Source organism: Dipodomys merriami, unplaced genomic scaffold (assembly GCF_024711535.1).
Source record: "Dipodomys merriami isolate MVZ:Mamm:240054 unplaced genomic scaffold, mDipMer1.0.p SCAF_39, whole genome shotgun sequence".
NCBI lineage: Eukaryota > Metazoa > Chordata > Mammalia > Rodentia > Heteromyidae > Dipodomys > Dipodomys merriami.
In genome coordinates this window covers 6,145,134-6,217,222 of record NW_027205492.1, presented here as the reverse complement: position 1 = coordinate 6,217,222, position 72,089 = coordinate 6,145,134, and positions in this window count along the sequence as shown.

Genomic DNA, 72,089 nt, shown 5'->3' with positions numbered 1-72,089 from the left:
ATACATACACCTGAAACTCAGTTCAAACTCTATAACATAATGTGGAAGAAGGCCATACTACTACCATGGCTGTGCTCCATGTGCCACGTGGGTACAGGTGAGAGGACACACAGTACCACCGTTGTGCACAGACAGAAGGAAGTAAAGAGAGGCAGGCTGGAATGCTGCTGGGTCCTGAGAAGGAAGGCCATGGTGCTGCTCAGACCCTGGGACCTGAGCCAGACTCTTGATCTGGGGATTGAGATACTGCAGGTGGATGGACCACAGGCCCACAGACCTAAGCTGGCACCTGTGCTGGGGAGGCTGAGAGCAGAGACAGGAGGCCATCTGTGGGGATCAGAGGCAGAGAGGGAGGGAGGAGCTTTGCTGAAAATAAGAGTCAGATTCAGTGACCCAGTGACACCTGGGCAGCCCATGTGCAGAATTAAATCAGCTTGACAGCACATATTTATGTGCTCAGTCCCTTAGGAGATATGTGAGTTGGAGTTCACCATATGTGGAGACTATACAGGTACGAGACAAGGACACTGAGACTGGGAAATATGTGAGCACACAAGGTTGGGCTCTGATGAGATGCTGCTTCTGCTCACAACCTCTCAATGCATTGTTCAGCCTGAATGCCTTAGAATGACTCATCTTTTCAACCCCTATTCTATGGCAGAAGACAGTCTCACACTGGTGAATTTCACCTATAATCCAAAAATAACTATTCTGGGGTAAGAAAGTCTGTGAGACTGTGATTTCCAATTAGCCACCAAAGGCCAGATTAGCTGTAACTCCCATTGTAAAGTGCTAGCTTCTGGCAGTTACAGGCCTGCTATGTCCCTCTTCCTGTGTGGTGGCCCTCAAGGGCAGGGCACAGGGGACTGTGGGCCTGGTTTGGTCTTCTAGCAATCTGGCTAAAGAGATGGCTGTAGGCCTGGTTCAGACATGTGGCTGCTCTTGGCAATGTATACAATTGTGAAGCCCTCTTGTCTAAAATTGGATAAAAGACAGAGTCAGGCCATTGTAGGTCCGGGTGCCCGGAACCCAGCCTTCCTCCAACTGAAGGTATATAAAATTCTGTGCAGTTGTTAAACATTGTAGATAATTTGCAGTTAGGATTAACACATTGTTTATTTAATGACATCTAATCTAGACAACCACTTGGTAAAACAGGCGAAGGTTATAGGTTCCTGGCTAAGAAGGGTTAGTGTCCACTGAGTCAGCTTGCAGAAGTTACAGAAGATCATAATGTTCACCTATCAATCCCTTTTCAGATCAAGGGACCAGAGTCATTATTTTTTGGAAAAAGAGGCAGGATAAAATTAAAGGAAGTGGCATGGAAACCTATGGTAACAAGTGTGCATGTGTGGACACTGTACTTATAAAAATCAGGTTACAGGCTGAAGTCTTCTTTGTCTGTCTATACCAGGTAATTTGTCACATTGGTATATTGTCCCTGGGCCTCTGTCTAATACTGTGTTGAAAACCACTGTGGCCTCGGCCTAATAAGATGATCTTTAGCCAGTCTATGTCCAACTTTGCAGCAAATGCAGAAGGAGGTGTTATAATCAATTGAAGCTCCAAGGAGACAGTAATTCAGTCCAGACCAGATCCATCCCATCTCTTCCACTCTGGAGATTCCATTTGGAAAATGTTCAAGGACAGCATTTTATTATCTACTAGACCTACACCTCCCCAAGGGGGAGTTTAGGATTTGGACTTAAAAGTCAATGATTTGAGTAGACATAAAAACCAGTGGGGAATGTGAGGACCTGAGCATCAGGAAGTCCTGTCACACACTAATGTCACCACCAATCAATCCAGGCCAATGAGGGATGGGCATGAAAGGGCATTGTGGGGGGGAGATCCAGTGAATATGGAGAAGAAGAGTTTCAGGAAGGAGATAGGCAAGGGGAGACATTAAGAGACACATGGCAAGAGAAATACTTCACAGAGTGAAGAAATGCCCAGGTTCCTGTCAAGCCTGAGGAGAACCTGGAAAGGCTTGAGGAGTCAGCTGGGCTGATAGAGAGGCTGAGAGGGCCTGGCCTGCTTGAGGGGAGTCCAGGCTGGAAGAGATATCCATGGAAGTCCAGTAGGTGGAGAGGCCTGGGTATAGCTGAGAACCTGTGTATGGCTGAGAGGTTTACAAAGAATTGGAGAGGCCTGTAGAGAGTCAGAGAGGCCTGCAGAGGGTTGGAGAGGCCTGTGGAGAGGTAAAGAGGCCCCTGGAGAGGTAGAAAGTCCAGTAGAGAGTCAGAGAGGTCCGCAGAGAGTTGGAGAGGCCCACCTAGATTTGAAAGGCCCACAGAGATAGAGGAGCCTACAGGCAGCAGAGAGGACTGTGGAGAGTTGGAGGGGTGAGGCCTGGAAAGTTCTGGGTAGAGGAAGGAAAGCATTGGAATACATGGCAAGGTGCCAGGTGACTGAGCACGTACAACATTGCTTCAGGGTTCCTTCATTCCACAGGTATGTATGGACTGTGCACATTGCAGCAAGATAGACCTGAGAGAGACACAACAGCTTATCACCTTTACGGTCAAAAGGATTGTAGTAAGACAAAGCTACTGGACAAGCTGTTGGGCACAGGCATGGAGTAGAAGGAACTATAGGAAGTACAAATAAAAAGAAAAAAAGATTTGCCCCTTTGGAGGTTGCAACTTCCCCTAGTACTAAAGTGTTACCTAGAACAAGGGAAGAGACCCAGTGGTAAACATCATTTTTCAACTGCAACCATGTCTCTGCGATTTTCTCATTTGAAGGGTACTATAGAGGGAAAGGTGTGCAGTGCTGTCTTTAGGGCTTATGTCTTTCAATGTCTCTACTCAGAAGGTTGAGATCTGGAGAAATGAAGTTCACAAGTCACCTAATGCGGAAATGTACAAGGGACTCCTCTTATTCACTGCCAAAAGACTGTCCTGAAAGGGAGACTTAGTGTTAGCGCACCTGTCTAGCAAGTGTGAGGCCCTGGGTTCAAACTCCAGTTCCACAAAAAGGAACCAAAGCAAGGGTCACTGATTTGCATTAGCACCCTAGGAACCACGGCCTAACTCCAATCAAGGAGCCTGAGACCAGCCTGGTGTCATTCTTGAACAAAAATCGCAAATGGACATTACTTGTATTTCACCAGAAGGTCAGATCACAGAAAGAAAACAGCACAAGTTTTTCAACATGTTTCTAGTACAAAATCCCATGCTCACTATGGATGGCCAAGTTCACGAGCAGTGCCCACCACTGCCTTCCTCCCCTGAGTCAGTGGCACTGGTCCATTTCCTGCCCAGCTCCCTCTACTCCAACCTGTGTCCTACAGCTTGTCCAGTAGCTTTGTCTTACTGCAATCCTTTTGGACATTGAAGGTCATAAGCTGTTGTGTCTCTCTCAGGTCTATCTTACTGCAAGGTGCAGAGTCCACACATCGCTGTGGAATGAATGAACCCTGAAGCCCTTCTGAACCAGTGGCTCCTACAGGAGCTCAGGCTGAATTTGGGGAATGACTATCTAACATGGCTATGATGTACATGCTCAGACACCTGGCACACTGCAATATCTGCTTAAACCCCATATACTCCTTCCTCTACAAAGCACCTTCCAGGCTTCCCAGGAGCCAAAGTCCAAATCTAGCTCAATACTTGACTTTTGAACTTTTTATTTCCCTGAGATTGAGGCTTAAATACAGTGGTTTACCAGTGAGATACATCCCTTTCCACAGACCATTCTTGGAACTGGCCCTTAAGGCAAACATGTTTTAGTTCCCATTTTTTCTTTTCTTTATGTCCATTTTTTCTTCTATTCCTGCAGCCAGATCTTGGCTAGGAATTGATCCTTTCAATTTTGTGCTCCAGGTTAGCAGTTTGCAGCAGGAGTCACAGCTAATCTGGCCTTTCATGGTTAATTGAAAATCAGTTTCATGGACATTCTGCCCAAGAATAGTGATGCTTGGATTACAGGCATCATTCACTAGCATGGGGATGTTTGCTGCCATCTTAAAGGGGTTGAAGGACAAGCCAATCTAAGGCATTCAGGCTGAGACAGGCATTGAGAGGTTGGTGAGCAGAAGCAGTATCTCATCAGAGCCCAGCCACATTGACTAATTCATCTGGCACAGTCTCAATGTGCTTGTCTCATGACTGTATAGACACCACACATGGTAAACCCCAAATCAAGTATCTCCCAAAGGACTGGTCACAAAAATATGGTCTGTCACCCAGATATAACTCTGCACATGGACTGCCCATGTGTCACCTGATCACTGACTCTGACTCTCTTTTCCAATGTAGCCCCTCTCTCCCTCCCTGCCTCTGATCCCCACAGCTGGTCTCCTTCCTCTGCTCTCAGCCTCCCCAGTCCGGGTCTCAGTTCAGGTCCTGTGGTCCACTTGTCTGTCCACCCACAATGTCTCCATCCCCAGAACCCCAGTAATGTCAGATCTCTGGGTCTGATTAGCACCATGGGCCTTCCTTCTCACGACAGAGCAGCATCCCAGCCTGCCTCTCTTTACGTCCGTCATTCTGTGCACAAAGGCAGCGACTGTATGTCCTCTCACCTGTCCCCAAATGGCACATGGACCACAGCCATGATAGTAGTGCAGTATATATTTCTTCTATGGACTCCTTCCTACTTTATGTTTTCCTTTCTTGTGGGTCAGGAATAGAGTTTGAACTCAGTTTCATGTGTATGAGTCTGAATTTTGTAACCTGTGTTATGTATCTTGCAATGATCAGCTGGTTATTTGGAGGTGAAGTTTAAGGAACTGTTCCTCTGGGGTTCACATTGAAGTGTAATCTTCCTAGCTCGGGAGGTGTGACATATTTGGTAGAGCACTAGCCACTGAGCTAAAGTATTACATACCAAGTTCAAGTTACACTCTAAAACCAAAAAAAAAAAAAAATAGTACCCTCCAGACTTGGGAGTTTACATGCCTGGAACTCAATATTCATCACTCTACTGCATTCTTCCCACATCAAGAAAATTCTCCAGTGCCAAACACAGCCCACTGACTTCTTGTGCTTCTGTCTAGCTCGAATCCTGTACAGTCATCATTTGAATGTTGGGATACATGGTGAAGCTCCGTCCTTCCCTCATTGCATTCCTGCCACCCACAGCTGCTGTGGACCCCAAATGGCCCATCAAGTCCCCACCCTGAGGACACGTGGCATGTGTCCTTTCTGTACTCTCTCTTTACCTGACCCCTTTTTTCTTCTTCTAGTCCTGCAACCAGATCTTGGCTAGGAATTGATCCTTTCAATTTTGTGCTCGAGTTTAGCAGTTTGCAGCAGGAGTCACAGCTAATCTGGCCTTCCTCTTCCCTTGCCTGTTTTACTCTGTGATTTCAACACAGTTTTGCTGCGCTGGTCCGGACTGTAGTCTGCCCAAAGCAAGCACAATTCTCCAGCTATCTTTGTGTCAGGAACGGCCCCAGGCACCTTCTCCACCACCTGTACACACACTGTGGAAATTCCTGTTTGTTCCACACATCGTCACTGATCACAGTCACGTCTCCATCTTCAAAACCCTTTAAAAGGATCCCCAGTCTCAGGTCCAGTGTTCTATTCCTCGCAGACTACAGGAGGCTGTGGAATTCCTTTGTCCATCCTCAGCCCCAGCCAGTGGGGAAGGCTCTGAAGCAGGACTGCCACTCTCCCATCCTGACTCTGCCACTATCTGCTCAGGTAAGCACCTCAGCTCTGTGGGCCTGGGATTCACGAGGAGAACACTTCCTACTATGGGCAGATGCAGTGAGCTTTCATAGTCAGTGTGGGTGCTTAGTTATAAGTCTGGATGCAGACAGGTACTGCTGCTGTTCGTTCCAGCTGTCCATTCTTATTTATCTTTCTGATCCGTTCTTTGTAGGGTACCATCCCCTGATCTATATACTAAGACCACAGACAGTCCCTCCCTGGCTCTAATAGGAATAACAGTTTAATACTTACAGATGCCTTTCTATGGAATTCTGGTATAGTTGTTAGCATCTGATACTTGATATTTTACTCTTGCTTTCTCACTTTCTCACTTGAACTAAGCTTCCAATCTAATGCATTCAAGGTTCAGTTGAGATGGATTCTCCCACACTTTCTATCCAGGCTGCTTCTGCTTTTCAACCCCATCGCTGAGCTCTCAGCCGATTGAGCAGCTTTGTTGTCTGGCTAGAGCTTCAGGGGCCTGCTCACAACTTTCCAGTGTCATGCAGCCCTGGACCTGCAGGACGCTGTGTTTACCCTGTAACGTCTGCATTCAAGGAGGGACTCAGCACTTCGCATGGGGAACATCTAAAGATGTTGATATTGACCCCCTCCCATTCATGCTCCATAATCAGCAAGAACCATATGTCTTGTTTTTCCTGCTCCTTCCTCCCAACCTCAACCCCCAAACCCCCTCACCACACTTACCCGGCGCTCTGTGATCTAGAGAATGGAGCAGCCTTGCTACAAGTGACACTGGCAAGCACAGGACTGGAATCTGAAACTCCTGTAGTGTTCTTGATATGACAAGGTCAGAAGCCCTCAGCTCCAAGGACCATTGTTTGTGACCTGCCCATGACCTCGGAGCTTGCCATGCTACTGACCCTCACTTGTCTTATCATGGCCCTTCTGCCTGTGTAAGGGTCTGTAAAATAGAACTATAAAGCCCAAATTGTCTATAGATTCCTCTCACAGCAAGTGGAGGGGATCCTGTGGGGAGGAAGAGACGTCAGGTGAAATCCCTCCAGCTAGGGGACCAGGATCTTGTCACCTGATTCTCAGTCCACAGGCCACACTGCAACAGGGCTGCAGTGGGAACAGTGTTCCTCCCCTCACACTAACATCCATGCCTGGAGCACATTCATGTGGTTCCTGCGGACAGCCCTGTCAGCCGGCATGGACCCTCCTGAGCCCTAAGACACTGAACCAAATGCTTCATTGTCCAGCTCCTTCATCATGTCCAGCGGAAGACCTGGAAGCAGAGCTTCTAGCATCATCACAGAGTTTTTGTTTGCCTTGCTATATTCTCTAAAGATGGTGCAAATGGGGAGACTGATGACCATGGGGATGGTCCCCGTGCTGCTGCTGCTGTCCTGTCTGGACACCAGTGACCCTTTTGTGTCAGTATTGCCGCATGAGGTTCTCGCTTTGATCCATTTCCATTCATTAGGGAAGTCTCAGCCTTCTTATTCCCCCCATGAACAAATCTCTTCCTTTTTGGTTCCTGTGGAATTATAAATTACATTCTCTTGACTGTCCATAGACTGTTATACATCTACCAAAACGAAAATCCTTCTTACCATATCTCTATTTCAAAGATTAAAAATTCCAGAAAATGAGTTCGTACACACCTTTTCATATCAGGATAAATAAACATTACATCATTTCAAACTACAATAGGACAGATTACTGTGTCAGTATCAACTTCTAGGATATTATGCTAAAGAAAATTTCTGGGTATAAAGCTGAAAAACTTATGGCATCATGTAGTGAGTGCATGGGTACACCTGTCCTTAGATGTTGTGGCCCTGCAGATGTGTCTGGAATATTCTCAGGGTCGAACCCAAGAATGTATATCAGATCATTATAAGCCAGTTTGTTAGACTCAGGTGGTGAGAGGTTGCTGACAGGAAGTGAAATGACCCCAATTGTCCCTGCATTGAACATAGTCTGGCACTCCCCTTCCCTGTTCCTCATGCCTGCACCAGTTCCTGGGCAACGGATTCACTCATCTTGTTTCTCTTTGACTGTGAAAATGCTTGTAACCTGTTTCCTTCCTGACTTTTTCTCCTCAACTTTGATGCTTGATCTCTTATAAAGAATAAATGCATCATTTGCTGCGGCAAACAGAGTTGCTCTTCTTGTCAGTGGGTATCGCAGAAATTCTGAGCTCAAAGAAAGTACTGGAGGCTCAAGCCTATAGCCTTAGTTACCCATCGAGCTGACATTTGAATTGTGGTTGAAAGCTAGCCTGTGCATACAAATCTGTTAGAATCTTTTCTAAAATTAACCCCAACTCCCAAACATCTACAAGTGGAGCTATGGGTTATGTGGTAGAGCACAAGCTTCCAGCTAATACAAAAGCTCATGGTCAGCACCAAGGCCCAGACTGAAAGCCCCAGGACTGGTATACCTACAGTGACAGACAAAAATAATGAAAATAATAAATGAATATGTGAAATTCTGGGGAGAGTGAGAGAGCACATCCCATGGCTCCAAAAACACTGATAGCATCAAAGACACTAATCTAATTTTGAAGATGGTACCAATTCCAAAAACAAGACAAGACAAAAATCGAAGGCTGAGTTGGGGCCCAGTGGGTCTCCGGCTCATCCCTACTAGGACTCTGAGTCTGCTGAGTGGACCTGCCACTCAGCAAGCTGAATCCAGAGTCTGTGGAGTGAGTCTGTCACTACCACTCAACTGGCAGAACTCCCTTCAGTACAGTATGAGAGCACAACCAGACACCAGGTGGACTGTCCAGGGACAGCCCCCATCCACACTCAGGCAGACCAGATACCAGGTAAAATCCTACCAGAGCCAGACTAAATGCCTTGGTGAGTGGTTTCCCTCAAACACGGCCCTACAAAACAGAATCTCAAGGTGTCATCGCACCTGTGGATGTTGTAGATTGGTTACCAAGTGCATGCACACCCCATAGTCTCCACTGTTCCAGACAGATAGATGGGCAGAATACAGAAAACATGAAGACATAAAATAAGACAGCAACTTACTTCCAGAAGATTTCTGAGTGGCTCTGAAAATGATTTTTATGGCATGTCGGGCATCCACAAGCTGGCTGTCAGTGGCAGATGGACCAAGAGTCCCTGAAACATCTCAGTGGGTAATTCCCCTGTGAGTATTTCCATTCCTTGGCAGCAAGCACCCAGAGACCATCTGCCAGTGGCTCCAAGGAACCCAAATGTCAACACCAAAAGACAGATATAACAGACAAATGACCAGAGATACCTAACACACATGTCTCATATGACCCACATGACCCTTGGAGAAAGTCCCAGATGGCTTCTCAAGGGATCGCCACATGATTTTGTAAAGCAGCCCCAGATGGACTCTCAAGGAGTCCCAGATGACTTCTCAAAGAAGTCCAATATGGCTTCTCAAGGAAGCCCTAGAATGAAAAATTGACATCTCATCTCCAGATTCTGGAAGTAACTTCGTAGCCAGCCTTCCAGAATCTGGCCTCTCCAGCCTAGGTGGCTTATGAGGGAAGCCCCAGGTGCCTTCTCAAAGAAGTCACAAGTGACCTCTCAAGTAGGTCCCAGATGACCTCTCCAGGAAGTCCCACATGACTTCCTGAGGAGGTCCCAAATGGCATCTCAAGGAATCCCCAAGAGGCATGGGCAACATCTTGTCCTGGCATTAAACGAGGGATACATATGCTGTGCCCCGCCTTTCCCTGAGTCTCCCGAGATGCAGGCCTACCCAGACTCACCACTGAAAGGTTTCAAACTGACTCCTGTCAACTTTGATCCTCAGGAGACAGATGCTGGAGAAGCTATCTTCACTGATGGCTGAGACACTCACCTATGAGGCGGTTTCCTGGGAACCAAGGCCTGATGCCGTCCTGATGGATTTTCTCATTGGGGCTTCCATATGTGGTAACCGGCATTCAACAAAATCTACGGAGTCATGGTTACATGTGAGAAAAGGGTTTTATTAATGGACTGCAAGCCTGCCTTAGATTACCACAGTATCAGGAGCAGCTCCAGCCTCCAAGGGGACATTTTTTAAAATTCTTTTCTTCCTTCCTACATGCCTTGACTCTCCACTCTCCCCAGACCTGTGCCTTCTCCAGAGGCTTCTCCCCTTCTCTGCAGGCCTCTCAGACTCACTGCCAGTCTCTCAGGCTCTCTGTGGACCTCTCTGAGTCTGTAGGCTTCTCCATTTCTCTGCAGACCTCGTTGTTCTCTGCATGTCTCTCTCAATCTCTGCAGGCCTTTTGACTCTTCTGCAGGCCTCTGGCTCTTTACAGGCCTCTCCTTTCTTCCTCAGAATTCTTGGCAATTCTCAGGTCTCTTCTCTGGCCTGGTCATCCATGGGCCTGTATGTCAGCCCTGGTCACCCCTCAGGCTCTCCCAGGCCCTATTCAAGGCTAAAGAAAGCCCAGCACTACTCTGCTCCAGGAGGGTCATCTCTTGCCACCTTTTTCTTACCATGTGTTTGTTGCCATGTGTCTCTTGTGACATCTCCCCTTCTCTATCACCTCCCAGAAGCCCTCCAATCCATATCCACTGGCCACCCGCTAAGCTGCACTTTCACCCTCTGCCTTCCCCCTCCAACCCCCAGAGGCATGGCATGTGTGACAGTGATGTCAGGTGGGGACGGAACTTCCCGCCCCTCAGGTTCTCACACCCCTCCCCAGTGTCTTCTGTTCATTGATGAATTTCCTGTCCTGTGAATTTTCTTGTTCTAATCTGTCATATAGTGAGAACTGTGGTAGGGTCCTGTGCCTGGTTCTCCTAATGCTTAAACACATCATCAATCCGTGTTTCCTCTATGGCTGAGCATTGTTCCAAAGTGGACAGCCCCATTTTCTTCACTCATTCTGTCATGACCTCATTGCCTAAGAAATAATTGGGATATTGTGATTAGCCACCAATAAAAAAACAAATAGAAAAACTGACCTGTGTGTCAGAACAACTGCCTGACAATTGAGTAACCCTTATACTGAAAACCTGGAACCACCAAAGAGCGAGAGACGAATACGTCTCTGAACACTTGGCTCTCGGGGACAGAACTTGCCTGGCCTGCTTACAACTGTGTGATCTCAGCCCTAAAATCACAGAGAGATCCTGTGGCTCTGATGACTCCTGCCTGTAATCCTAGATACTCAGGAGGCTATGATCTGAGGATCCTGGTTCACAGCCTATCCAGGCAGATTCATCTGTGAGACAGTTTACTCTAATTAACTACCAAAGAGAACCAGAATTGAATCTGAGGCTCAAGTGGTAGAGAGCTCCTCTTGGGCAAATGCAGAGATAGTACCCAGGCCCTGAATTCAAGAACCATTATTGTAACAGAAAAAAAGTAAAACTAGAAAAGGAGAGAGAAAAGAAAACGAGGGGGAAGAACAAGAAATACACAAAAGAACAGGAAGCATGGGGGAAATGAATTCATTGCAAGCACAGTGGTGTTGGGTGGGGCCAGAAGACACCTTCTGATGAAGAGATCAATGAAGGGACCCCGAGAAAGAGACCTCAGCTGATACATATTCTTCACTGAGCCCCTGAGAGGCTAACAGGGGAGACAGACCCCATGCTGGGCTTTGAGGAGCATGTGCCTCAATTCCTGTAACTGACAAAGTCTTAGTGTCTGCATGTAGTGTCCTTCCCTTCCCCACACCAACCTTCTGGCAGCTATGAAGCCAGCAGCAGGGAGAGCTGGGCAGAGCTGCCAAGGCCAGCCTGCAGGGGGCATCCTCACCTTGGATGCAGGTAAAAGCCATGACTGTCCCAGGAGACCCTGAACTGCTGTTTTTTCTCTACATCTCTGTCTCTAGTGGCCACACTGGGGATGGAACAGGGGCCTCCCATCATCTGGGCCTCTCCAAGCTCTTGTGGAGAGAGGAGTTCATCAACAAGCCCACCCAGTGACCCCAAATCTTCTGATAACCTCTGAAGCACATACCATCTCTCTACACTCACCCTAGTAGAAGCTATTGTGGGCAGGCTGTTTCCCCACTCATGGTGTGGGGTAGCAATGTGCATGACAGGGGGTTTGGGTGTGTGAGGAGAAAGCAAGGACTGAGATGGGTCAAGTCCCAAGTTCAGCCCACTTCTAGGGCAGGATATGAAGATGTCCACTGTTCTGACATTCCCCTATCTTGAAATCCATTCGCCTGTCTCCTTTCTTCCCTGAGAAACAAGTCAAAGTTGGGCTTGCAGGACCTCTTCAAACCTGGGACACTAGAGGAAGGACAGGGACACAGACCTGTCTTCAGCTTTCAGTAGCAGAGCACAGGCAGCAGAGCAGAGGCCTGGTAGAGTGTGCCAGGTCTAGATATGTCATGGGCTGTGTGCATGTACGCTGCCCAGAATTTTACATATTCATTTATTTATTATTTTCATTATTTTTTGTCTGTCAGTGTATGAGTCAAACCTTTCGGCCTTGGTGCTGTACATGAGCTTTTAGTATTGGCCAGAGGCTGGTCCACTACCACATGACCCACATCTCCACTTGTAGATGTTTGGGGGTTAATTGTAGAAAACATGCTCACTGACTTGTATGCACAGGCTAGCTTTCAACCACAATTCAATCCTCAGGCTTCTGTGTAGCTAGGAGTATAGATATGAGCTTCTAGTACCTTCTTTCAGCTCAAAATTTCTGTGCTACCCACTAACAAGAAGAGCAACTCTGTTTGCAACAGCGAATGATGTGTTTATTCTTCATGAGATCAGGCACCAAGGCTTAGGAGACAAAGTCAGGAAGGGAACAGGTTACATGAATTTTTACAGTCAATTAGAAGGAAAGATTGGGGAATCCATTGCCCAGGATCTGGTGCATGCATTAGGAACAGGGAAGGGGGGTGCCAGGCCACTAGGCTTAACCCCAGCCTTCATGGCAAGACCAATTTGGGGTCATTTGATTTCCTGTCAGCAACCTCCCATCACCTGAGGCTAAAAAACTGACTTTTAATGATCTGATTTACATTCTTGGGGTCGATACTGAGAATTTTCAAGACACATCTGCAGGGTCATGGTCTTCAAGGACAATTTTTTCTGCTTTGTAGCCAGGTGTTTCCTTGAGCATAATATCTTGGAAGTAGATAGTGACAGAGTAATTGTTCCTATTGTAGTTTACAATGATGTCATATTTAATTACCCTGGTATTAGAGAGGTGTGTTCGAATTCAGTTTCTGGATCTTTTAGTTTTGAAATAGAGATACAATAAAAAGGATTTTCTTTTTGGTAGATGTATAATGGACTATGGCCAGTCAAGAACCTGTAATTTATAATTCCCCTCATTGAAGCAAAAAAGGAGAGGCTTATTCACTGGGGGGAGTGAGAATGCTGAGACTTTCCCAGTGAAATAAGATGGATCAAAGGGAGAATCACATGTGGCCATCATGACTGGAATGGAGCCAGTGGTGTCCAGACAGGACAGCAGCAGCAGCACGGGGAACGTCCCCATGGACACCAGGCTCTGCATTTGCATCATCATTAGAGAATGCTGCAATACCAACAAGTAATATGTGGAAAGATGCTACAAGCTGTGCCTCCAGGTCTTCTGTCATTCTTGACCAGGGAGCAGGACACTGAAGCACTAGGGTCAGTGCCGTGGGGCTGAGGAGGGGCTATGCCAGCTGACAGGGCTGTCCCCGAGGGACCACGTGGATGTGCTCCAGGCATGGATGTTAGAGGAAGTGAGGCACACTGCTGCTGTGCAGCCTGCAGCTGTGTGGCCTGTGGACTGAGAAGCAGGTCACAAGGTCCTGGTCCTTTAGCTGGAGGGATTTCACGTGGCGTCTCTTCCTGTCCACACGATTGCCTCCACTTGCTGTGAGAGGAATCTATAGACAATGGGGGCTTGTTAGTTCTACTTTCCAGACTCTTGCCCAGAGAGAAGAGTCCCTGTAATTCAAGTGAGGGCCAGTATCATGTCAACCTCAGAGGTCATGAGAGTTCACAGACAAACTGTTCCTGCAGCTGAGGGCTTCCATGTCCAGAGGACACAGACATAAGGACCCTGCAGGAGGCCCAGACTCCAGCGCTGTGCTGCAGCCTCCACTGGTAGCCAGGCTGCTTTCTCCTCTAGAGGATAGAGTGGAGGCAGGAAAACCAGGACACATGGTCTTTTTGAGTTTATGAGTATGTATGGGGTGAGATCAGTTCTTTTTTTAGATGTCCCCCACACGAAGTTCTGAGTCACTCCTTGAATGCAAAGGTGACAGGGAAACACACTGTCTTGCAGGACCCAGGGTACACACCACTGGTAAGCTGTGAGCAGGCCCTTGAAGCTTCAGCTGCTGAAATGGCTGACAGCTCAATGATGGGGTTGAAAAGCCAGAAGCAGTCTGAATAGAAAGTCTTGGAGACTCCATCTCAAATGAACCTTGAATGCATTAGATTAGTGGCTTGGTTCAAGTGCTAAAGCACAAAGTCTAAGAAAGCAAGGGAGTAAAAAATTAGGTACCAGAAATCTACCACCTGTACCAGAATTCCACAAGGGTATTTGTAAGTATTAAATTATTATTGTTATTAGGATGGAGGCAGGACTATTTGTGGTTTTAGTATATTGATCAGGGGATGGTACCCTACAAAGAAGGGTTCAGAAGGATGAATATGAGTGGAGAGCTGGAAAGCACAGCAGCAGTAGCTCTTTGCTTTCAGCCCCAGTGCTCAGCACCCACTCTGACTGCGAGAGCTCACTGCATCTGCCCACAGTGGGAAGTGCTCTCCTCATGAATCCCAGGCCCACAGAGCTGAGGTGCTTACCTGAGTAGGTGATGGCAGAGTCAGGATGGGAGTGTGGCAGTCCTGCTTCACAGCCTTCCCTGCTGGCTAGGGATGAGCCTGGACAAGGGAAGTCTGCAGCCTCCTGGGGTCTGCGAAGAATGAGACACTGGGCCTGGATTGGGGACACTTTTAAAGGGCTTTGGAGATGGCACGTGACTGTGACTGGGGAGGATGTTTGGAACAAACAGGAATTTCTAAAGATATGTATCTGCAGGTGGTGGAGAAGGCAGCCTGGGGCTGTTCCCTGGGATAGAGATAACTTGAAAAATGTGCTCTGGGCAGGGAACCTGTGCTAGAATCACAGAGAAAGGCAGGCAAGGGAAGAAGTCCATAGGGATGGGGTGGGGGAGGAGGGAGGACAGGAAGGAGACATGCCACATGTCCTCATGGTAGGGACTGGATGGCTCATTTGGGTCCACAGCGGCTCTGGGTGGCTGGAACACAGTGAGGGGTGGATGGTGTTTCACCACGTTTTCTCACAGTCAAATGATGACTGTATAGGATTCGAGCTAGTGCTGAGACAGAAGCTCAAGAAGTCATAGTAGGCTGTGAGTGGTAATGGAGAGCTTTCTTGATGTAAGAAGGGAGCAGATAGATGAGGAAGGGATTCAAAGCCTGTAAACTCCCTACTCCAGAGGCTCATGTATGGAGATTTAATCTGGATTATTTTTTCCAGAATTGGACTTGAACGCGGTACCTGATACTTTACCTCAGTGGCTACTGCTCTTACAAATGTCCCATGTCTCCCAGGCTAGGAAGATTACAATTTGATGTGACCCCAGAGGAATAGTTCCTTATACTTCATCTCCAAATAACCAGCTGATCATTGCAAGATATATAACTCAGGTTTCAAAACTCAGAAACATACACATGAAACTCAGTTCAAACTCTATAACATAATGTGGAAGAAGGCCATACTACTACCATGGCTGTGCTCCATGTGCCACCTGGGTACAGGTGAGAGGACACACAGTACCACCTTTGTGCACAGACAGAAGGAAGTAAAGAGAAGCAGGCTGGGATGCTGCTGGGTCCTGAGAAGGAAGGCCATGGTGCTTCTCAGATCTTGGGACCTGAGCTATACCCTCCTTCTGGTGATAGAGACACTGCGGGTGGATGGACCACAGGACCACACGACCTAGCTGGCACCTGTGCTGGGAGGCTGAGAGCAGAGGAAGGAGGCCATCTGTGGGAATCAGAGGCAGGGAGGGAGAGAGGAGCTTCGCTGAAAATAAGAGTCAGACTCAGTGACCCAGTGACACCTGGGCAGCCCATGTACAGAGTTAAATCAGCTTGACAGCACATATTTATGTGCTCAGTCCCTTGGGAGATATGTGAGTTGGGTTTCACCATACATGGTGACTATATAGGCACGAGACAAGCACACTGAGACTGTGGGAATAAGTGAGCACACAAGGTTGGGCTCTGATGAGATGCTGCTTCTGCTCACAACCTCTCAATTCATTGTTCAGCCTGAATGCCTTAGATTGACTCATCCTTTCAACCCCTATTCTATGGCAGAAGACAGCCTCACACTGGTGAATTACCCCTGTAATTCAAAGACAACTATTCTGGGGTAAGAAAGTCTGTAAGACTCTGATTTTCAATTAGCCACCAAAGGCCAGATCAGCTGTAACTCCCATTGTAAAGTGCTAGCTTCTGGCAGTTACAGGCCTGCTATGTCCCTCTTCCTGTGTGGTGGCCCTCAAGAGGCAGGGCACAGGGGACTGTGGGCCTGGTTTGGTCTTCTAGCAATCTGGCTAAAGAGATAGCTGTGGGTCTGTTTCAGACATGTGGCTGGACTTCACAATGTAGACAATTCTGAAGCCCTCTTGTCTAAAATTGGATAAAAGACAAAGTCAGGCCATTTTAGTTCCTGGTGACCCCCACCCAGCCTCCAACTGAAGGTATATAAAAGTCTGTGCAGTTTTTAAATGTTGTAGATAATTTCCTGTTAGGATTAACACATTGTTTTTAATGACTTCTAATCTAGACAACCACTTGGTAAACAGGCTAAAGTTATAGGTTCCTGGCTAAGAAGGGTCAGTGTCCATTGAGTCAGCTTGCAGAAGTTACAGAAATTCATGATGTTCACCGATCAATCCCCTTTAAGATCAAGGGACCAGAGTCATTACTTTTTGGAAAATGAGGCAGGATAAATTTAAAGGAAGTGGCATGGAAAACTGTGGTAACAAGTGTGCAGGTGTGGACACTGTACTTGTAAAAAAGAGGGTACAGGCTGCAGCCTTCTGATCTGTCTATACTTGGTTATTTGTCACACCGCTATGTTGTCCCTTGGTCTCTGTCCAAAACTGTGTTGAAACCCAGTGGGGCCTCAGCCTAACAAGATGTTCATTAGCTAGTCAATGTAGAAATTTGCAGCAAATGCAGAAGGAGGTGTGATAATCAATTGAAGCTCTGGGAGACAGTAATTCAGTCCAGCTCAGATCCACCCCATCTCTTCCAACCTGGAGATTCCATTTGGAAAATGTTCAAGGACAACCTGTTTTATCTGCTGTGTCCACCCCCTTCCACAGTGGGAAGATTTGGCCCAAAAGAAGGACTTATAAGTCAAAGTTTTGACTAGACATAAAAACCTGTGGGTAATGTGAGGACCTGAGGGGCAGGAAATCCTGTCCCACACTAATGTTACCACCATGTATGCCAGGCCAATAGGGGATGGGCATGAAAGGGCGATGTGGGGACACCAAATGGATATGGAGAAGAAGAGTTCTAGGAAGGAGATAGAGAAGGGACACATGGCAAGAGACATGCTTCACAGAGTGAAGCAATGCCCAGGATCTTGTCAAGCTCGAGGAGAGCCTGGAAAGGCTTGAGAAGTCAGCTGTGCTGATAGAGAGAGGCTGACAGGAGCCTGGCCTGGTTGAGGGGAGTCCAGGCTGGAGGAGAGGCACATGGAGGTCCAGTCAGGTGGAGAGGCCTGGGTAGAGCTGAGAGTCCTTTTTAGGGCTGAGAGGCTGGTAGAGAGTAGGAGAGGCCCGCAGAGAGTTGGAGAGGCCCACCTAGATTTGAAAGGCCCACAGAGATAGAGAAGCCAGAAGGGAGCAGAGAAGACTGTAGAGAGTTGGAGGGGTGAGGCCTGGAAAGTTCTGGGTGAAGGAAGGAGAGCATGAGATTTTGATAGACATGGCATGGTGGCAGGTGACTGAGCATGTACAACATTGCCATGTTTAGTTAGTCATTCCACAAACTCAGCCTGAGCTCCTGCAGAAGCCACTGGTTCACAAGGGCTTCAGTGTTCATTCATTCCTCAGCTGTGTGTGGGTTCTGCACCATGCAGCAAGATAGACCTGAGAGAGACACTACAGCCTATCACCTTCAAGGTCCAAAAGGATTTCAGTAAGACAAAGTTACCTGGAAAATCTGTAGGGCACAGGGATGGAGTAGAAAGAGATACAGGAAGGTCAAATAAAAGGAAAAAAGTCTTGCCCCTTGGAGGTTGCAGCTGCTCCTACTACTGAAGTATCATGGAAGAGACCAAGTAATAAACTTGCTTTGTCACCAGGAACCGTATCTTGGGGATTTTCTCATTTGAAGGGTACTACAGAGGGAAGGGTGTGCAGTGCTCTCTTTAGGGCTTATGTCTGTCAATGTCTCTACTCAGAAGGTTGAGATCTGGAGAAGTGAAGTTCACAAGTCACCTAAGACTGAAATGTACAAGGGACTCCTCTTATTCACTGCCAAAAGACTGTCCTGAAAGGGAGACTTAGTGTCACAGCACCTGTCTAGCAAGTGAGAGGCCCTGGGTTCAAACTCCAGTTCCACAAAAAGGAACCAAAACAAGGGTCACTGATTTGCACTAGCACCCTAGGAACCCCGGACTAACTCCAGTAAATGAGCCTGAGATAAAGCTGGTGCCATCCTTGAACAAAAATCGCAAATGTACATTACTTGTATTTCACCAGAAGGTCAGAACACATAAAGAAAACATCACAAGTTTTCAACGTGTTTCTAGTACAAATTTGCATGCCTACCATGTGTGGCCAACTTCACGAGCAGTGCCCACCACTGCATTCCTCCCCTGAGGCAGTGCCACTGGTCCATTTCCTGCCCAGCTCCCTCTACTCCACCCCGTGCCCTACAGCTTGTCCAGTAGCTTTGTCTTACTGCAACCCTTTTGGACCTTGAAGGTCATAAGCTGTTGTGTCTCTCTCAGGTCTATCTTGCTGCAGTGTGCAAAGCCCACACATCGCTGTGGAATGAATGAACCCTGAAGCCCTTCTGAACCAGTGGCTCCTACAGGAGCTCAGGCTGAATTTGGGGAATGACTATGTAATATAGCTATGTTGTACATGCTCAGACACCTGGCACCCTGCAATGTCTGCTTAACCCCCATGCACTCCTTCCTCTACAAAGAGCCTTCCAGGCTTCCCAGGAGCCAAGGCCCAAATTCAGCTCAATACTTGGATTTTGAACTTTTTATTTCTCTGATATTGAAGCTCAAATCCAGTGCTCTACCAGTGAGCTACATCCCTGTCCACAAACCATTCTTGGATTGGGCCCTTAAGGCAAACATGTTTTATTTCCCATTTAGTTATTGTCCTTTTTTTCTTCTTCTAGTCCTGCAACCACATCTTGGCTAGGAATCAGTCCTTTGAATTTTGTGCTAAAGGTTAACACTTTGTAGCAGGAGTCACAGCTAATCTGGCCTTCCATGGTTAATTGAAAATCAGAGTCTCATGGACTTTCTGCCCAAGAATAGTGATGCTTGGATTACAGGCATCATTCACTAGCATAAGGCTGTTTGCTGCCATCTTAAAGTGGTTGTAAGGACAAGCCAATCTAAGGCATTCACGCTGAGCAAGGCATTGAGAGGTTGGTGAGCAGAAGCAGTATCTCATCAGAGCCCAGCCACATTGTCTTATTCATCTGACACAGTCTCAATGTGCTTGTCTCATGCCTGAATAGTCACCAGGCATGGTAGTCCCCAAATCAAGTATCGCCCAAAGGACTAGTCACAAAAATATGTTCTGTCATGCAAATTTAACTCTGCACATGCTCTCCCATGTGTCACCTAATTACCGACTCTGACTCTCATTTCCCAGGAAGCCCCTCCCTCCCTCCCTGCCTCTGATCGCCACAGCTGGTCTCCTTCCTCTGCTCTCAGCCTCCCCAGTCCGGGTCTCAGTTCAGGTCCTGTGGTCCAGTGGTCAGTCCACCCACAATGACTCCATCCCCAGAGTCCCAGTATGGCTCAAGGCCCAGGATATGAGTAGGGCCATGGGCCTTCCTTCTCAGGACACAGCAGTATCCCAGCCTGCCTCTCTTTACGTCCTTCATTCTGTACACAAAGGCAGGGACTGTATGTCCTCTCACCAGTCCCCAAATGGCACATGGACCACAGCCATGATAGTAGTGCAGTACATATTTCTTCTATGGCCTCCTTCCTACTTTATGTTTTCCTTTGTTGTGGGTCAGGAATAGAGTGTGAACTCAGTTTCATGTGTATGTGTCTGAATTTTGTAACCTGTGTTATGTATCTTGCAATGATCAGCTGGTTATTTGGAGATGAAGTTTAAGGAACTGTTCCTCTGGGGTTCACATTGAAGTGTAATCTTTCTAGCTCAGGAGGTGTGACATATTTGGTAGAGCACTAGCCACTGAGCTAAAGTATCATGTACCAAGTTCAAGTTACACTCTAAAACCAAAAAAAAAATGCAATGTCCAGACTTGGGAGTTTACATGCCTGGAACTCCATCCTCATCACTCTGCTGCATTCTGCCCACATCAAGAAAATTCTCCAGTGCCAAACATACTCCACTGACTTTTTGAGCTTCTGTCTAGCTCCAATCCAGTACAGTCATCATTTGAATGTTTGGATACACGGTGAAGCTTTGTCCTTCCCTCATTGCATTCCTGCCACCCACAGCTGCTGTGGACCCCAAATAGACCTTTAATTCCCCACCCTGAGGACATGTGGCATGTGTCCTTTCTGTCCTCTCTCCTCACCTGACCCCAACACTATTCACTTCTTCCCTTGCTTGTTTTTCTCTGTGATTTCAACACAGTTTCCCTGCCCTGGTCAGGACTGTAGTCTACCCACAGCAAGCACAATGTTCCAGCTATCTTTCTGCCAGGGAACAGCCCCAGGCACCTTCTCCACCACCTGTACACACACTGCTGTGGAAATTCTTGTTTGTTCCACACTTCGTCCCTGGTCATAGTCACGTCTCCATCTTCAAAGCCCTTTAAAAGTATCCCCAGTCTCAGGTCCAGTGTCCTATTCCTCGCAGACCACAGGAGGCTCTGGAATTCCCTGGTCCAACCTCAGTCTCAGCCAGTGGGGAAGTCTGTGAAGCAGGACTGCCACTCTCTCATCTTGACTCTGCCATCATCTGCTCAGGTCAGCACCTCAGCTCTGTGGGCCTGGGATTCACGAGGAGAAAACTTCCTACTATGGGCAGATGTACTGAGCTTTCATAGTCAGAGTGGGTGCTTAGTAATAAGTCTGGATACAGACAGCTACTGCTGCTGTGCGTTCCAGCTGTACATTCCTATTCATCTTTCTGAACCTTTCTTTGTAGGGTACCATCCCCTGATCTATATACTAAAAGCACAGACAGTCCCTCCCTGGCTCTAATAACAATAATAGCTTAAAACTTACAGATACCTTTCTATGGAATTCTGGTATAGTTGTTAGCATTCTAATACTTGATTTTTTACTCTTGCTTTCTCACATTTTGTACTCTACAAAATCAAGCTTCCAATCTAATGTGTTCACCATTTAGTTGAGATGGAGTCTCCCAGAGTTTCTATCCAGGCTGCTTCTGGCTTTTCAACCTCACCGCTGAATTCTCAGCTAATTGAGAAGCTTGGTTGACTGGCTGGAGCTTCAGGGGTCTGCTCACAACAACAGTGCTGTGCAGTCCTGAACCTGCAAGACAGTGTGTTGCCCCTGTCACCTCTGCATTCAAGGGGGGACGCAAAACTTCATGTGGGGAACATCTAAAGAAAAGAACTCTCCTGATCTTGACCCCTCCCCCAATACACGCTCCATAAACAGCAAGAAGACCATGTGTCTTGGTTTTCCTGCCCCTTCCTTCTCTCCCCCATGCCCATGCGCTCTATCATCTAGAGAAGGGACCAGCCTTGCTACAAATGGCACTGGCAGCACAGGACTGGAATCAGGACCTCCTGTAGTGTCCTTGATATGTCCTTTGGACATATGTCAGAAGCCCTCAGCTTCAGGGACAATCATCTGTGACCTCCCCATGACCTTGGAGCTTGCCATGGTACTGACCCTCACTTGGTTTACAGGGACCCTTCTGCCTGTGTAAGAGTCTGTAAAGTAGAACTAAAAAGTCCCAATTTTCTATAGATTAATCTCACAGCAAGTGGAGGCGATCCTGTGGAGAGGAAGAGATGCCACGTGAAATCCTTCCAGCTATGGACCAGGACCTTGTCACCTGCTTCTAACTCCACAGGACACACAGCAGCAGAACTGCACTAGGAACAGTTTGCTTCCCCTCACCCTAACCTCCATGCCTGGAGCACGTCTACGTGGTCCCTGGACAACAGCCCTGTCAGCCAGCATGTACCTTCCTGAGCCCCAAGACACCGACCCCAATGCTTCAGTGTCCAGCTCCTTTGTCACAACTTGCAGAAGACCTGGTGGCACAGCTTCTAGCATCATCCCAGCATTTTTTTGTTTTCCTTGCTGTATTCTCTAAGGATGGCACTTCTAGGGAAGCTCTTTCCCCTGATGGCTGAGACACTCACCTATTAGGGGGTTTCCCAGGGGCCAAGGCCTGATGCCATCCAGATGGATATTCTCATTGGGGCCTCCTTATGTAATAACCGACTTGCAAGAAAATCCATGGAGTCATGGTGAAATGTGACAAAGGAGTATAATTACTTAGTCTGAAACCCTGTCCTACATTACCTCAGTATCAGGAGCAACTCCATCCTCCAAGGGGACATTTGTTTTATTGTTTTCCTCCTTCCTACAAGTCTTGACTCTCCACTCTCCCCAGACCTGTGCCTTCTCCACCTCTCTGAGGGCCTCTCATACTCAGTGCCAGTCTCTCAGACTCTCTGTAGACCTCTCTGATCTCTGTAGGCTTCTCCATTTCTCTGCAGACCTCATTGTTCTCTGCCTGTCTCTCTCACTCTCTGAAGGCCTTTTGACACTCCACAGGCCTCTTGGTCTTTTCAGGCCTCTCCTTTCTTCATCAGGTCTTTTGGCTCTTCCCAGATCTCTTTTCTGGCCTGGTCATCCATGGGCCTGTATGTCAGCCCTGGTCACCCCCTCATGCTGGCCCAGGCCCTCCTCAAGGCTAAAGAAAGCCCCAGCACTACTCTGCTCCAGGAGGGTCATCTCTTGCCTCACGTCCCTTGCCATGTGTTTGTTGCCAAGTGTCTCTTGTGACATCTCCCCTTCTGTATCACCTCCCCAGAAGCCCTCCAATCCATATCCATTGGCCACCCTATACGCTGCTCTTTCACCCTCTTCTTCCCCCCTCCCACACCACGAGGCATGGATTCTGTGACAATGATGTTAGGTGAGGATGGAACTTCCCTCCCCTCAGGTTCTCACACTGCTCCCCAGTGTCTACTGTTCACTGATGAATTTCCTGTCCTGTGAATTTCCTTGTCCTAATCTGTCAGGTGGAGGGAGCTGTGGTGGGGTCCTGTGCCTGGCTCTCCTAATGCTTAAACACATCAACAATCAGTGCTAACTCTAGGATGAGCATTGTTCCAAAGTGGACAACTCCATTTTCTCCACTCATTCTGTGCATAACCTCAGTGCCCAGGAAACAACTGGGACATTGCAATTAACCACCAATAAAAAAACAAGTAGAAAAACTGACTTGTGTGTCAGAGCAACTGCCTGACCATTGAGTAGCCTTTACACTGAAACCCCAGAACCACCAAAGAGAGAAAGAGAGACCAAGTTGTCCTTGAACACTTGGCTCTCTTGGAAAGAACTTGCCTGGCCTACTTACAACTGTGTAATCTCAGCCCTAAAATCACAGAGAGATCCTGTGGCTCTGATGACTCATGCCTGTAATTCCAGATACTCAGGAGGCTATGATCTGAGGATCCTGGTTCACAGCCTATCCAGGCAGATTCATCTGTGAGATGGTTTACTCTAATTAACTACCAGAGAGAACCAGAAGTGGATCTGAGGCTCAAGTGGTAGAGAGCTCATCTTGGGCAAAAACAGAGATAGTACCCAGGCCCTGAATTCAAGAACCATTATTGTAACAGAAAAAAAGTAAAACTAGAAAAGGAGAGAGAGAAGAAAATGAGTGGGAAGAAAAGGGAATACACAAAAGATCAAGAAGCAGGGGCAAAATGAATTCATTGCAAACACAGTGAAGTTGGGTGGGGCCAGAAGACACCTTCAGATGAGGGAATCAATGAAGGGACCCTGAGAAAGTGACCTCAACTGACACATATTCTCAGCTGAGCCCCTGAGAGGCTCACAGAGAAGAACGCTGGGACAGGGGAGACAGAAAGCCAAGCTGGGCCCTGAGGAGCATGCGCCTCACTTCCTGTGACTCACAAAGTCTTGGTGTCTGCATGCACTGTCCTTCCCATCCCCACACCACCCTTCTGGCAGCCATGAAGCCAGCAGCAGGGAGACCTAGGCAGAGTTGCCTTGGCCAGCCTGCAGGGGGCGTCCTCCCATGGTGGTCCAGGGAGGCCCTGAACCTCTGGGTTCTCTCTGCATCTCTGTCTCTCCTGGCCACACTGGGGATGGAACAGGGGCCTCCTATTATCTGGGCCTCTCCCAGCTCTTGTGGAGAGAGGAGTTCATCAGCAAGCCCACCCAGTGACCTCAAATCTTCTGATAACCTCTGAAGTACACACGACCTCTCTACACACACCCTAGTAGAAGCTATTCTGGGCAGGCTTTTTCCCCGCTCATGGTCTGGGGTAGCAATGTGCATGACAGGGGCTTTGGGTGTGTGAGGAGAAAGCAAGGACTGAGATGGGTCAAGTCCCAAGTTCAGCCCACTTCTAGGGCAGGATATGAAGATGTCTGCTGTTCTGATATTCCTCTATCAGCTCTCTCTTGAAATCGGTTCCCCTGTCTCCTTTCTTCCCTGAGAAACAAGTCAAAATTGGACCTGAAGGTCCTCTTCCCACCTCGGGCACTGGAGGAAGGACAGGGACACAGACCTGGCTTCAGCTTTCAGTAGCAGAGCTCAGGCAGCAGAGCAGAGGCCTGGTAGAGTGTGCCAGGTCTAGATATGCCATGGGCTGTGTGCATGTACTCTGCCCAGAATTTCACATATTCATTCAGTTATTATTTTCTTTATATTTTTGTCTATCATCAGTGTATGTGTGTCAATCTGTGGGCTTTGAATCTGGTTCTTGGTGTGCTGTCCATGAGCTTTTTGTATTGTCCAGTGGCTGACGCTCTGCCACGTGACCCACAGCTCCACTTGTAGATGTTTGAGGGTTAATTGTAGAAAAGAGTCTCACTGACTTGTATGCACAGGCTAGCTTTCAACTACAATACAAATCTCAGCATGCTGAGTAGATAGGACTATAGGCATGAGCCTCCAGTACCTTCTTTCAACTCAGAATTTCTGTGCTACCCACTGACAAGAAATACAATTCTGTTTGCAGCAGCAAATGATGCATTTTTTCTTCATAAGAGATCAGGCACCAAGACTTAGGAGCCAAAATCAGGAAGGGAGCAGAGTACAATCATTTTCCCAGTCAAAGAAAAGAGAGATGAATGAATCCATTGCCCAGGATCTGGTGCATGCCTTAGGAACAGGGAAGGGGGGTGCCAGGCCACTAGGCTTAACCCCAGCCTTCATGGCAAGGACAATTTGGGGTCATTTCATTTCCTTTCAGCAACCTCCCATCACCTGAGTCCAACAAACTGGCTTTAATGGTCTGATATACTTTCTTCGGGTCGACACTGAGAATATGCCAGATGCATCTGCAGGGCCGCATAGTCCGAAGACAGGTGCAGCCATGCACTCATGGCATGATGCCACAAGTTTTTTCAGCTTTAGAGCCAGGAATTTCCTTGAGCATAATATCTTGGAAGTTCATAGTGACACAGTAATCTGTCCTTTTGTAGTTTACAATGATGTTATATTTATTTATGCTGGTATGAGAGAGGTGTGTATGATCTCATTTTCTGGAATTTTTATCTTAGAAATAGAGATATGGTAAGAAGGGTTTTCTTTTTGTGTAGATGTATAACAGACTATGGACAATCAAGATCCTGTAATTTATAATTCCACACATTGAACCAAAAAAGAAGAGATTTGTTCATAGGTGGAATAAGAAGGCTGAGACTTTCCCAGTGAAATGAGGTGGGTCAAAGAGAGAATCACCTGTGGCATCACTGACAGGAACAGAGCCAGTGGTGTCCAGACAGGACAGCAGCAGCAGCACGGGGACCGTCCCCATGGTCACCAGGCTCCCCATTTGCGCCATCCTTAGAGAATACAGCAAAACAAACCAAGAAGTGCTGGGTTGTTGCTAGAAGATGTGCCGCCAAGTCTTCTGCCAGTTGTGATGAAGGAGCTGGACACTGAAGCATTTGTGTCAGTGTCTTGGGGCTCAGGAGGGTCCATGCCGGCTGACAGGGCTGTCTCCCAGGGGCCATGTGGATGTGCTCCAGGCATGGAGGTTAGAGTAAGTGAAGTACACTGTTCTCAGTCCATCCTTGCTGCTGTGTGTCCTGTGGAATGAGAAGCAGGTGACAAGGTCCTGGTCCTCTAGCTGGAGGGACTTAACGTGGCATCTCTTCCTCTCCACAGGATCGCCTCCACTTGCTGTGAGAGGAATCTATAGACAATTGGGGCTTTTTAGTTCTACTTTCCAGACTCTTACACAGGCAAAAGGGTCCCTGTAAGCCAAGTGAGGGTCAGTACCATGGCAAGCTCTGAGGTCATGGGGAGGTCACAGACAATTGTCTTTAGCGATAGGCTTCTGACCTATGTCCACTGAACACAGACATAACAAGGACACTGCAGGAGGTTCAGACTCCTTCCCTGTGCTCCAGAGCATCTTTTAACAAGGCTGCCCCCTACTCTAGAGGATGGAGTGCAGGGGGGGGGAGGAGAAGGGGAAGTAAGGAGCAGGAAAACCAGTTCACATGGTGTTCTTGCTGTTTATGGAGCATGTATGGGGGGGGGGTCTAAATCAGGGGAGTTCTTTTCCTTAGTTTTTCTCCAAAAAGTTCTGAGTCACTCCTTGAATCCAGAGGTGACAGGGAAAACAGACTGTCTTGTAGGTCCAGGGCTGCCCTGGTAAGATGTGAGCATGCACCAGAAGCTCCAGTCTGTCAACACAGCTGCTTAAATGGCTGAGAGTTCAGTGGTGGAGGTGAAAAGCCCGAAGCAGCCTGGATAGAAAGTCTGGGAGACTCCACCTCAGCTGAACCATGAACGCATTAGATTGGAAGCTTGGTTCAAGTGGTAGAGTACAAAATGTGAGAAAGCAAGAGTAAAAAAATCAGGTATCAGAATGCTAACAACTATACCAGAATTCCACAAAAAGATGCTTGTAAGTATTAAGCTTTTATTGTTATTAGAGCCAGGGAGAGACTGTCTGTTCTTTTAGTATATAGATCAGAGGATGATACCCTACAAAGAAGGGTTGAATATCAGTATTAAGCCAGGTGCCAGTGGCTCATAACTGTAATCCTAGCTGCTCAGGAGGCTGAGATCTGAGGATCGCGATTCAAAGCCAGCCTGGGCAGGAACAACTGTGAGACTCTTATCTCCAATAAACCACTAGAAAACTTGAAGTGGTGCTGTGGCTCATGTGGTAGAGCGCTTGCCTTGAGCTGAAGAGCACAGGGACAGCGCCCAGGCCCAGAGTTCAAGCCCCACAACTGACAAAAACAAAACAAAACAAAAACTCAGTCTTAAGAACCCACTGTGACTACCAGAGTTTAGTGCATCTGCCCACAGTATGAAGTGTTCTCCTCATGAATCCCAGGCCCACAGAGCTGAGGTGCTTACCTGAGCAGGTGATGGCAGAGTCAGGATGGGAGTGTGGCAGTCCTCCTTCACAGCCTTCCCCACTGGCTGGTACAGAGACTGGAAAAGGGACTTCTGTAGCCTCCTGTGGTCTGCTAAGAATGGCACACTGGGCCTGAAACTGGGGGACACTTTTAAAGGGCTTTAGAGATGGGGAGGTGACTGTGAATGGGGAGAAGATGTGAGACACACAGAAATTTCCACAGATATGTGTCTGCAGGTGGTGGAGAAGGCTCCTGGAGCTGTTCCCTGGCAGAGAGATAGCTGGAGAATTGTCCTATGGGCAGACTACAGTCCTGAAAAGGACAGGGAATCTGTAGTGAAATCACAAAGGAAGGAAAGGGAAGAAGTGAATAGCTTTGGGGTCAGGTGAGGAGACAGGGCAGAAAGGACACATGACACGTGTCCTCAGGGTGGGGACTTATTGTCCCATTTGGGGTTCACAGTATCTGTGGTTGGCTGGAACACGGTGAAGGAGGACGGTGCTTACCTGGTTTCCTCACATTCAAATGATGACTGGTGTACAGGATTCGAGCTACTGCTGAGACAGAACCTCAAGAATTCACAGTACGCCATTGGTGGCTCTGGAGAACCTTCTTGATGTAGGCAGAAGGCAGCAGACTGGTGAGGAAGGGCTCCAGGTGTGTAAACTTCCTACTCAAGAGTTTACAAATCTTTCTTTTGCGGGGAATTAGATTGGGACTTGAACTCAGTATCTGATGCTTTAGCTCAGTGGCTACTGCTCTAACAAATATGAGCACTCCTCCCATGCTAGGAAGATTGCAATTCAATGTGAATCCCACAGAATAGTTCCTTAAATTTCATCTCCAAATAACCAGCTGATCATCACAAGATACATACATAACTCAGGTTACAAAACTCAGATAAATACACATGAAACTGAGTTCAAACTTTATTGCTGACCAAAAAGAAAGTAAAACATAAAGTAAGAAGGAAGCCATAGAAGAATTATTTACTGCAATACTACCATGGCTGTGTTCTGTTTGCACCTCTAGGACACACAGTTCCCCCATTTGTGCACAGACAGAAGGAAGTAAAGAGAGGCAGGCTGGGATGCTGCTGGGTCCTGAGAATGAAGGTCCATAGCAATGCTCAGACCCTGGGACCTGAACCACACTTGGGCTCTGGGGATGGAGATACTGGGGGCGGATGGACCACAGGACCACAGGACCTAAGCTGGGACCCAGGTTAGAGAGGCTGAGAGCAGTGGAAGGTAGTCAGCTGTGGGGATCAGAGGCAGGGAGAGAGAGAAGGGCTTCATTTGAAATGAGAGTCAGATTCAGTGACCCAGTGGCACCTGGACAGCTCATGTGTGGAGTTAATCAGCATGACAGCACGTTTTTGTGATTGTTCCCTTTGGAGATACTTGAGTTGGGGATTACCATGCGTGGTGAATATACAGGCATGAGACAAGCACACTGAGACTTTGTCAGTTGAATGAGTAAACATGTCCAGGCTCTGATGAGATACTGCTTTTGCTCACCAACTTCTCAATGCTTTGCTCAGCGTGACTGCCTTAGATTGGCTTGTCCTTACAACCCCTTTAAGATGGCAGCAAACAGCCTTATGCTAGTGAATGATGCCTGTAATCCAAGCATCACTATTTTGGGGCAGAATGTCCATGAAACTGATTTTCAATTAACCATGAAAGGCCAGATTAGCTGTGACTCCTGCTGCAAAGTGCTAACCTTGAGCACAAAATCTAAAGGACAGATTCCAGGATGATTTAAAGCTATAGGGGTATGAGAAAGAAAAAAAGAAAAGAAAAAGAGAGAAAATAAATGAAAATGGGGAAACAACACCTTTGCTTTAGGGACCTGATCCAAGAATGGCCAGTGGATAGGGATGTAGTTCACTGGTAGAACATTGATCTTGAGCCTCAATTCCAGGAAAATAAGAAGTTTAAGGGTCAAGCATGGAACTGGATTTGGGACTTGGCTCCTGGGAAGCCTGGAAGTTTCTTTGCATGGGGTTTAAGCAGACATTGCAGGGTGCCAGGTGTCTGAGCACGTACAACATAGCCATGTTAGATAGTTATTCCCCAAACTCAGCCTGAGCTCCTGCAGAAGCCACTGGTTCAGAAGAGCTTCAGGGTTCATTCATTCCACAGCTATGTGTGGGCTCTGCATCTTGCAGCAAGATAGACCTGAGAGAGACACAACAGCTTATCACCTTCAAGGTCCAAAAGGATTGCAGTAAGACAAAGCTACTGGACAAGCTGTAGGGCACAGGGTGGAGTAGAGGGAGCTGGGAGGGAATGGACCAGTGGCACTGCCTCAGGGGAGGAAGGCAGTGGTGGGCACTGCTCGTGAATTTGGCCACCCATGGTGGGCATGGGATTTTATACAAGGAACAGGTTGAAAAACATGTTGTGCTGTTTTGTTTCTCTGTTCTGAAGTTCTGGTGAGATACAAGTAATGTCCGTTTGCAATTTTTGTTCAAGGATGGCTCCAGGCTTGTCTCAGGTTCCTGGGTTGGACTGAAGTTGGTGTACATACCATGCTAATACAGCTGAGTGACCACAGTTTTGGTTCCTTTTTTGTAACTGGAGTTTGAACCCAGGGCCTCTCACTTGCTAGACAGGTGCTCTAACACTAAGTCTACCTTTCAGGACAGTCTTTTGGCAGTGAATCAGAGGAATCCCTTGCATATTTCAGCCTTAGGTGACTTGTGAACTTCACTTCTCCAGATCTCAACCTTCTGAGTAAAGACATTGACAGACATAAGCCCTAAAGACAGCACTGCACACCCTTCCCTCTGTAGTACCCTTCAAATAAGAAAATCCCCAGAGGCACAGTTGCAGGTGACAAAGGAAGTTTATTACTTGGTCTGTTCCCTTGTTCTGGGTGACACTTCAGTACTAGGAGCAGCTGCAACCTCCAAGGGGGGCAGGTTCTTTTCCTTTTGTTCCTCCTTCCTACAGCTTCTCCCCTCCCTTTTCCACACTCAGGCCTCTCTGCTCTCTGCAGGACCCTCCATTCTCCGTGGGCCTTTCAACTCTTCATGGGCCTCTCTGACTCTTTATAGGCTCTCCACCATCTCCAGGCCTCTCTCTCTCCTTGGGCCTCTCCACCTCTCTGTGGGCTTCTTCAACTCGATGCCAGCCTCTCTAACTCTCCATTGGCCTCTTGACCCTATGCGGGGCTCTCAGCTCTACCTCCTCAGGCCTCCCTGGACCTCTGCTCCAGCCTAGATACCCCTCAGGATGGCAAGTCTACCCGTGGCCTCTCTGTCAGCCAGGATCACTCCTTAGTTCTGCCTGGGAACTCTTCTGCCTTGAGGAGAGCCCAGGCACTGCTCTGCTCCAGGAGGTGTGTCTTATGCTGAGTCTCCCCTTCTCTGTCTCCTCTGCAGAACCCCTCTTCTCTATATCCACTTGCATGCAACCCCAAGCCTCCCTTTGATGCCTTGTCTCCCAGGGTCTTGGCATGAATGGCGGTGAGATTGGGACAGGACTTCCTGCCCCTCAGGCTCTCACATTTCCCATTGGTTTTTATGACTAATCAAATCATTGACTTTTAGGTCCTTCTTTTGGGCCAGATCCTAAACTCCCCACTGGGGAGGAGGCAGGTCCAGCACATCATAACAGGCTATCCTGATCTTTTTCCAAATGGAATCTACAGGTTGGAAGATGTTGGGTCTTCGTCCATCCCATGAAAGATGAACGGGGTCCGAGGAAAGGTAAGTGTGGCGCTTGCCCATTCCCCAGCCTCCCTCAGCCGGGGAGACAATCAGACACAGCAGGGAGCCAAATCCAGCAGGTAGAAAACTCGTTTATTAACAGAGAGCAGCCATTTTTAAAGCCAAAAAGGGTGGGTGGCATGGCAAGGGAGGAAGAGGAACCAATCACTGTCAAGGTCACACCCTATCATGCGCCTAAGCCTTCACGGGCTGGTTAGGCACTGATCGTAATGTGAATTGGGCTCTGCCCACTCAACCCCCTCTCAGCACCATCTTTACTGCCCATGTGCTCTGCAGATTCCCCCTTTTTTTGTTTTAATGGCAGACCCACCTCCCAGTTAGTTATCCTTTTCTCTCCTCTGTAAAGGTTGCTTTAACAGGATTCTTTTAAAGGATAGCATTGGTTACGCAAGGGGTTCGAGGCAAGTCTGGGGGTCGAGATTCGCCAGACAAGGATAGGGAGGGCCCTTGTGCGTGATCCAAAAGCCCGTCCCAGTTACCTCACATCCCCACCTAGCACAGTAATAAACATCAGTCCCACCACAGTTAGAAATGCTCGAAGCAGTTCAGTTAATTCCTGGGCACCTGGTGTCTTTTAAGTAAGCCAGTTCCTTGTACGTGCCTTTAAGCTAGCACAGGGGTCAAGATGACCTTTGAGCTTTACTGTCAACTCCCAATGGCTCCCAATATCATCTCCCCCTTCTTTGTTTAAAGAAGCGAACCCACCTGTCTCAGTTGGGTGGATCGCTTTGTCTGCCTTACCCGTCATCGGGAACTTCTTCAGAGTGAAGCTGAAGGCTCTGTCTTAGGTTGGTCAGACTGACACGCCCTCTTACCCGTCTCTGGCTGTGATTCCTCTCGGGGGGAAATTCATTCATTTGGAGCTTGATAACTGGCTGGCTAAGCTCATAAGAGTTTTGCAGTGCACATGTAATGCAAGGAAGGCATAGAAAAAACCATCAGCAAAAGCATTACCAGGCCAAGCAAAGTCTTTAGCAGTCCTTTAACATTAGTGAAGGATGGGATTGCAGTCTTTGCCACTTCAGAGTCCAGAGGTGGGGATTGTTCTAATCCAGCTATTTGCCTGTGGGGTTGAAAAAGATCTAAACTGGAAGTATAACAAAAGGTGGTTGTTTAACAATAAGTATGGATTCAATGCCACTATACAAGCAATAAGTAAAAGAACAATTAAAGCAGGTAACATTAAAATAATTAGCTCCTACAGAAGTATTGAACAGTCCATATATAATGACATAGGGTGGTGATCAAAATGAAGTTCAGGCCATCAGGTCGAAGGGACAGCTTCTCTTGTGGTGCTATTGATGATTTCTGCATTGCCAGTGTTGATCACTGCCCAGGTCACCCGTTGAGGTTGGTGCAGATTCCATAGGGCCATTGCCAGGACTGGGACGGTCAGGACAGCCAACAGCTGGAGTATCGCCATCTGCAATTGTTAGAGAACACAAGAGCTTCTCAAGGGCTCGTTGCCCTTGGGGATGGTTAGTAGTTATCTTTTTGGCTTTTCTCTTTTAAACACAAGCCTCAGCCATGGCCGTTTTTCTTTCCCTCTTGGTTAGCTTATTCTTGGGCATCCCCTTGTATAGAGGAGATGGGTAAAACTTAAGGTTCCTGGCAGGGATCCAAATGGGAGCGGACTCCCCTATGGGGAAAACGCATCCAAATCCCCTGCCCATAGTAACTAGGGGGTCAGGTCCTCTCCATTGTTGTGTCAGGGGTCCTTCCACCTGACTTTCACTTGGGGCTTAGGGTTTAGTTGTCCCCAGTGCTTCTGAAATCTGGATTCAGTTGCCCCTTTTGAAAAATTTTAAAATGTTAACAGTAAGCAAAGCTATCTGTAACTGTATATGGGGGCTAACTCCCCCTTTTTTGTTTTATAGGCTATCAGAATACAAATTAAAGGGTTTTTGAATGTCCTGAAGGGCCATAATTATGGCCAGCATTTCTTTATATTGTGCTGACCCTTGACAAGGTTGAAATCTTTGTTGGCTCGGGGTCTTTTGTTGCTCCTCAAAGGCTGCATATGCAGAGCCTGCTTTACCTCCATCAGTAAAAACATGGAGGGCACCAGGAATAGGCGTAGGAGAAAATAGAGATGGCATTTTGAGGGGAAGTCACCATAACATGACAGTCCATTTGGATGGCCCATAATGGCAGTCAATCTGGCCTAGAAACCCCTCCAAGGAGAGAGCAAGATGAGCATTGGCTCGAGTGAGCCACTCAACGTCTGCTATCCGAAAAGGAAAAACAATGGAGTGAGGGTCAAGGCCATAATGCCTTTGAGCTTGGGTCCTTACCTTCCCTGCAAGTTGGTCTTCTTGAGAGTACACCCGAGGTGTGCCCCCCAGGGGAGTGTGAACCCGCTCTAATGGCTCCCCACTTTGAGTTAAAACTGCAGAAATCAATGTGACACCACCAAATAACCAAAGGGAAATGGGCTCAAAAATAGAATACCTATTCAGGGAAACTTCATCCAGGGCTTTTTGGAACTGCAAAAATATTGCCCGATGTCTGTCTATAATTGTAATAACTTCTTGGGGTGTCCTGTCTCTTAGCAGGGCAAATAAGGGCACAAGACTATCTTTAGGGACAGAAACCCATGACAACAGCCAATTGATTTCCCCTAAAAGACTCTGAAGTTGGATTAAGGTTAGAGAGGCTGGAATATCCAGCAAAGGCTTAAGGGGGCTAGCCTGAGTCAAGGTAAGGTGGGTCCTGAGCACCTTAAAAGGGGCTACCTTTTGAATTTTATTAAGGGCTATGATTAAAAAAAAAAAACAACCTTTTTTTAATATGGCGAGAACTTGGGCCAGAAGGCCCTCCAGGCAGCTCGGGTCTTGGTGCCCCAGAATGATATCATCCATGTAGGCATAGGCAAGGGAGGTACCTGAACCCAGCACAGGCCCTAAAAGTGTGGCCAAGTATTGTTGGCTGAAGGCCGGGCTATTGGCCATACCCTGTGGCAGCACCATCCATTCAAACCTCCGATCAGGCTGGGAAAAATTAAGAGAAGGTATAGAGAAAGCAAACTTCTCGCAGTCATCTGGATGCAGGGGGATAGAAAAACAACAATCTTTAATATCAATCACAACCAAGGTATATTCTGAAGGTGTAGCAGGAGTCCAGGGCATGCCTTTTAGGGGCGTTCCTACTAGCTCCATCCTTTCATTTACCTTAGGCAGTCCTCCTGTACTCCTTCTAGGCCTAATATTGCCTCCTCCTCCTTCTTCTGTGATATAGCATTACCCATCCATATTTAGGGTTTCACTTACCCCAAGAGACCACTTAGCCTCGGCCAGTATCTTCCTTTGGTGCTCCACGTTGGGCGCCAGATGTTGGGACCCCATCCGTCTCTCATGGGCCGGACGAAGACCCAACAGGAAGAGATGGGATGGATCTGGTCTGGGCTGTGTTAGTGTCTCCCAGCAGCTTTCATATGTTTGCTGCAAATTTCTTCATGGACTGGCTAAGGATTCATTACATAGGCTTGGCAGACTGAGGCCCACCTGGTTTTCATGACAGTTTTAGGCAGAGACATAGGACAATTTACCAGTTTAACAAATAACCAGATATTAACAAATACAAAAGGCTTGAGCCTCTAACCATTTTTTAACAACTGCATACTTGCTACCACTGTTTTCCATGCCTCTTCTTTTAAGATAATCCTTCTCTAATTTACTACCAAAAGGCTGTCCAGAATGTGAGATTAAGTGTTAGAGCACCTGTCTAACAAGGGAAAGGCCCTGGGTTCAAATTCCAGTTCCACAAAAAGGAACCAAAACAAGGGTCACTGAGCTGTATTAGCACACTATGTACACCAGCTTCACTCTGGCCCAGGAAACTGAGACAAGCCTGGAGCCTTCCACAGCTGTGGAATGAATGAACCCTGAAGCCCTTCTGAATCATTGGCTTGTGCAGGAGCTTGGGCTGAGTTTGTGGAATGACTATCTAACATGACAACATTGTACGTGATCAGTCACCAGGCACCCTGCAATGTTTACCTAAATCCCATGCTCTCCTTCCTCCACAAAGAACCTTCCAGGCATCCCAGGAGCAAGTCCCAAATCCAGCCCCATGCTTGCCCCTTGAACTTTTTATTTTCCTGGAATTGAGGCTAAGCCACCGTTCTACCAGTGAGTCACATCCCTATCCACAGGCCATTCTTGGATCTGGCCCTTAAGGCAAATGTGTTTTTTTCCATTTTCTTTCCTTTTCCTTTTTTCCTTTGTTTACCTTGTATTCCAGAGGCTTGAACTTGGCCCAGAAACTCTCCTTCAGGTTTTATGCTCAAAGTTAGCACTTTACAACGGGGATCACCGCTAATCTGGTCTTTCACGGTCAATTGGAAATCAGAGTCTCTCAGACTTTCTTCCCCAGAATCGTGATGCTTGGACTACAGGTGTGATTCACCAGCATGGGGCTGTTTTCTGCTATTTCCACGGGATTGAAGGAAAGCACAAGGCAATGTAAGGCAGTCACCCTGAGCAAGGCGTTGAGAGGTTGGTAAGCAGAAATGACATCTCATCAGAGCCCGGCCATGTGTGTTAATTCATTTCCCACAGTCTCACTGAGCTTGTCTCATGTTTGTATAGTCACCATGCACAGTGATCCCCAATGCAGCATCTCCCAAGGGAACGGTCACAAAAATATGTGCTGTCATGCTGATTAACTCCACACATGAGCAGTCCAGGTGGCACTGGGTTACTGAATCTCACTCTCATTTCCGTGAAGCCCCTCTCTTCCTCCCTGCCTCTGATCCCCACAATTGTCCTACTTCCTCGGCTGTCAGCCTCCCCAGCTTGGGTCGCAGCTCAGGTCCTGTGGTCCTGTGGTCCATCCACCCCAGTATATCCATCCCCAGAGCCCAGGTGTGGCTCAGGTCCCAGGGGCTGAGCAGCACCCATGGGCCTTCCTTCTCAGAACCCAGCAGCATCCTGGCCTGCCTCTCCTTACCTCCTTTTCTCTGTGCAGAAAGGCAGGACTGTATATCCTCTCACCTGTCCCCCGGTGCCACACAGACCACAGCCATGGTAGTAGTGCAGTAACTATTTCTTCTACGGCCTCCCTCCAACATTATATTTTACTTTACTTTTGGTCAGGAATGGACTTTGAGCTCAGTTTCATGAGTTTTGTAACCTGAGTTATGTCTCTTGCCATGATCGGCTGGTTATTGGAGATGAAGTTTAAGGAACTGTTCCTCTGGAGTCACACTGAATTGTAATCTTCCTAGCCTGGGAGGCATGGCACATTTGGTAGAGCAGTAGCCACTGAGCTAAAGCACAGGTTCCAAGTTTAAAACAACTTTAAACCAAAAAATAAAAAATAAAAAAATTGTAAGCTCCTGAGTAGGGAGTTTACAAGCCTGGAAACCCTTCCTCATCAGTCTGCTGCCTTCTGCCTACATCAAGAAAATTCTCCAGTGCCAAACACAGCCTACTGTGAGTTCTCCAGTTTCTGTCTCAGCACTAGCTTGAATCCTGTACAGTCATCATTTGAAGGTGAGGAATCACAGTGATGCACCGTCCTCCCCTCACTGCGTTCCTGCCACCCACAGCTGCTGTGGACCCCAAATGGGACATCAAGTCCCCACCCTGAGGACAGGGGGTACATGTCCTTTCTGCCCTCTCTCCCCACCTGACCCCAACACTATTCCCTTCTTCCCTTGCCTGCCTTTCTCTGTGATTTCAGCAGTTTGCCTGCCCGGGTCAGCACTGTAGTCTGCCCACAGCACAATTCTCCAGCTATCTCTCTGCCAGGGAGCAGCCCCAGGCCACCTTCTCCACCACCTGTAGGCACACACTTGTGGAAATTCCCACATCTGCCATGGTCACAGTCAAGTCCCCCATGGTAACAGTCATGTCCCCATCTCCAACGCCCTTTAAGTGTCCCCCAAAAGAGGAGGCAATAATGCTTGATGAGAAATGTACTCCATATCTTGCCCATGTAATTGTAACTCCTCTGTAGAGTATTCTCACAATAAAAAAAAAGTGTCCCCTGTCTCAGGCCCAGTGTCCCATTCTTAGCAGACCACAGTAGGCTGCAGAATTTCCTTGTCCAGTCCCAGCCCCAGCCAGTGGGGAAGGCTGTGAAGCAGGACTGCCACACTCCCATCCTGACTCTGCCATCACCTACTCAGGTAAGCACCTCAGTTCTGTGGGCCTGGGATTTACGAGGAGAGCACTTCCCACTGTGGGCAGATGCAGTGAGCTCTCACAGTCAGAGTGGGTGCTTAGTACTGAGTCTGGAGCACAGAGCTGCTGCTGTTGGGCTTTTCAGCTTTCAACTCCTATAAATCCTTCTGAAGCCTTCTTTGTAGGGTTCCATCCTCTGATCTATATACTGAAAGCACAGATAGTTCCTCCCTGGCTCTAAAAACAGTAAGTTACTATTTACAGATAGCTTTTTGTGGAATTCTAGTACAGGTGTTTGTATTCTGATACTTGATTTTTTGCTCTCTTTTTTTCTCACACTTTATACTCTACCACTTGAACCAAACTTCTAATCGAATGTGTTCAAGGTTCAGTTGAGATGGAGTCTCCCAGACTTTCTATCCAGGCTGCTTCTAGCTTTTCAACCCCATCGCTGAGCTCTCAGCCATTTCTGCAGCTTTGTTGACTGGCTGGAGCTTCAGGGGCCCGCTTACAACTTACCAGTGCCTTGCATCCTGGCCTGTAAGACAGTGTGTTTCCTTTGTCACCTCTGCAATGAGGGAGTGACTCAGAACTCTGTGTGGGGGACATTTAAGGAAAAGAACTCCACTGAGCTCATGCCCCCCATACATGCTCCATAAACAGCAAGAAGACCATGTGTCTTGGTTTCCTACTCCCTACTTCCTCCCTCCAAGCTCCATCCTCTAGAGGAGGAAGCAGTCATGCTAAGAGTGTCTCTGGCAGCACAGGACTGAGTCTGGACCTGCAGCTGTGTCCATGTTGTGTCTGTGTCCTCTGAACATGTGACCTGAGTTTTCAGTTGCAGGGACAGTCATCTGTGACCTCCCCATGACCTCTGAGCTTGCCATGGTACTGACCCTCACTTGGCTTACAGGGACCCTTCTGCCTGAATAAGAGTCTGGAAAGTAGAACTAAAAAGCCCCAATTGTCTACAGATTCCTCTTGCAGAAAGTGGAGGTGATCGTGTGGACAGGAAGAGACGCCAGGTGAAATCCCTCCACCTTGGGGACCTGGACCTTGTCACCTGCTTCTCAGTCCACAGGCCACACTGCAGCAGGGCTGCACTGGGAACAGTGTGCCTCCCCTCACACTAACCTCCATGCCTGGAGCACATCCTTGTGGTCCCTGGGGGACAGCCCTGTCAGTCGGCATGGCCCTCCTGAGCCCCAAGACACTGACCCCAGTGATTCAGTGTTCGGCTCCCTCGTCATGGCTGGCAGAAGACCTTGAGGCACAGCTTCTAGCATCATCCCAGCATTTTTTTTTTGTTTGTTTTGCTGTATTCTCTAATGATGGTGCAAAGGCGGAGCCTGGTGACCATGGTGACGTCCCCGTGCTGCTGCTGCTGTCCTGTCTAGACACCACTGGCTCTGTTCTCATTTCACTGGGAAAGTCTCAGCCTTCTAATTCCCCCAGTGAACAAATCTCTCCTTTTTTGGTTCAATGTAGGGAAATATATATTACAGTCTCTTGACTCGCCATAGTCTGTTGTATATTTACCAAAAAGTAAATCCTTCTTAGCATTTCTCTATTTCAAAGATAAATATTCCAGAAAATGAGTTCACACACACATCTCTCATACCAGGATAAATAAATATGACATCATTGTAAACTACAATAGGACACTGTGTCACTATCAACTTCCAGGATATTATGCTAAAGGAAATTCCTGGATATACAGGTGCAAAGCTTGTGGCATCGTGCCTTGTGTTAAATAGCTGCACCTGTCCTCAGACGATGCGGCCCTGCAGGTGTGTCTGGCATATTCTCAGTGTCAATCCCAAGAATGTAGATAAGATCATTAAAAGCTAGTTTGTTAAACTCAGGTGGTGGGAGGTTTCTGACAGGAAGTGAAATGACCCCAAATTGTCCCTGCCATGAAGGATGGGGTTAAGCCTAGTGGCCTGGCACCCCCCCTTCCCTGTTCCTAATGCATGCAGCAGTTACAGGGCAATGGATTCACTCATCTCTCTTTTGTTTGTCCGTGAAAATGATTGCACGCTGCTCCCTTCCTGACTTTGTCTCCTCAACTTTGGTGCTGATCTCTCATGAAGAATAAATGCATCACTTGTTGCTGCAAACAGAATTCTTCTTGTCAGTGGGGAGCACAGGATTCTGAGCTGCAAGAAGGTACTAGAGGCCATTCCTGTGGTCCTATTTACTCAGCATGCTGAGATCTGAATTGTGGTTGAACGCTAGCCTGTGTTCACAAGTCTGTGAGAATCGTTTGATCTACAATTAACCTCCAAGCATATGCAAGTGGAGCTGTGGCTCAAGTGGTAAAGTGCCAGCCTCTGGCCAATACAAAAATCTCATGGACAGAACCAAGGCCCAGATTGAAAGCCCCAGAACTGGTATACATACACTGACAGACAAAAAATAATGAAAATAATAAATGAATAAATACTTGAAATACTTCCAGAAGATTTCTGAGTGACTCTAAAAAGAATTTTTTATGGCATGTCAGGCGTCCACCAGCAGGTTGTTAGAATGGTGGAAAGACCACAGGGTCCTGAAATGTATGAGGGGGCACCTTGTCTGTGGGGATTTCCATCCATTGGCAGCCAGCCCACCGAGGCCATCTGCCAGTGGCTCCAAGGAACCCAAATGTCAACACCAAAAGGCAGATCAGACAGTCAAGAGACCACAGACCCTTAACCCCTATGTCCCACATGCCCCACATGACCCTCTGAGAAAGTCCAACATGGCTTCTCAAGGGAGCTCCAGATGACTTTGCAAAGTAGCCCCAGATGGACTCTCAAAGAAGTCCAACATGGCTTCTCAAGGAAGCCCCAGGACTCTGGAAATAACTTTGCAGCCAGCCTTCCACTGAGTCCTCCAGATGCTGGCCTGTCCAGCCCTGATGGCTTCTCAGGGAAGCCCCAGATGACTTCTCAAAGAAGTCACAAGTGACCTCTCCAGGAAGTCCCAGATGGCTTCCTGAGGAAGCCCCAGATGACTTCTCAAAGAAGTCACAAGTGACCTCTCCAGGAAGTCCCAGATGACTTCTTGAGGAAGTCCCAGATGACTTCCTGAGGAGGTCCCAGATGGCTTCCTGAGGAGGTCCCAGATGGCTTCTCAAGGAAGCCCCAGGAGGCATGGGCAGCATCTTGTCCTGGCATCAGACTTGGGATATATATGCTGTGTCCAGCCTTCCACTGAGTCTCTGTAGATGCAGGCCAAATCAGACTCACCCCTGGAGGGTTTCCAAATGACTCCTGTCCACCTTGGTCCTAAGGAGACAGACGCTTGAGGAAGATCTCTCCCCTGATGGCTGAGACACTCACATATGAGGGAGTTTCCCGTGGGCCAAGGACTGATGCTGTCCTCATGGATTTTCTCACTGGTGCCTTGGGTCAAATCCCAAGGTCAATCTCCTTCTATGGTGGGATATGAAGATGTCCATTGCTCTGATATTCCCTTATCAGCTCTCTCCTTGGGACCCACCACCCCTATCTTTCTTGGTAGTGAAATATCAGAAATGGTCCTGCAGTTCATCCTCCCTGCCACAGTGGGGCAGTGGAGAAAGCACAGGGACACAGACCTGGCTTCAGCTTCCAGTTGCAGAGCACAGCCAGGAGAGCAGAGGCCAGGCAGAGTGTGCCAGGCCTTGAGACGCCATGGGCTGTGCTCAGCCACTCTGCCCAGAATTTCTTTCATATGGTTACATATATATATATATATATATATATATATATATATATATGTATATTTATAATTGTTATTATTTTTGTGTGTCAGTGTATTTGTGTCAGTCCTGGGGCTTTCAGTCTGGTTCTTGGTGCTGTCCATGAGCTTTTTTTTTTTTTATTGGCCAGAGGCTGGTGCTCTACCCCGTGAGCCACAGCTCCACTTAGATGTTTGGGGTTAATTGTAGAAAAGATTCTCACTGACTTGTATGCACAGGCTAGCTTTCAACCATAATTCAAAGCTCAGCATGCTGGGTAGCTAGGACCACCAGCATGAGCCTCCAGTGCCTTTTTTCAGCTTAGAATTTCTGTGCTACCCACTGACAAGCAGAGCAACTCTGTTTGCACCAGGAAGTGATGTGTTTATTCTCCACCAGAGACCAGGCACCAAGACTTAGGAGACAAAGCCAGGAAGGAAGGAGGTTACAAGCACTTTCACAGCCAAAGAGACAGAAAGATGAGTGAATGCATTGCACAGGCCCTGGTGCAGGCGTTAGGAAAGAAGAATGATAAGGCAGGGGCCAGGCCACTAGGCTGCACTCTATCCTCCAAGGCAGTGTTGATTTGGGGTCATTTCATTTCCTATCCTTAACATTCCACCACCTGACCCCAACAAATCTGCCTTCAGTTAGGTTATTTCTCTTGGTGAGTTCTTCTTGAAGAAGAAGCCAGCCGCATCGGCAGGGCCTCTTCAACAAAGGACACCACTTACTGTAGCAGATAATGCAGTGGCTTAAAAGGTTTTCAAAATTATAGCCAGGAACTTTCTTTATCAAAGTATCATCAGTGTTGATAGCAACACAGTAATCGGGTTTATCCTTCTTTGCGTGAATATGATATGTATTAAAACGAAAATGAGGGTAATATTTAAAAGCCATGAGTGAGAGGTTTTTATCTCTAAGATACAGATATCCTGAGAAAGAATCTCCTTTAGGGAGATGTATCACAGAGTGTGGCCAGTCCAGAGCCTGCAATTTCTGCTCAGTCCTATTCAACCAAAGAATGAGAGATGTGTTCACTGGAGGGAGCGTGAAGTTTGCGTCTTTCCAAGTAAAGCGAGACGGGTCAAAGAGCGAATCACGACCGGCAACCCTGACACGAACAGAGCGACTGGTGTTCAGATAGGGCAGCAGCAGCAGCATGTAGACCATCCCCACAGTCACCAGGGTCCCTGTTCGGGACATCATTAGGACAACACAGCAAAGCCAACTCCAACCACGTGGCAGATTCTAGAAGCTGTGCAGCCAGGTCTTCTGCAGCTCCTGAGGAGGGAGCAGGACGCTGGGGGATTGGGGTCAGTGCCCTGGGCCTCAAGTGGGTCGAGGCTGCCTATCAGAACTGTCCCCCAGATTCCTCAAGTCCACGTGGATGCATCCCCAGGCATGGAAATTTCATTCCTGTGTGGCCTGGGAATCAAGAAGCAGGTGACAAGGCCCTGGTCTCCAAAGCAGAGGTGTTTGAAGTGGCGTCTCTTCTTGTCCACGTGATCACCTCCACTTGCTGTGAGAGGAATCTGCAGACAATTGGGGATTTTTAGTTCTACTTTCCAGACTCCTCCATAGCTATAAAGCTCTCTCTAACCCAAGTGAAGGCCATCACAGGCAGGCTCTGAGGCCACAGGGAGGTCACAGACAAGCTGTCCCTGCATTGAGGGCTTCTGACCCATGTCCAGAGGACACAGACACAACAAGGACACTGCAGGAGGCCCAGACTCCAGCCCTGTGCTGAAGGCTGCAGTGAAAGCAAGGCTGCTTCCGTCTCTAGAGTATGGAGCAGGGGAGAGGCAAGGACTAAGACATGTGGTCTCGGGTGGGCGCGTGTGGCCCGGGGGCTGCGGGTGTCGGGAGTGGAGGCCGCCGCCCTCATGGCCCGCTCTCTGTTTGGGCGGGTCTCGAGGCTGACGCCAATCTCCAGGCGGGGAACATCCACTCCTCCTTACTTCTCCTACTCCCATAAGAGAACTGTCAGTGACCGGTGCTGGATACTGAGAATGTTAGACCCTGAGCGCTGTGATTAGACGGCGGGTGCTGCAGCGCCCCCCATCATCCTCGCCCCCTGCAGGGTCTGCAGGAAGAGCCCGAACTGTGGGAAAGATGCTCCTCACCTGGGAAGGCGAACAACATCTTCCTGGATGAGCATGGAAAAGCTAACGTGTTAAGCTGGACTTAGTTTCAGAGCCCAAGGAACTAAAATATGCTGTAAGGACAAATACATATCAAAAACAAGAGGCTTAATCCTCTGTGGAAAATGAGAGGTGCGATCCTCCTATTCTCAAAGCCATTGCCTTAGAAAACCACTATGAAGTACTGTCTCGTCTATGTAATACGTATATTTCATGAATATGTAATAAATATGTGTATTGCAACGTATATATATATATATATATATATATATATATATATATATATATATATATATATATATATAATCCTGAAGACTAGAATTATCAGATTTATGCTCCAGGAATGCTTTTCTCAGAAACTAGGAATGGTCAGCTCCAGTGTGAAAGCCCTTGCTTATATTGTCTCAGGCCTTGGGTTTGATGGGGAAGGGAAAATCTTTGAAATGGCTGCAAACATGAATAGGCACCTCTCTCTTCTCTTTTCTAATTTCAGTATGTCTTACACCAAGTTACAAAACTATCTCCTGTCATAAAGATAGAAAAATTGTTTTTCTTCTGAATAACTGTAATTAGTTCACTCAGTCATTGCAACTATGTAATAAAGATAAATAGCATGTGAAAAAAAAAAAAGACATGTGGTCTTCTGGTCTCCTGGCTCTTATTGGAACTTATATTGGGGCGGGGGGTGTTGAGATCAGAGGATTCCTTTCCTTTATGCATTTTTCACATGAACTGCTGGGGTTACTTCGTGAATGCAGAAGTGACAGGGCCAGACAATGTCCCACAGGCCCAGGACAGGACAGCAGTAGTTAAACTATTCGGTCCCCAGAGGCCCCAGAGGCTCTGGCCTGTCAACCTAGCTATGAAATGGCTGAGAGCTCAGGGATGGAGTTGAATAATCAGAAGCCAGGCTGCATAGAAATTTTGGGTGACTCCTCCACTTAACAGTGAATTTACCAGATTGGAGGCTTGTCTCTAGTGGTAGAGCACCAAGTGTAGGAATGCAAGAGAGCAAAAAATTACGTTCTACCACCAGTACCAGAATTCCACAAAAAAAGATCTCTCTAAGAATCAAATTGTTATTTTTCTTAGAGCCAACTCAGGACTGTCTGTGTTTTTAGTATATAGATCTGGAATGGTAATTCAAAGAAAGGTTCTGGGATGAATAGGTGTAAATAGCTGACAAGCACAGCAGTAGCTCTCTGCTTCCAGACTCAGTGCTAAGCACCCACTCTGACTGCGAGAGCTCACAGCATCTGCCCACAGTGGGAAGTGCTCTCCTCCATGAATCCCAGGCCCACAGAGCTGAGGTGCTTACCTGAGCAGGTGATGGCAGAGTCAGGATGGGAGTGTGGCAGTCCTGCTTCACAGCCTTCCCCGCTGGCTGGGGCTGAGGCTGGACCAGGGAATTCAGCAGCCTCCTGTAGTCTGCGAAGAATGGTTTACTGGGCCTGAGACAGGGGGACACTTTTAAAGGGCTTTGGAGATGTTGATATGACAGTGACTTGGGAGGACGTGTGGAACAAACAGACATTTCTACATATGTATGTCTGATGTTGATGGAAAAGGTGGCCTGGGGCTGTTCCCTGGCAGAGAAATAGCTGGAGAATCTGCTGTGGGCAGACTACAGTCCTGACCAGGGCAGGGAAACAGTGCTGACATCACAGAGAAAGGCAGGCGAGGGAAAGAAGTGTATAGGGCTGGGGTGGGGTGAGGAGATTGGGCAGGCAGGGGACATGCCATGTGTCCTCATGGTGGGGACTTGATGTCCCATTTGTGGTCCACAAGTACTGTGGGTTGTGGGAATGCAGTGAGAGAGGATAATGCTTTCACTGCATTTCCTCAAACAATGACTGTACAGGTCAAGCTAGTGCTGAGAAAGAAAGTGAACAATTCACAGTAGGCCATGGGTGGTGCTGGAGAAACTGTTTGATGTAAGAAGAAGGCAGCAGACTGATAAGGAAGGGGGTTCAGGTCTATAAACTCTTTACTCAGGAGGCTGATGTCAGGAAGATCAATTCTTTGTTTGATGGTTTCTTTTTTAATGGAAAGAGACCAGGACCTGAATTCTGCACTTTGTCTAGCTGGCTAGCGTTCTAGCAACTTAACCACACCTCATACCCTAGGAAGGTTACAGTTTAATGTCATCCCTAGTGGAAGTGTTTGTTAAACTTCATCTCGAAGTAACCAGCAAAGACTGAGCAGGATTCACTACTCCAGGGTAGAGCATCAGCTAAGTAAGGAAGCTGAGCATGCACAGGCTCCTTAGTTCAAAACATATTATTGCTAAGAAGAAATAAAAACCACAAAGGAGCAGAAACAAAAAAATAAAATGGGAAGACAGCCTTTTCAGAAATATTTACTGCACAAGTACTATGTCTGTGGTCTGTGTTCCACCCGGGGACAGCTGAGTAGAACACACAGTCCTGCCTTTGTGCTCAGATAGAAGGAAGTAAAGAGAGGCAGGCCAGGATGCTGCTGGGTCCTGAGAAGGAAGGCCCTGGTGCTGCTCAGATTGAGGGACCTGAGCCACAACCAGGCTCTGGGGATGGAGATACTGCGGGTAGATGGACCACAGGCCCATAGGAACTGAGAGGAATTCAGCTGTGGGATCTGAAAACAGAGAAGGAGGCCAGATTTGAAGATCAGATACAGGGAGGGAAGAAGGGAGTGTCATTGGAAATGAGGGGACAGAATCAGTGACCCACAGACCTCTGGACAGGCCATGTGCAATAAAATGAGCATGGTGCCACACAGTTCTGTGACAGGCCTCATGGGAGACACTTGGGTCTGTGTACACCGTTGGTGGTGTCTGCACAGGAACGTGACAAGCACACAGAGACGGTGACAGAAGAATAAGCACACGTGGCCATGGTCTGATGAAATGCCTTTCTGCTCACTGACCTCTCAAGGCCTTGCTCAGTGTGACTGCCTGGGATTGGCTTGTCCTTTCTTTCAATCCTTGTAAGATGGCAGAAAATAGCCCTGTGCCGGTGGCCCATGCCTGTAATCCATCTGAGGATCACTATTCTGGAACAAGAAAGTCCATGGGCTCTTATTTCCAATTAACCACAAAACATCACAGGATGAGTACTCTACTTCAAGGGCCAAAGGGATTGCAAAAAGACAAATCTACCTGGACAAGCTGCAGAGCCAAGGGGCAGAAACAGGGATCTGTGGGCTTCAGAGGTGGGAATGGATGGGTAGGGTAGTTGCTGCCTCGGGTTCAGACAGGCTGGGGGTATTGCTTCAGGCAGTCAGCTGCCCATGGTGGAATTTAAATTTTGCCCAATGAACAGGTTTCAAAATGTATTGTGCTATTACATTTTTTTTTGGTCTGGTCGTGGGGCCTGAACTCTGGGCCTGGGCGCTGTCCCTCAGCTCTTCAGCTCAAGGCTAGCGTTTTACCACTTGAGCCACAGCGCCACTTCCGGCTTTTTTCTTTTTGCTTATGTGGTGCTGAGGAATCAAACCCAGGGCCTCCTGCATGCAAGGCAAGCGCTCTACCACTGAGCCACCTTCCCAGCCCATGTGCTATTACAATTTTGTCTTTTGAAGATCTAGTGATATACAAGTAATGTCAGTTTGCATTATTTGTTCAAAGCTCCTGTCCTGGAGTACAAAAATGTCACAAAAACACAATGCCACAGAGCAACACTACCTGCAGTGATCAGACGTCAATGTGAAGTGGACAAGGGGAGATGCCAAATATAAAGGCTGGGAGAGCAAATAGACCAATGCTACCATCACTGATCCAAGCATCACCCAAGACACAGAACACAGTGCTGTGGTTGGTCTCCTTCCATCCCACCAGCCAGTCATGTGCCATCTACAATCTCACGTTGGAAAACGTGGGCCACGTGGTAGTGGAGTACTGCATTTTCACGGTGTGCACTACAGTGTCCATGTGCTGATCAAATACATGCTGTATCTGATTTGGATTTAATATTCTTTTTAATACATTTGATTGAACATTTTTATATTTTTATGCTGTGTGACGTTTTTAGACAAAAATAACTAAAATCATAACTATTATACAAACCAATAGACCTCAAAATACCAAAATACAAACAAATTCTGTGATAAAGAATTTCATATAATTTTTTAATCCATAAAATACACTGAAGCCACAATTAGTGAGCTGAGATATGCCAGGGATATGCCAGGGAACAGCTAGGTAAAGGAAAAAGGAATGGAAAATAGCAAAGCAGAAGACAGGCCACTAGGCTGCATCCTATCCACCGTGGCAGGGACAATTTGGGGTCATTTCATTTCCTGTCAGCAACCTCCCACCACCTGATCCACCAAACTGGCTCTTAATGATCTTACATATATTGTTGGGCTCGATTCTGACACTATGCTGGCCACATCTGTTAGAAAACAGGTGCAGCCTTGAACACCAGGCACGATGACACAAGTGTTCAACTTTATAGCCAGGAATTTCCTTTAACAGAATATCCTGGAAGTCCATAGTGACATAGAAATCTGTCCTATTGTAGTTTACAATGATGTCACATGTATTTACCCAGGTAAGAGAGAGGTGTTTATGAACTCAGTTTCTGGAACTTTTATTTTTGAAATAGAGATATGCTAAGAAAGATTTTCTTTTTGGTAGATGAAAAACAGACTGTGGCCAATCAAGAGCTTGTAATTTTTAATTTCGCACATTGAAGCAAAAAACGGAGAGATTTGGTCTGGGAAGATGGCTCAGTGGTAGAGTGCTTGCCTTGCAAAAAGAAAAAACCGGAAGTGGTGCTGTGGCTCAAGTGGTAGAGCACTAACCTTGAGCTGAAGAGCTGAGGGAAAGCCCCCAGGCCCAGAGTTCAAGCCCCACGACCGGACCCAAAAACACACACACACACACACACACACACACACACACACACACACACACACAGGAGAGATTTGTTCACTGGGGGAGTGAGAAGGCTAAGACATTCCCAGTGAAATAAGATGGATCAAAGAGAGAATCACGTGTGGCAATCAAGACAGAAACAAAGCCACTGGTGTCCAGACAGGACAGCAGCAGCACGTGGCCCGTACCCTCGGTCACCAGGCTCCACATCTGAGCCATCCATAGAGAATACAGCAAGGTAAACCAAAGATATCTGGGACAAGTCCAGGAGCTGTGCCTCCAGGACTTCTGCCAATCTTGACCAGGGAGCAGGACACTGGGGCATGGGGGCCAGTGCCTTGGGGCTCAGGAGGGGCCATGCCGACTGACAGGCCTGTCCCCCAGGGACCACGTGGATGTGCTCCAGGCATGGAGGTTAGGGTGAGGGCAGGCACACTGTTCCCAGTGCAGCTCTGCTGCTGTGTATCCTGTGGACTGAGAAGCAGGTGACAAGGTCCTGGTGCAGGCAGAGGGATTTCACGTGGCGTCTCTTCCTGTCCACACGATCGCCTCCACTTGCTGCGAGTGGAATCTATAGACAATTGGGGATTTTTAGTTCTACTTTCCAGACTCTTACACAGGCAGAGGGTCCCTGTAAGCCAGTGAGGGTCAGTATCATGGCAACCTCAGAGGTCACAGGAGGTCACAGACAAACTGTTCTTGCAGCTGAGGACTTCTGACCCATATCCAGAGGACACAGGCATAACAAGGTCACTGAAGGATATCCAGACTCAAGTCCTGTGCTGCAGCCTCCACTGGTAGCAAGGCTGCTCGCTCCTCAAGAGGATGGAACAAGGAGGAGGCAGGAAGGAGGGAGCAGGAAAACCAGGACTCATGGTCTTATTGCTGTTTATGGAGCAAGTATGGTGGGAGGGGGGAGGTCAGGGGAGTTCTTTTCTTTAGATGTTCCCCCCATGAAGTTCTGTGTCACTCCTTGAATGTAGAGCTGACTGGGGAAACACACTGTCTTGCAGGGCACTGGTAAGCGGTGAGCAGGCCCCTGAAGCTCCAGCCTGTCCAAAAAGCTGATGAAATGGCTAACAACTCAGTGACAAAGTTGAAAAGCAGGAAGCAGCCTGCATAGGAAGTCAGGGAGACTCCATCTCAAATGAACCATGAACGCAATTGATTGGAAGCTTGCTTCAAAATGTGAGAAAGCAAAGGTAAAATTCAAATATCAGGGGCTGGGAATCTGTCTCAGTGTAGAGTGCTTGTCTCCCATGCATGATTCCCTGGTTTCAATTCCTCAGCAACACATAAACAGAAAAATTCCAAGTGGCACTGTGGCTTAACTGGTGGAGTGCTAGCTTTGAGCTGAAGAGCTCAGGGACAGAGGGCCCAGGCCAAGAGTTCACACACACACACACACACACACACACACACAAACACACACACACACACACACACACACACACACACACACACACACACACAAATCAAGTATCAGAATACTAACACCTGTACCAGAATTCCACAAAAAAGGTAACTGTAAGTATGAATTATCATTGTTATTAGAGCCAGGGAGGGACTATCTGTGCTGTTAGTGTATAGATCAGGAATGGTACCCTACAAAGAAGGGCTCAGAAGGAGTGGAGAGCTGGGAAGCACAGCAGCAGTAGCTCTCTGCTTCCAGACCCAGTGCTTAGCACCCACTCTGACTGTGAGAGCTCACTCATCTGCCCACAGTGGGAAGTGCTCTTCTCGTGAATCCCAGGCCCACAGAGCTGAGGTGCTTACCTGAGCAGGTGATGGCAGAGTCAGGAAGGGAGTGTGGCAGTCCTGCTTCACAGCCTTCCCCGCTGCCTGGGGCTGAGGCTGGACAAGGGAATCCTGTGCCTCCTATGTTCTGCTAAGGATGGCACACTGGACCTGAGACCAGGGCACACTTTTAAAGGGCTGTAGAGACAGGGACGTGACTGTGGCTGAGGAAGACATGTGGAACAAACAGAAATTTCCACACTCGTGTGTCTGCAAATGGTAGAGAAGGTGGCTGGAGGCTATTTCTTGCAGACATAGCTACAGAAATGTGCTGTGGGCAGAGTATAGTCCTGACCAGGGCAGGGAAACTGTGCTGAAATCAGAGAGAAAGGCAGGCAAGGGAAGAAGTCTATTGGGTTGGAGTGGGGTGAGGAGGGAGAACAGGAAGCAGACATGCCACGTGTCCTCATGGTAGGGACTTGATGCCCATTTGGTGTCCACAGCAGCTGTGGGTGGCTGGAACTCAGTGAGGGGAGGATGGTGCTTCACTATGTGTCGTCACACTCAAATGATGACTGAACAGGATTCGAGCTAGTGCTGAGACAGAAGCAGCAGATGTCCCAGCAGGCTGTCAGTGGTGCTGGAGAATCTTCTTGATGCAAGAAGAAGACAGCAGACTGATGAGGAAGGGACTCCATGCCGGTAAGCTCCCCACTACAGAAGCTCATGTCAGGAGATTGCAATTCTGCTTTTTTTTCCCTTGTGAGAGGCACTTGGACTTGGTACCTATGCTTTGGCTCAGTGGCTACTGCTCTACCAAATGTGCCCCAACTCCTCCTCTAGGAAGATTACAATTCGATGTGAGCCACAGAGGAATAGTTCCTTAAACTTTACCTCCAAATAACCAACTGATCATCGCAAGATACATAGCTCAGGTTACAAAACTCATGAAACTGAGTTCAAACTCCATAACATAATGTAGAAGAAGGCTGTAGATGAAATATTTACTGCACTACTTACATGGCTGTGGTCCATGTGTCCCCTGGGGACAGGTGAGAGGACACACAGTCTCCCCATTTGTGCATAGACAGAAGGAAGTAAAGAGAGGCAGGCTGGGATGTTGTTGGGCCCAGAGAAGGAAGGCCCATGGTGCTGCTCAGCCCCTGGGACCTGAGCCACACCTGGGCTCTGGGGATGGAGACTCTGGGGGTGGATGGATCACAGGACCACAGGACCTGAGCTGGGACCCAGGCTAGGGAGGCTGAGGGCAAAGGAAGGAAGCCAGCTGTGAAGATAAGAAGCAAGCAGGCATAGAGGAACTTCATTGGAAATGAGAGTCAGATTCAGTGACCCAGTGACACCTGGGCAGCCCATGTGCAGAGTTAAATCAGCATGACAGCACATATTTTTGTGACCGTTCCCTTGGGAGCTATTTGTGTTGGGGATCACCATGCATGGTTATTATACAGGCACAAGACAAGCACACTGAGACTGGGGAGATGAATGAGCACACGTGGCCAGGTTTTGATGAGATGCCGCTTCTGTTCACCAACCTCTCAATGCCTTGCTCAGGGTGACTGCCTTACATTGGCTTGTCCTTTCCTTCAATCCCATTAAAGTTGCAGAAAACAGCCCCATGCTGGTGAATCACACCTCTAGTCTGTGAGAGTCTGATTTCTAATTAACCATGAAAGGCCAGATCAGTTGTGACTCCTGTTGTTGTAAAGTGCTACCTTTGAGCACAAAATCTGAAGGACAGATTCCAGGCCAAGTTCAAGCTGCTGGAGTACAAGAAGAAAAGGAAAAATGAAGAGAAAGAAAATGGGAAAAAACATCTTTGCCTTAAGGGCCAGATCCAAGAATGGCCTGTGGATAGGGATGTGACTCACTGGTAGAGCACTGGCTTGAGCCTCAATACCAGGAAAATAAAAGTTCAATGGGCAAGCATGGGGCTGCATTTGGCACTTGGCTCCTGGGAAGCCTGGAAGGTTCTTTGAAGAGGAAGGAGAGCATGGGAATTAGGCAGACATTGCAGGGTGCCTGGTGACTGAGCAGTACAACATAGCCATGTTAGATAGTCATTCCACAAACTCAGCCTGAGCTCCTGTAAAAGCCACTGACTCAGAAGGGCTTTAGGGTTTTTCATTCCACAGCTGTGTGTGGGTTTCTGAACCTTGCAGCAAGATAGACCTGAGAGAGACACAACAGCTTATCAACTTCAAGGTCCAAAAGGATTGCAGTCAGACAAAGGTACTGGACAAGCTGTAGGGCACAGGGTGGAGTAGAGGGAGCTGGGCAGGAAATGGACCAGTGGCACTGCCTCAGGGGAGGAATGCAGTGGTGGGCACTGCTCATGAAGTTAGCCACCCATGGTGGACATGGGATTTCGTATCAGGAACAGGTTGAAAGGCTTGTTGTGCTGTTTTCTTTCTGGGTTTTGAAGTTCAAGTAATGGGTGTTTGTGATTTTTTTTCAAGGTTGGCTCCAGGCTTGTCTCAGGTTCCTGTGCTGGAGTAAAGTAGTGTACATAGTGTGCTAATGTAGCTCAGTGACCCTAGTTTTGGTTCCTTTTTGTGGAATTGGAGTTTGAACCCAGGGCTGGGCACTTGCTAGACAAGTGCTCTAACACTAAGTCTCACTTTCAGGACAGTCTTTTGGCAGTGAATTAGAGAAGGAGTCCCTTAAAAGAAGAGGCATGGAAAACAGTGGAAACAAGCATGTAGGTGTGGAGACTGCACTTATTAAGAAACGGTTACAGCTCAAACCTTATGTTTCTGTAAATATCTGGTTATTTGCTACCCTGGTAAATTGTCCTGGGTCTCTGCCAAAGACGGTCTTGAAAACCATTTGGGCCTCAGCCTGCCAAGCCTATGTAATGAATCCTTAGCTAGTCCATGTAGAAATTTGCAGCAAACATATGAAAGCTGCTGGGAGACACTAATACAGCCCAGACCAGATCCATCCCATCTCTTCCAACCTGGAGATTCCATATGGAAAAAGTTCAAGGATAGCTTGTTATTATCTGCTGGACCTGCCCCCTCTCCCAGGGGGAGTTTGGATTTGGCCCAAAGAAGGACCTAAAAATCCATGATTTGATTAGTCATAAAAACCAATGGGGAATGTGAGAGCCTGAGGGGCAGGAAGTCCTGCCCCACCCTGATGTCACCGCCAAGCATGCCAAGACCCTGGGTGACAGGGCATCCAACGGTGGCTTGGGGATACTGGCAAGTGGATATAGAAAACAGGGGTTCCAGGGAGGAGATAGAGAGGGGAGACACAGCAAGAGACATCCTTCCTGAAGAAGAGCAGTGCCCGGATTCTCCTCAAGGCAGAAGAGAGCCGGGGCACTTCAAAGGAGTGATTCTGGCTGATAGAGAGACTGAGGGAAGACCGGCCAGCCTGAGGGGTATCCAGGCTGGAGGAGAGGCCTGGGAAGGCCAGGGAAGGCAAAGAGGTCGAGGTAGAGCTGAGAGCCCCACACAGGGCAAAGAGGCCTGCTGAGAGAGAGGCCAGCACAGAGGCAGAGAGGCCCACAGAGAGGGAGAGAGGCTCGAGGAGAAGTGGAGGAGAGGCCTGCAGAGAGCAGAGAGGCCTATGGAAAAGAGAGGGACGAGGCCTGTAGAAGGAGGAAAAAAAGGAAAAGAACTTGTTCCCTTGGAGGTTGCAGCTGCTCCTGTTATTGAAGTGTTATCTAGAACAAGGGAGCAGACCAAGTAATAAAATTCCTTTGTCACCTTGAACTGTGTCTCCGTGGAATTTCTCGTTCAAAGGGTTTAGGGCTTATGTCTGTCAATGTCTCTACTCAGAATGTTGAGATCTGGAGAAGTGAAGTTTACAGGTCACCTAAGGCTGAAGTATACAAAGTACTCCTCTAATTCACTGCCAAAAGACTGTCCTGAAAGTGAGACTTAGTGATAGAGCATCTGTCTAGCAAGTGAGAGGCCCTGGGTTCAACAAAAAGGAACCAAAACAAGGGTCATTGAGCTCCATGAGCACACTATGTACACCAGCGTCACTCTGGCTCAGGAGGCTGAGACAAGCCAGGAGCCATCCTTGAACAAAAAACACAAACACCCATTACTTGTATCTCACCAGAACTTCAAAACCCAGAAAGAAAACAGCACAACAAGCCTTTCAACCTGTTCCTGATATAAAGTCCCATGCCCACCATGGGTGGCCAAGTTCACGAGCAGTGCCCACCACTGCATTCCTCCCCTGAGGCAGTGCCACTGGTCCATTTCCTGCCCAGCTCCCTCTACTCCACCCCTGTGCCCTACAGCTTGTTCAGTACCTTTGTCTGACTACAATCCTTTTGGACCTTGAAGTTGATAAGCTGTTGTGTCTCTCTCAGGTCTATCTTGCTGCAAGGTTCAGAAACCCACACACAGCTGTGGAATGAAAAACCCTAAAGCCCTTCTGAGTCAGTGGCTTTTACAGGAGCTCAGGCTGAGTTTGTGGAATGACTATCTAACATGGCTATGTTGTACTGCTCAGTCACCAGGCACCCTGCAATGTCTGCCTAATTCCCATGCTCTCCTTCCTCTTCAAAGAACCTTCCAGGCTTCCCAGGAGCCAAGTGCCAAATGCAGCCCCATGCTTGCCCATTGAACTTTTATTTTCCTGGTATTGAGGCTCAAGCCAGTGCTCTACCAGTGAGTCACATCCCTATCCACAGGCCATTCTTGGATCTGGCCCTTAAGGCAAAGATGTTTTTTCCCATTTTCTTTCTCTTCATTTTTCCTTTTCTTCTTATACTCCAGCAGCTTGAACTTGGCCTGGAATCTGTCCTTCAGATTTTGTGCTCAAAGGTAGCACTTTATAACAACAGGAGTCACAACTGATCTGGCCTTTCATGGTTAATTAGAAATCAGACTCTCACAGACTTTCTTCCCAGAATAGTAATACTTAGACTAGAGGTGTGATTCACCAGCATGGGGCTGTTTTCTGCAACTTTAATGGGATTGAAGGAAAGGAAAAGCCAATGTAAGGCAGTCACCCTGAGCAAGGCATTGAGAGGTTGGTGAACAGAAGTGGCATCTCATCAGAGCCCAGCCACGTGTGCTCATTCATCTCCCCCAGTCTCAATGTGCTTGTTTCATGCCTGTATAGTCACCATGCACAGTGATCCCCAACACAAATAGCTCCCAAGGGAACGGTCACAAAAATATGTGCTGTCATGCTGATTTAACTCTGCACATGGGCTGCCCAGGTGTCACTGGGTCACTGAATCTGACTCTCATTTCCAATGAAGTTCCTCTATGCCTGCTTGCCTCTTATCTTCACAGCTGGCTTCCTTCCTCTGCCCTCAGCCTCCCTAGCCTGGGTCCCAGCTCAGGTCCTGTGGTCCTGTGGTCCATCCACCCCCAGAGTCTCCATCCCCAGAGCCCAGGTGTGGCTCAGGTCCCAGGGGCTGAGCAACACCATGGGCCTTCCTTCCCTGGGCCCAACAACATCCCAGCCTGCCTCTCTTTACTTCCTCTGTCTGTGCACAAATGGGGAGACTGTGTGTCCTCTCACCTGTCCCCAGGGGACACATGGAGCGCACCCAGGCAAGTAGGGCAGTAAATATTTCATCTACAGCCTTCTTCTACATTATGTTATGGAGTTTGAACTCAGTTTCGTGAGTTTTGTAACCTGAGCTATGTATCTTGCGATGATCAGTTGGTTATTTGGAGGTGAAGTTTAAGGAACTATTCCTCTGTGGCTCACATCGAATTGTAATCTTCCTAGAGGAGGAGTTGGGGCACATTTGGTAGAGCAGTAGCCACTGAGCCAAAGCATAGGTACCAAGTTCAAGTGCCTCTCACAAAGGAAAAAAAAGCAGAATTGCAATCTCCTGACATGTGCTTCTGTAGTGGGGAGCTTACCGGCATGGAATCCCTTCCTCATCGGTCCCTTGTCTTCGTCTTGCATCAAGAAGATTCTCCAGCACCACTGACAGCCTGCTGGGACATCTGCTGCTTCTGTCTCAGCACTAGCTCGAATCCTGTTCAGTCATCATTTGAGTGTGACGACACATAGTGAAGCACCATCCTCCCCTCACTGAGTTCCCGCCACCCACAGCTGCTGTGGACACCAAATGGGCATCAAGTCCCTACCATGAGGACACGTGGCATGTCTGCTTCCTGTTCTCCCTCCTCACCCCACTCCAACCCAATAGACTTCTTCCCTTGCCTGCCTTTCTCTCTGATTTCAGCACAGTTTCCCTGCCCTGGTCAGGACTATACTCTGCCCACAGCACATTTCTGTAGCTATGTCTGCAAGAAATAGCCTCCAGCCACCTTCTCTACCACTTGCAGACACACGAGTGTGGAAATTTCTGTTTGTTCCACACGTCCTCCGCAGCCACAGTCACGTCCCCGTCTCTACAACCTTTTAAAAGTGTGCCCTGGTCTCAGGTCCAGTGTGCCATCCTTAGCAGAACACAGGAGGCACAGGATTCCCTTGTCCAGCCTCAGCCCCAGGCAGCGGGGAAGGCTGTGAAGCAGGACTGCCACACTCCCTTCCTGACTCTGCCATCACCTGCTCAGGTAAGCACCTCAGCTCTGTGGGCCTGGGATTCACGAGAAGAGCACTTCCCACTGTGGGCAGATGCAGTGATCTCTCACAGTCAGAGTGGGTGCTTAGCACTGGGTCTGGATGCAGAGAGCTACTGCTGCTGTGCTTCCCAGCTCTCCACTCCTTCTGAGCCCTTCTTTGTAGGGTACCATTCCTGATCTATACACTAACAGCACAGATAGTCCCTCCCTGGCTCTAATAACAATGATAATTTAATACTTACAGATACCTTTTTGTGGAATTCTGGTACAGGTGTTAGTATTCTGATACTTGATTTTTGGGGGGTATGATTGTGGGGCCTCAACTCTTGGCTTGGGCCTGCTGTTCCTGAGCTCTTCAGCTCAAAGCTAGCATTCTACCAATTGAGTCACAGTGCCACTTGGAATTTTTCTGTTTATGTGTTGCTGAGGAATCAAACTCAGAGCCTCATGCATGGGAGACAAGCACTCTACACTGAGCCAGATTCCCAGCCCCTGATATTTGAGTTTTTACCTTTGCTTTCTCACATTTTGTACTCTACCCCCTGAAGCAAGCTTCCAATCTAATACGTTCAAGGTTCAATTTAGATGGAGTCTCCCAGACTTCCTATGCAGGCTGCTTCCTGCTTTTCAACTCCATCACTGAGCTCTCAGCCATTTCAGCAGCTTTGTGGACAGGCTGGAGCTTCAGGGGCCTGCTCACAGCTTACCAGTGCCCTGCAAGACAGTGTGTTTCCCCTGTCAGCTCTACATTTAAGAAGTGACACAGAACTTCATGGGGGAACATCTAAAGAAAAGAACTCTTTTGATCTCACTCCCCTCCCACCATACATGCTCCATAAACAGGAAGAAGACCATGAGTCCTGGTTTTCCTGCTCCCTCCTTCCTGCCTCCTCCTTGTTCCATCCTCTTGAGGAGCGAGCAGCCTTGCTACCAGTGGAGGCTGCAGCACAGGACTTGAGTCTGGATATCCTTCAGTGACCTTGTTATGCCTGTGTCCTCTGGATATGGGTCAGAAGTCCTCAGCTGCAAGGATAGTTTGTCTGTGACGTCCTGTGACCTCTGAGGTTGCCATGATACTGACCCTCATTTGGCTTACAGGGACCCTCCTCTGCCTGTGTAAGAGTCTGGAAAGTAGAACTGAAAATCCCCAATTGTCCATATATTCCTCTCGCAGCAAGTGTGGACAGGAAGAGACGCCACGTGAAATCCCTCTGCCTGCACCAGGACTTTGTCACCTGCTTCTCAGTCCACAGGATACACAACAGCAGAGCTGCACTGGGAACAGTGTGCCTGCCCTCACCCTAACCTCCATGCCTGGAGCACATCCACGTGGTCCCTGGGGGACAGGCCTGTCAGTCGGCATGGCCCCTCCTGAGCCCCAAGGCACTGGCCCCCATGCCCCAGTGTCCTGCTCCTTGGTCAAGATTGGCAGAAGACCTGGAGGCACAGCTCCTGGGTTTGTCCCAAATTTCTTTGGTTTACCTTGCTGTATTCTCTAAGGATGGCTCAAATGTGGAGCCTGGTGACCGAGGGTACGGGCCACGTGCTGCTGCTGTCCTGTCTGGACACCAGTGGCTTTGTTTCTGTCATGATTGCCACACGTGATTCTCTCTTTGATCTATTTTATTTCACTGGGAACGGCTCAGCCTTCTCACTCCCCCAGTGAACAAATCTCTCCTTTTTTGCTTCAATGTGTGGAATTAAAAATTACAGGCTCTTGACTGGCCACAGTCTGTTATTCATCTACCAAAAAGAAAATCCTTCTTAGCTTATCTCTATTTCAAAAATAAAAGTTCCAGAAACTGAGTTCATAACACCTCTCTCTTACCTGGGTAAATATATGTGACATCATTGTAAACTACAATAGGACAGATTACTGTGTCACTGTGGACTTCCAGGATATTCTGTTAAAGGAAATTCCTGGCTATAAAGTTGGACATCTGTGTCATCGTGCCTGGTTTTCAAGGCTGCACCTATTTTCTGGCAGATATGGTGGGCATAGTCTCAGGATTGACCCCAAGAATATATGTAAGAACGTTAAGAGCCAGTTTGGTGGATCAGGTGGTGGGTGGTTACTGACAGGAAATGAAATGACCCCAAATTGTCCCTGCCACGGTGGATGGGATGCAGCCTAGTGACCTGACCTCTGCCTTGCTATTTTCCATTCCTTTTTCCTGTACCTCCCTGTTCAGTCATCCCTGGCTATATCTCAGCTCACTAATTGTGGCTTCAGTATATCATGGATTAAATGTGTGTGCATATGTGTGTGTGTGTGTGTGTGTGTGTGTGTGTGTGTGTGTGTGTGTATCAAATCTTACCACAGAATTTTTGTTGTATTTTGAGGTATATGTTTGTATAGAATAGTGATGATTTTAGTTCGTTTTGCCTAAAAATGTCAAATAGTATAGGAAATATAAAAATATTAATTCAAACATTTTACCATAATATTATAGTGCACACAATGGAAATGCAGTACTCCACCAACACATGGCCCAAGTTTGCCAACATGAGAATATACCTGGCACATGGCTGGTTGATGGGCTGGAAGGAAACCAACCACAGCAGTGTGTGCTGTGTCTTGGGTGCTGATTGGATCAGTGATGATAGCATTGGTCTATTTGCTCTCCCATATGTATGTTCAGCATTTCTCCTTGTCCACTTCCCATCGACATCTGATCACTGCATGTAATGTTGCTCTGTGATTCTGTGTTTTTTGTGACATTTTTACACTATGGACCAGGAATCTGAGATGCCATACTTGAATAAACAATGCAAACAGACTTTAACGCACACGTTCTATGGCTGTGGTCCATGTGCCACCTAGGAACAGGTGAGTAGAACACACTGTCCCACCTTTGTGCACAGATAGAAGGAAGTAACAAAAGGCAGGCTGAGATGCTGCTGGGTCCTGAGAAGGAAGGCCCATGGTGCTGCTCAGACCCTGGTACCTGAGCCACACTCGGGTTCTGGGGATGAAGACACTGCGGGTGGATAGACCACAGGACCACAAGATCTGAGCTGGGACCTGGGCTGGGGAGGCTGAGAACAGAATAATGAGGCCATCTTTGGAAATCAGAGGCAGGGAGGAGAGGAGGGAGTGCCAACTGAAATGAGGGACAAGAATCTGTGACCCACAGCCACCTGGGCAGGCCATGTGCAAAATGGCAGGGTTTTCTAGTAAAATAAAAATGGTGGTACACATTTCTGTGGGAGATACTTGAGTCAATGATCACTGTGTGTGTTGTTTGTACAAGCACAAGAAAAGCACAAGGAGACTGTGGCAGACAAATAAGTACACGTGGCCCTGCTCTGATTAGATGCTATTTCTGCTCACTGACCTTGCACTGCATTGCTCAGCGTGACTGCCTGAGATTGGCTTGTCCTCTCTTTCAACCCCTTGTTGAAAGATGGCAGAAATCAACCCTGTACCAGTGGCTCATGCCTATAATATATTTGAAGATCATTATCCTGGGGCATGGAAGTCCATGAGGCTCTTATGTCCAATTAACCACAAAATATCAGAGGATGAGCTATAACTCAAGTTGTAAAACCCTAGCCTTGAGCACAAAAGCTAAGGAAACATATCCTAGGTCCTGAGCTCAAGCCTCAGTACCTGAAAAGGAAAGAAAGGAGAGAGAGAGAGGAAGAGAGAGAGAGAAAGAGAGAGAGACAGACAGACAGACAGACAGACACCCAGAAACAGAGAGAGTGACACAGAGAGAGAGAGACAGACAGACAGACAGACAGACAGACAGACAGACTGACAGAGACCAAGAAACAGAGAGTGACACAGAGAGACAGACAGACAGACAGACAGACTGACAGAGACCAAAGCAGAGAGAGAACAGAAAAAGAGAAAAGAAAAAAATGATGGGACAAAACATCTTTGCCTGTAGGACCATATCCAAGTATATTCCGTGGCTGCGGGTGTAGCTCAGTGGTAGAACACTGGGATCTGTTTGAGTCTCCATACCAGGAAAGAAAGTCCAGGAGAACGCCTTGAGCTGGATTTGGCTTGGCTCCCAGGACCCCTCAGTGATTCCAGGTAGAGGTAGGAGAGCATAGCATTTAGAAAGACATGGAATGGTACCAGGTGACTGAATGTGCACAACCTGGCCATGTTGTGATAGTCATTCCACAAACTCAGCCTGATCTCCTGCCAAAGCCACTGGATCTGGAGGGCTCCAGGGTTCATCCCTTCCACAGCTGTGAGCTCTAAACATGGCAGCAAGATAGACCTGAGGGAGACACAGAGAGCTATCAACTTCAGGGTCCAAAGGGATTGCAACAAGACAAAGCTACCTGGACAAGCTGCAGGGCACAGGGTGGAGTAGAGGGAGCTGGGAGGGAATGGACCAGTGGCACTGCCTCAGGGGAGGAATGCAGTGGAGGGCACTGCTCGTGAAGTTGGCCACCCATGCTGGGCATGGGATTTTGTACTAGGAACAGGTTGAAAAACATGTGCTGTTTTGTTTCTGGGTTCTGAAGTTCTGGTGAAATACAAGTAATGTCAGTTTGCAGTTTTTGTTCAAGGATGGATTCCAGTCCCATCTCAGGCTCCTGGACTACTGTGATGCTGAGTCCTGGGCCCTCGTCAACTCAATGACCCTTGTTTTGGTTCCTTTTGGTGGAACTGGCGTTTGAACCCACGGCCTCTAGCTTGTTAGGCAGGTGCTCTAACATTTCATCTCACTTCCAGGACAGCTTCATGGCAGGGAATTAGAGAAGAAATCTCCTCTACTTTTCTGTCTTAGGTGACCTTTGAACCTCAGGTCTCCAGAGCTCAACCTACTGAGTGTTGAGATTGACAGGCATAAGCCCTAAAGACAACCCTGCACACCATTCCCTTCCCCAGTGTCTGCTGATCACTGGTGAACTTCCTGTCCTGTGAACTTTCTCAACCTATTCTGTCACCTACTGGGATCCTGGCTGGTCCTGTGCCTGGCTCTCCTAATGCTTAGATACATCATAAGTCAGTGCTTCTTCTAGGGCTGAACATCACTCCTGATTGGACAGCCTGATTGTGTTCGCACATTCTTCTGTGCATGACATTGGTGCCCATGAAACTACCTGGATATTGCAATTAACCACCAATAAATAAATGAACAAACAAATAAATAAATACCCAAACTGGCAGCAATATGGCTTATGTGCCAGAACAACTGCCTAACAATTGAGTAACCCTTACCTGAAACCCTAGAACCACCAAAGAGAGAGAGAGGAAATGTCCCCAAATACTTGGCTCTCTGGTGAAGAACGTGCCTTGGCTTCTTATAACTGCCCTAAAACATGTAGAGACCCTGGGGCACTGGTAGCTCATGCCTGTAATCCCAGAAACTCAGGAGGCTATGGTCTGAGAATCCTCTTTCAAAGCCTACACATGCAGACAAATCTTGAGACTGAAAACTCCAATTAACTATCAAAATGAGCCAGAAATTGAACTGAGGATCAAATGGTAGAGAGCTCTTGACCAAAAAAAGTTAGGGATAGTGCCCAGGTCCTGAGTTCAAGAACTGGAACAGAAAAAAGTAAACGTAAAGAAAGAGAGAGAGAAAATTAGGGGGGGGAGAACAAGGAATCCTCTGGGTGCCAGTATCTGATGCCTATAAAACTAGCTACTCAGGAGGCTGAGATCTGAGGATTATGATTCAAAGCAAGCCAGGACAGAAAAATCCATGAGACTTATCTCCAATTAACCACCAGAAAGCCGGAAGTGGTGCTGTGACTCAAAGTGGTAGAAAACTAGCCTTGAGCAAAAGAGCTCAGAGACAGCACCCAGGCCCTGAGTTCAAGCCCCACAACGGACACAAAATAAATTAAGTAAATAAATAAATAAAACCTACAACAAGGAATTCACAAAAAGCTGGACAGATAGGGAAAGTGACTTCATTGCAAACAGCAATCTTGGGTGGAACCACAGGAAACCTTCAGATAAAGGGATCAATGAAGGGACCTGAGAAAGTGACCTCAAATGATACATGTTCTCAGCTGAGCCCCTGCGAGGCTCACAGAGAAGGACGCTGGGACAGGGGAGACAGAGCCTCACACTGGGCCTTGAGGAGCATGCGCCTCACATCTTGTGACTCACAAAGTCTTGGTGTCCGCATGCACTGTCCTTCCCATTCCCACACCACCCTTCTGGCAGCCATGAAGCCAGCAGCAGGCAGAGCTGGGCTGAGCTACCAAGGCCAGCCTGCAGGGGGCGTCCTCACCTTGAATGTAGGCAGCAGCCATGGGATCCAGGGGAGGCCCTGAGAGTCTCTGGGTTCTCTTTGCTTCTCTGCCTCTCCTGGACACACTGGGGATGGAACATGGAACAGGGGTATGGAACAGGGGCTTCCAGTCCTCTGGGCCTCTCCCAGCCCTTGTGGAGAGCTGAGAGCCCATCAGCAGGGCCACCAAGTGACCCCAAGTCCTCTGATAATCTCGGAATGGACTCCACCTCCCTTCACACAACCTAAAAGACGCTTTTCTGGGGCAGGCTTTTTCCTCGCTCATGATTTGGGGGTCCAGTGTCTGTAATGTACAGGATAGGGGGTTTGGGCATGTGAGGAGCAAGCAGGGACTGAGCTGTCAAGTCCCTACCTAGTTCAAGCCCCTTCTATGACAGGATATGAAGATATCCTCTGCTCTGACATTCCCCTGTCGTCAGCTCTCTCTCTTGTAATCCACTCCCAAGTCTCCTTAGTTCCCAGGGAAAAAAGTCAGAAACAAGCCTGCAGTTCATCCTCCCCACCTCACAGGGGCAGTGGAGGAAGCACAGGGACCCAGACCTGGCTTCAGCTTCCAGTTGCAGAACACAGCCAGGAGAGCAGAGGCCGGGCAGAGTGTGCCAGGCCTTGAGACGCCATGGGCTGTGCTCACTCACTCTGCCCAGGATTTCACAGATTTATTTATTTATTTTATTCATTTTTTTTGTGTGTCAGTGTATGTGTGTCAGTCCTGGGGCTTTCAATCTGGGCCTTGGTGCTGTCCATTAGCTTTTTTTTTTTTTTTTTGGTGGGAGGCTGGCCCTCTACCACTTGAGCCAGAGCTCCACTTCTAGATGTTTGGTGATTAATTGTGGAAAAGAGTCTCACAGACTTTCATGCACAGGCTAGCTTTCATCCAGAATCCTCAAATCTCAGCCTCCTCAACAGCTAGCACTACAGGCATGAGTCTCTAGTACCCATTTTCAGCTCAGAATTTCTGTGCTACGCACTGACATGAAGAACAACTCTGCTTGCAAGATCAAAACCCCAGTTTATTCTACACCAGAGACCAAACCTTAGGAGACAGAGTCAGCGAGCAGCGCCTTCTTCAGGGAAGCGAGCAGGTTACAAGCACTTTCACAGCCTCAGAGAAGGAAAGATGAGTGAATGCATTGCACAGGCACTGTGCAGGCGTTAGGAAAGGGGAGTGGTAAGGCAGGGCCCAGGCCACTAGGCTGCTCCCCGTCCTCCACGGCAGGGTCGATTTGGGGTCATATCATTTCCTGCCACCAACAGGCAACCACCTGACTCCAGAAAATGGAGTTTTAATTAGATTATACATCTTCATGCGGTCTGGGTTGAGAACAAGCCAGCCACATCGGCAGGGCCCCTTGCGCACACTACATCTGGTGCTATTGCAGAGTTGGCAGGGGCTCACAAGTGTATCAGGATTATAGCCAGGAACTTTCTTTATCCAAGTATCATCTATGTCAATAGAAACACAGTAATCCGACTTATCTTCAGGTAGAGTTCTATTACTACTATCTGAAAGCGTGAGGTTTCTATCGCTGAAGTACAGATAACCCAAGAAGGCCTGTCCCTTTGGCATATTTAAAACAGAGTCTGGCCAGTCAAGAGCTAGTAATTTCTGTTCACTCACATTGAACCAAAGAATGAGAGATTTGTTCACTGGAGGGAGGGAGAAGTTTGAATCTTTCCAAGTGAAGTGAGACGGATCAAAGAGAGAATCATGCCTGACAACATTCGTATTAACACATAAAGTGGTATCCAAACAAGACAGCAGCAGCAGCACGTGGACCGTCCCCACAGACACCAGGCTCCCCATTCCCACCATTATTAGGACAACACAGCAAGGCCAACTCCAACCACGTGGTAGATTCTATAAGTTGTGTAGCCAGGGCTTCTGCAGATTCTGAGGAGGGAGCAGGACACTGGGGGATCGGGTCAGTGTCCTAGGGCTCAGAGTGTCGATGCCAGCTAAGAAGGCTGTCTTCCAGGTTTCCTCAAGTCCAAGTGCGCCAGAGGGGTGTGAGGTGGTGTCTCTTCCTGTCCACACGATCACCTCCACTTGCTGAGAGAGGAATCTGAAGACAATTTGAGATTTTTAGTTCCCATTTCCAGATTCTTTCACAGGCAGAAGGTTCCCTGTTAACCAAGTGAGAGTCTATAGCATAGCAGGCTCCGAGGCCATGGGGAGGTCACAGACAAGCTGTCCCTGCAGCTGAGGGCTTCCGACCCATGTGCAGAGGACACTGACATAACAAGGACACTGCAGAGGCCCAGACTCCAGCCCTGTGCTGCCAGCTCAACTGACAACAAGGCTGATTCCTCCCCTAGAGGATGGGGGGTGGGGTGGGGAGGGAGAGGAGGAAAACCAGGCAGGACACATAATCTCCTGGCTCTTTTTGGAGCCTATGTGGGGGCTGAGATCAGGAGAGTTCTTTCCTTCAGGTGTTCCCCACACTGCTGGGTCATTTCTTCCATGCAGGGGTGACAGGGGACAGACACTGTCCCTGCAGGCCCAGGGCTGCACAGCTCTGGGAAGCTATGAGCAGGACCCTGAAGCTCCATCCTGGCAACATAGCTGCTGAAATGGCTGAGAGCTCATGATGGAGTTGAAAAGCAAGAAGCAGCCTGGATAGAAAGCCTGGGAGACGCCATCTCAACTGAGCCATGAACGCATTAGATTGAAGGCGTGGTTCAATTGGTAGAGCATAAAGTGTGAGAAAGCAAGAGAGTGAAAAATCAAGTACCAGATTTCTACCACCTGCACCAGAATTCCACAGAAAGGCATCTGTAAATATTAAATTATTATTGTTATTAGATCTAGGGAGGGACTATCTGTGCTTTTAGTATATAGATCAGAAGATGGTACCCTACAAAGAAGGGTTCAGAAGGATGAATAGGGGTAGAAAGCTGGAAAGCACAGCAGCAGTAGCTCTCTGCTTCCAGACCCAGTGCTTAGCACCCACTCTGACTGCAAGAGCTCACTGCATCTGCCCACAGTATGAAGTGCTCTCCTCATGAATCCCAGGCCCACAGAGCTGAGGCGCTTACCTGAGCAGGTGATGGCAGAGTCAGGATGGGAGTGTGGCAGTCCTGCTTCACAGCCTTCCCCGCTGGCTGGGTCTGAGGCTGGACAAGGGAATTCTGCAGCCTCCTGTGGTTCACTAAGAAGGAGACACTGGACCTGAAACCCAGGAACACTTTTAAAGGACTTTGGAGATTGAGGGTGTGACTGTTACTGAGGAGGACGTGTGGAACAAACAGAAATTTCCACAGATGTGTGTCTAGAGGTGGTAGAGAAGGCACCTGGGGCTGTTCCTTGACAGAGAGATTGCTGGAGAATTGTGCTATGGGCAGACTACCATCCTGACTGGGGCAGGGAAACTGTGCTGAAATCACAGAGAAAAGCAGGCAAGGGAGGAAGTCCATAGGGCTGGGGTGGTGTGAGGAGAGAGGGCAGGAAGCAGACATGCCATGTGTCCTCAGAGTGGGGCCCATTTGGCCCATTTGGAGTCCACAGCAGCTGTGGGTGGCGGGAATGCAGTGAGGGGAGGATGGTGCTTCACCGTGTTTCCTCACATTCAAATGATGACTGTACAGGACTCAAGCTAGTGCTGAGACAGAAGCTCAAGAAATCACTCACAGTGGGATATGTGTGGCGCTGGAGAATCTTTGTGATGTAGAAGAAGACAGCAGACTGATGAGGAAGCAGGTCCAGGACTGCAAACTTGCTACTCAGGAGGCTGATGTCAGGAAGATTACATTTCTTTTCTTTTCTTTTGGACTGACAGTGGGACTTGAACTTGGTACCTGATACTTTAGCTCAGTGGCTACTGTTCTACCAAATGTGCCACGCTTCCCACTCTAGGGAGATTACAATTCGATGTAAGCCCCGGAGGAATAGTTTCTTAAACTTCATCTCCAAATAACCAGGTGATCAACACAAGATACTTAACTCAGGTTCCAAAACTCAATTACATGTACATGAAACGGAGCTCAAACTCCATTCTTTAAAAAAAAAAAGGAAAACAAACTGGGAATGAGTCTTTGAAAGGACACACAGTCCTGTCTTTGTGCACAGACAGAAGGAAGTAAAGAGAGGCAGGCCGAGATGCTGCTGGGCCCATGGTGCTGCTCAGACCCTGGGACCTGAGCCACGCCTGGGCTCTGGGGATGGAGTTACTGGAGGTGGATGGACCACAGGACCACAGGTCCTGAACCGGGATGGGAGACTGAGAGCAGAGGAAGGAGGCCAGCTGGGGGGATCAGAGGCAGGGAGGGAGAGAGGGGCTTCATTGGAAAGGAGAGTCAGAGCCAGTGACCCAGTGACACCTGGACAGGCCCTGTGCGGAGTTAAATTAGCATGGCAGCACATATTTCTGTGACAGGCCCTATGGGAGATACGTGGTGATCACCATGCATGGTGACTGTACCAGCATGAGACAAGCGCACAGAGACTGTATCAGATGAATGAACATATGTGGACATGTTCTGATAAGATGATTTTCTCTGCTCACAGACCTTGCCCTGCCTTGATCAGCATGACTGCCTTAGATTGGCTTGTCATTCCTTTCAACCCCTTTAAGATGGCAGAAAACAGCCCCCTGCTGGTGGCTCATGCTTCTAATATGTGTGTGGATCGCTATTCTGGGGCAAGAAAGTCTGTGAGACTTTTGTTTCTAATTAAGTGCAAAAGGCCAGATTAGCTGTGACTCAAGTTGTAAAACGCTAGCCTTGAGCACAAAATCGAAAGCACTGATCCCAGGCCTGTGTTTTAAGCCACAGGACAAGAAGGGGAAAAAAAAGGAAAAAATGGGACAAAACACCTTTGCCTTAGGGGTCAGATCCAAGAATGGTCTGTGGATAGGGATATAGCGCAGTGGTAGAGTACTGGATTTGAGTCTCAATTCTAGAAAAATGAAAAGTCCAAGAAGCAAGCATTGAGCTGGATTTGGGCCTTGGCTCCTGGGAAGCCTGGAAGGTTCTGGGAAGAGGAAGGAGAGCCTGGGATTTAGGAGGACATGGCATGGTGCTAGGTGACTAAGCATGTACAAACTCACCATGTTTAGAGGGTTATTTTTAAAACCTACCCTGAGCTCCTGCAGAAGCCACTGGTTCAGAAGAGCTTCAGGGTTCATTCATTCCACAGCTGTGTATGGACTCTGAACCTTGAAACAAGACAGACCTGAGAGACACAACAGCTTATCACCTTCAAGGTCCAAAAGGATTGCAGTAAGACAAAGCTACTGGACAAGCTGTGGGGCACAGGGTGGAGTAGAGGGAGCTGGGCAGGAAATGGACCAGTGGCACTGCCTCAGGGGAGGAATGCAGTGGTGGGCACTGCTCGTGAAGTTGGCCACCCATGGTGGTCGTGGGATTTTGTACTATAAACAGGTTGAAAAACCTGTTGTACTGTTTTATTTCTGTGTTCACAAGTTCTGGTGAAATGTAAGTAATCCCAATTTGCAATTTTCATTCAAGTAAAGTTTTCCAGGCTTGTCTCAGGCTCCTGGGCCAGAATGACGTTGGGGTACATAGGGTGCTAATGCAGTTCAATGACCCTTGTTTTGGTTCCTTTTTGTGGAACTGGAGTTTGAACCCACAGCCTCTCCCTTGCTAGACAGGGGCTCTAACACTTACTCTCAGCTTTTCAGTAGTGAAATAAAGAAGGAGTCTCCCCTACTTTTCTGCCTTAGGTGATCTTTGACCCTCTATCCTCCAGTTATGTGTGTTGAGATTGACAGACATATCCCTAAAGACAACCCTGAACACCATTCCCCTCCCCAGTGTCTGCTGATCACTGATGAACTCCCTGTCCTGTGAATTTTCTGGTCCTAATCTGTCACCTAGTGGGAGCCATGGTGGGGTCCTGTGCCTGGCTCTCCTAATGCTTAGACACATCATAAATCAGTGCTTCCTCTAGGGCTGAGCATCACACCTGAGTGGACAGCACCATGGTGTTCACACATTCTTCTGTGCATGGCCTTGGTGCTCATCAAACCTCTTAGACCTTGTAATTAACCATCCATAAATCAACAAATAAAAACAAATAGAAAAACTGGCTATGATATGACTTATATGTCAGAGCACCTGCTAACAATTGAGAAGCCCTTATCAGAATCCCCAGAACCACCAAAGAGAGAAACAGAGACCAAGTTGTCCCCCAAAACTTTGCTTTCTGGTGAAGAACCTGCCTTGCCTATGTATAACTGTATATCTTTGCCCTAAAAACACATAGAGACCCTGGGGCTCTGGTGGTTCACACCTATAATCCCAGAAACCCAGGAGGCTCTGAGGATCCTGGTTCAAAGCCTATCCAGGCAGATTAATGTGTGAAGCTGTTTACTCCAGTTAACTACCAAAAAAGAGCCAGAAGTAGTAGAGAGCTCATCTTGAGCAAAAACTCTTAGCAATAGTGCCCAGGCCTGAGTTCAACAACCATTACTGGAATAGAAAAAAGGTAAACCTAAGTTACATAAGTAATGAGTACATTTCCTATCAAGCATTGTTACCCTCTCCTTTGTTTTCCCCTTACCATCCCTTTCCTCCCCATCTCTCCAACTTTTCCCTCCCCCCACCAAGTAATAAAGTTTGTTTTAAACATAAAAAAAAGAAAAAAGGTAAACCTAGAGAAACAGAGAGAGATAAATGAGGCTGAAGAACAAGGAATCCTCAAAAAGCTGGACAAACAGGTTAAGCGGATTCATTGCAAACAGCAATCTTGGGTGGAGTCACAGAAATCTTCAGATGAGGAGATCAATTAAGGGACCTGAAAAAGTGACCTCAACTGAGACATATTTTCAGCTGAGCCCCTGAGAGGCCCACAGAGAAGGACGCTGGGACAGGGGACACGGAGTCCCACGCTGGCCCCCGAGGAGCATGCGCCTCACTTCCTGTGACTCACAAAGTCTTGGTGTCTGCATGCACTGTTCTTCCTATCCCACACCACCCTTCCGGCAGCCACAAAACCAGCAGCAGGGAGAGCTCGGCAGAGCTGCCAAGGCCAGCCTGCAGGGGGCATCCTCACCTTGGATGCAGGTCCAAGCCACGGTGGTCCAGGGAGGCCCTAAGAGTCTCTGGGTTCTCTCTGCATCCTTGTCTCTCTTGGACACACAGGGACCTCCTGTCCTCTGGGCCTCTCCCAACACTAGTGGAGAGATGAGAACTCATCAGCAAGGCCACCATGTGACCCCAAATCCTCTGATGACCTTTGAAGTGGACTCCACCTCGCTATAGACACTCTCGAAGATGCTTTTCCAGTACAATGTTTTTCTCTGCTCATGGTTTGGGGGTCCAGCGTCAGCAATGTATGGGATAGAAGGGTTGCATGGGTGAGAGGCAAGCAAGGACTGCGCTGGATCAAGTCCCAAGTTCAACCCCCTTCTATGGCAGGATATGAAGATGCACACTGCTCTGACATTCCCTGTCAGCTCTCTCTTGTAATCCTCTCCCCTGTCTCCTTTCTTCCTTGGGAGAGAAGTCAGAAATGGGCCTGCAGTTCATCCTCCCTGCCTCACAGGGGCAGTGGAGAAAGCACAGGGACCCAGACCTGGCTTCAGCTTCCAGTTGCAGAGCACAGCCAGGGGAGCAGAGGCCGGACAGAGTGTGCTGCCAGGCCTTGAGACGCCATGGGCTGTGCTCACTCACTCTGCCCACAATTTATTTATTTATTTATTCACTTATTCATTTATTTATTTATTTTAATTTTGTGTGTGTCTGTGTATGTGTGTCAGTCCTGGGGCTTTCGATCTGGGCCTTGGTCCATTAACTTTTTTTTATTGGCTGGAGGCTGGCACTCTACCACTTGAGCCAGAGTTAGAGTCTCACAGATTTTTGTACGCATACTAGCTTTCAACTACAATTCAAATCTCAGCCACCTGAATAACTAGGACTACAGGCATGAGCCTCCAGTGCCTACTTTCAGCTCAGAATTTCTGTGCTACCCACTGACAAGAAGAACAACTCTGCTTGCTATAGCCAAGGACCAGTTTATTCTACACCAGAGACCAAGCATCAAGATTTAGGAGACAAAGTCAGCAAGCAAGCGTTCTCTTCAGGGAGGGGATCAGGTTACAAGCACTTTCACAGCCAAAGAGAAGGAAAGATGAGTGAATGCATTACACAGGCACTGGTGCAGGCATTAGGAAAGAGGAATGGTAAGGCAGGGGCCAGGCCACTAGGCTGCACCCCATCCTCCATGGTGGGGTCGATTTGGGGTCATTTCATTTCCTATCCTTAACATCCCACCACCTGACCCCAACAAATTGACATTCCGTTAGGTTATGTCTCTTGATAAGGTCTTGGTGGAGAAGAAGCCAGCCGCATCAGCAGGGCCTCTTTAACAAAAGACACTATCCACTGTAGTAGAAAATGCAGTGGCTCAGAAGATTTTCAAAATTATAGCCAGGAACTTTATCAAAGTGTCATCAGTGTTGATAGCAATACAGTAATCGGATTTATCCTCCTTTACATGAATATGATATTTACTTAAATGGAAATGAGAGTAGTATTTAAGAGCTACTAGTGCAGGATTTTATCCCTGAGATACCCTGAGAAGGAATCTCCTTAGGGAGATGTATCTCAGAGTGTGGCCAGTACAGAACCTGCAATTTGTGTTCAGCTGTATTGAACCAAAGAATGAGAGATCTGCTCACTGGAGAGAGTGTAAAGTTTGCATCTTGCCAAGTAAAATGAGATGGATCAAAGAGAGAATCATGTGTGGCCGCCCAGACAGGAAAATGGCCACTGAGGACCAGACAGGACAGCAGCAGCAGCAAATGGACTGTCCTCACGGTCACCAGGCTCCCCGTTGGTGCCATCATTAGGACAACACAGCAAGGCCAACTCCAACCACCTGGAAGATTCTAGAAGCTGTGAGATGAGGTCTTCTGCAGGTCCTGAGGAGGGAGCAGGATACAGGGGGATGAGAATCGGTGCCCTGGGGCTCAGGGGATCGATGCCAGCTAATAGGCTGTCCCCAGGATTCCTCAAGTCCACATGGATGTACCCCAGGAGTAAAGGTTGGACTGAGGAGAGGAAGGCACCCCTGCAGCTCTGTGGCCTGTGGGTTGAGAAGCATCACAAGGTATTTGTTCCCCCAGGTAGAGGGGTTTGAGGTAGCGTCTCTTCCTGTCCATGCAATCACCTCCACTTGCTGTAAGAGGAATCTATGGAAAATTGGGGACTTTTATTTCTCCTTTCTAGACTCTTCCATCAGCAGAAAGGTCTCTGTGCCCCAATGAGGGCCAGTACGATGGCAGGTTCTGAGGCCAGGGGGGAGGTCACAAACAAGCTATCCCTGCACTAAGGGCTTCTGACCCATCTCCAGAGAGAACAACACAACAAAGGCACTGCAGGAGGCCCAGACTCCAGCCCTGTGCTGCAGGCTCCACTGATAGAAGGCTACTTCCTCCTCTAGAGGATGGAGCGGGTAGCAGGAAAACCAGGATACATGGTCTCCTGGCTCTAGGTGGGCTGAGATCATGGCACTCACTTTCTTCAGGCATTCCCCACACAAAGTACTGGGTCACTTCTTGAATGCAGAGGTGACAGGTGCCACTGTCCCGCAGGCACAGGACTGCACTGCAGTGGTAAACTATCAGCAGGGCCCCAAGGCTCCCTACTGAAATGGCTGAGA